Raw genomic sequence first — 72,089 nt, forward strand, 5'->3', positions numbered from 1 at the left:
TTTTCTGCAAAATAAAAAAATGAAAAAAATGTTGTTTATTACTGTATGGCAGAGGCAGAGTTGAGGCTCCCCTGAGAAATTATTTCAAGCTGCTACATAGGAAGATGGGCATCACAAGCAACCATTGCTCCGGCCATAACAGCTGCATGAGGATAGTTTTTTTTTTTTTTTTTTATTTCTGTTGGTTTTACTAGAAGTTGAAGAGAAACAAAAAGGTGTTTATGTAAAAACAAAAAAAGCAGATTTTTTTTTTTTTTTTTTACTTTTCCAAATTTATTTTTTTTGTTTACATTTTATTTGTGCATTGCTAATGTGACTCTAATATTAAACACATTTAAAAAATTGCTTTTACTTTTTCCATATTTCGTTTTTTTTGTTTGTTTACATTTTCTCTATTCATCTTATTTCTGCATTGCTAACGTGACTAATATTAAAACACATCTTAAAAAATTGCTTTTACTTTTTCTAAAATTTAGTTTTTTTTTTTTTTTGTTTACATTCTCTCTATTCATCTTATTTGTGCATTGCTAATGTGACTCTAATATTAAACACATTTAAAAAAATAGCTTTTTGGATGTTTTTTGAAATTGATGTACTTCAGAATACCAGAGAAATTGCTCATGTATACTTACAGCAGAACTCTTATCAATAAAAATGAATAACTCATTCAAAGATATAATGAAAAAAAAATAATAAATAAAAAAAGATTTAAATAAAAGTGTGTTTGCTGGATTCCTATGTCCACAACAGTTTCCTGCTATACTTCTTTTCCGCCACAAGATGTCCTCAGTCTTTTTGGAAGAACGACAGCCAACCTTATTCAACACTCAAAAAAACAAAAGAAAGAGGGCGCACAAGCCTAATGGATGGCTAACACATTTCAAGGGGAGTCCCCTCTTCATCAGAGCCCATCTGATGAAGAGGAGGCTCCCCTTAAAACACGTTATAGTCAAACTAGACCCAATAGGTTTCTTCCCATGAAAGAAAATATGTACATTGGATCTCGCGTCTCTGGATTTTTGGATGAGTTGGCATACACTTGTCTTTGTGACAATAACAATTGTGTACATTTTATTAATAAAAAGTTTACTAAGATAATGCACTAGACTGGGGCGCCCTCTTTTTGTTTGTTTTTTCTTTTTTTTTAAATACATTTGTTACCGGGTCTTCCCCAGTCCTAAGAGGGCAGCAAAACGTGGTGACTTAAATATCTCTGGAGTGGAAAACTGAAAGTCCATCGGTCTCTGAACACCACATAAGAGGGCAGGAGGTTGTGCTGGTTCATGTGGTCACTCAACCCCCAGCCTCTGAGTTCAGGCGGGCATGGACCAGCCTTCAATACCAAATGAAGCTGCAGCTCATATTCCTGCTGTTCGCTCATCGTTGTAGCAGCGAATGCTGGCCAATGGAGCTCTTCAGCGCCCCCTACATGGAAAAAAAGGAAAAAGCCACTCTCCAATGATATCAGCTTTCACCAAACGTTATTGTTCCAGTACAAAATCAAAGGAAGTCTGCTCAGACCATTCCTCACTTTGACATGTTTCGCCCAGAAAGGGCTTAATCGTGGACCCACGCCAAGCTTGTGATTGGACAAGGATAGGAGAAGTAGCACAGTGATGAGGACGGGGATAGGAGAAGTAGCACAGTGACGAGGACAGGGATAGGAGAAGTAGCACAGTGATTGGACATGGATAGGAGAAGAAGCACAGTGATGAGGACAGGGATAGGAGAAGAAGCACAGTGACAAGGACAGGAATAGGAGAAGTAGCACAGTGACGAGGACAGGGATAGGAGAAGAAGCACAGTGACGAGGACAGGGATAGGAGAAGTAGTACAGTGACGAGGACGGGGAAAGGAGAAGTAGTACAGTGACGAGGACAGGGATAGGAGAAGTAGCACAGTGATGAGGACAGGGATAGGAGAAGTAGCACAGTGACTGGACAGGGATAGGAGAAGTAGCACAGTGATTGGACAGGGATAGGAGAAGAAGCACAGTGATGAGGACAGGGATAGGAGAAGAAGCACAGTGACGAGTACAGGGATAGGAGAAGAAGCACAGTGACGAGGACGGGGATAGGAGAAGTAGCACAGTGATGAGGACGGGGATAGGAGACGGAGCACAGTGATGAGGATGGGGATAGGAGAAGTAGCACAGTGATGAGGACAGGGATAGGAGACGTAGCACAGTGATGAGGACAGGGATAGGCGAAGTAGCACAGTGATGAGGACAGGGATAGGAGAAGTAGCACAGTGATGAGGACAGGGATAGGAGAAGTAGCACAGTGATTGGACAGGGATAGGAGAAGCACAGTGATGAGGACAGGGATAGGAGGAGAAGCACAGTGATGAGGACAGGGATAGGAGAAGAAGCACAGTGATGAGGACAGGGATAGGAGAAGAAGCACAGTGATGAGGACAGGGATAGGAGAAGAAGCACAGTGATTGGACAGGGATAGGAGAAGAATCACAGTGATGAGGTCTTTTCTCTGTCATTATGCTTTCCCATCTTTTTAGCATGCAAGTTGTAATTACATTACTTGATTGGCTTCCGGTGCTAAAGTGGAACTCTAGGATTTTTTTCTTTTTGCTGTCTCCTTGTCCGCTCCTTACCCAAATATTCCTCACCTTTTCCACACTCCAGCGATGTCCCCAACCTCCTCCTCGGTCCAGCACTAGAGGTCCTCTTCATGGCACGGCATTCTGTCATTCTTCCCTTTTTCTATGAGCCCAGCCTAGGGGTGCTTCTTCCTGCAGGCTGGGCTTTCCACTGCTCAGCATCACTCCGGTTGAATGCCTCCTCCCCCCCACCCCCCGCTGCCACCAGAAGAAGATAAAGAAAAGTCCTGGTGACATCATCATCTGGTAAATAGAGTGTAGGGAAAAAGGGGAGGTATAGGGGTTTAAAAAAAAAGTTTATAAGGATTCAGGGGAGTAGGGGCTTAGGAGGGGGGGGGGGCCGGTGCAAGGATTTTTGGCACCCTAGGCAAAATAAAAATTGCCCCCCCCCCCATCAGATAGATTAATCCTGTGTTTATTAATTTACAATACTATGCGATATAGTCATTGGTGAGGCTCTCTAAGTCTCTATATCATATAGAGACTTAGAGAGCCTCACCAATGAAGAGCCTCACCATCACCAATGGAGAGCCTGTGTTCCAGCCTCCCATCCTCCATCCCAAGTTGAGAACCCCTTCAGACAGTGAGTGAGTGAGTGACTACTGACCCTGGCGGCTGGCAGAGTCGGCGCCGAGTCAAACTTTACCGCTGTTCTGACTCGCGCATGCGCATTAGGTCTGCCCCGCCCCCTTCGGCAGGGGAACCTAATATGCATGCACGGCACCACCGCTTTGTATGAATATTTCCGACGCTGGAGCCCGGCGCTCAGCCCTGAGACTCACTCAGCTCAAAAGCGCCTGGCACAAGTACAGCACAGCATGAGGGGCGCCGCCCACACCCGCCGCTCCATACTGATTCCGGGACCGGCTGCAGCAGGCAGGATGCTGGCACCCCTTGCTGAGTTGCGCCCTAGGCGACTACCTGGGTCGCCTTACAGGTAGCGCCGGCCCTGACTAGATCTGCAAGTAGGTGACACTTACCTTTGTAATCTCATGAACAACAAACTCTTCAGAGGAAGTGATGTTGGGGACTCCATCCGTGCCCACCCCATCGCACTTCAGACTCCCATAGATGGTGGGTTGACCTAGAAGGCATAAAGATCCATATAACCAAAGATGGGAAAATGCCCCACAACAGAAGTTCTAAAGAGAGGACAGACTGCAGTCTCACCTTCAAAAAAAACTTTATTGAATACAAAAAATAGTTAATCAAGTACAAAAAAAACAAAATGTCCTCCACCATTTATAAAAAAATTGACAACGTTGTCACATATAAAATGTTCCCGGGAAAGCGGTCCTGCCAAAACTCACACACAGTACCGGCTATGTGGTAATAGGCATAATTAGAGGTGAACCAAGCTATAAGATGGAGTATACCAATAAGAAATCGAGCGTAGGGAATACCCGCGATTAGGAGAAACACTAAGGCTGGGTTCACACTACCGCATGGAGCGGCTGCGTCCCTGTTCAACACTTCAGGTCCGATTTCAGTTCCAAATTTTTTGACTGAATTCGGCTAATGGACCAGAAGACGCACAGGACTGATTGCCCAATGTATGTGAACTGTGGTGTAGATTGCCTGTGCATGTGCAGTGCACTGTGGTGTGGATTGCCTGTGCAGGTGCACTGTGGTGTGGATTGCCTGTGCAGGTGCACTGTGGTGTAGATTGCCCGTGCATGTGCACTGTGGTGTAGATTGCCTGTGCATGTGCACTGTAATATAGACTGCCCGTGCATGTGCACTGTGGTGTGGATTGCATGTGCACTGTGGTGTGGATTGCCTGTGCATGTGCACTGTGGTGTAGATTGCCTGTGCAGGTGCACTGTGGTGTAGATTGCCTGTGCATGTGCACTGTGGTGTAGATTGCCCGTGCATGTGCACTGTGGTGTAGATTGCCTGTGCATGTGCACTGTAATATAGACTGCCCGTGCATGTGCACTGTGGTGTGGATTGCATGAGCACTGTGGTGTAGATTGCCTGTGCATGTGCACTGTGGTGTAGATTGCCCACGCATGCGCAGCGTGGTGTACATTGGCATGAAGTCTACTCGGTGCATGATGTGAGTATCCCAGCAAATTTTAGGCTATAAGGGGATATCATCATCTGCGTCCATCATATCTGTGATTACCTAACCGGAGAGGAAAGAGCAATATTCTTTAACCCCTTTGTGCAGGCGCCTTCCGGTCCTTTAAGAAGTTTCAGATGCCAGGAGGCGGGGCATAGTTTATGATCATGTGAGCGCCATGATTGGCTGTCACGGCGATCACATGACCAGAATGCTCCTAATTGGTAACTTTCAGTTAGCCGCCGGTAACTCTTCGGCACAGTGGCGTTTGCTAATTGGTACGCAAACACGCGGCCACTCAGCACCAAGGCCCACCCGCCGAGTGGCTGCATATTTGCGTACTGTCGTCGCCTAGGGGTTAAAGGGGAAAAAAAAGGGGAGTCAAAACCTCTGTCATGTTTTTTCTTCAGTCTGTGGCTCCTTTGGAGATATTTCCTTTTGCTTCCAGTTCCGGTGACAACATTTCACTTCCTGGCTTGGTGGCTGCGTTGTCACCAGAACAGGAAGTGAATTGAAATATCCCCAATAGGCCATAGAGCCGTAAAACCTACCAGGCATTTTATTTTTAACCCTTTACCACTCTGCTTTTTTTGTTTTGGTATTTCGTCATTTTTGTTTTACTCCTTATAAAATTGGCCTCTGCTCCCAGTACGGATAGTTAGGATAAAATTTCTATTAAAAATAAGATTGGAAGAACAAATAAAAACAAAAATAAAAAAAGGATCTAATCATTGTATAAATGGCATTGTTTTATTTTCATCACTTGCAAGTATATAGAACCCGTCGTCTTTTTCTGTAAGGCTGATGCTTTGAGGGGTGGATTTATGGTGTGGGGGCCCGGAGGTGTACAAACTCCATGCATATAAAGTCCCGATCTGAACACAAACTGAGGACCCCCCCCCCCCCCCCCAGTGCTGCCAAGCAGAAGTGCCAACAAAAGAGCCAACCTGCATTACTTTAAAGCGGAGTTCCACCCATTTTGGTGTTTATTAAAAGTCAGCAGCTACTAAAATGTATCTTCTGACTTTAAGGCTCCGTTCCCATGTGGGCATAGCGGATCGCGGGCAGAATCACCGCGATTCGGAATCATTGCAAATCGCGGGACGCCTGTGCGATGCCCATGATTTGCAATGGCACCCCAAACGCTGTGCGATGTTGCCGCGATTTCCGCCTGCCGAATAGCTGTAACCTCGTGCAAACAGAATCGCGGGACGCATGACGCCCAAAAAAAAAAAAAAAAGGTACAGGAGCTTCTTTTGTGCGTCATGTGTCCCGCGATTCAGCAGGCGGAAATCACGGCAACATCGCACAGCGTTTGGGGTGCCATTTGCAAATCACAGGCATCGCACAGGCGATCATCGCGATTTGCAATGATTCCGAATCGCGGTGATTCTGCCCGTGATCCGCTACGCCCACATGTGAATGTAGTCTTAATAAATACACTCACCTGTCCCACGATCCAGCGATGTGGCCGGCGGGAACCTCGGATCTCTCCCTCTTCTCCCCTCGGCGCCGGCATTTCTAGTGTGGGCATCGGGCTGTGACAGCTTGCGGCTTCACAGCTGGGTGTGCACTGCGAATGCGCGAATCGTGTTGCGCATCCTGAATGGCCGGGCAATCTTCTGGGACCTGTGACGTGTCCCAGAAGATTGCAGGGAGGGAGGGGGAGAGGAGAACTTCGGCAGGCTGAGCGGAAGTGGGAGCGGGTACCTGTCAAATCTAGGTACCCGCCCCCCCCCCCAAATATGACATGTCAGGGGGTCAGGAGGCCTTAAAGCGAAAGTTCCACTTTTGGGTGGAACTCCACTTTAATGATAGATTTATATTGTTGTTTTGATCCATCAGTATAATGTTGGTATGACTTATTCCTCGTACACACTATCAGATAATCGGACGACTTATCGTTCATTCGCATTTTGTTGCATGATACTAGAATCAAATTCAACAATGCGTACTAAACATATGATTTTTAATTTTTTTTTTCTCGTACGATTCCGGAAAAGCTTCCTGGTTGCGTAGCAACGGATCAGATAGTCCAAAACAAAAACAATGGCATTATTTTCGTGTTTCTGATCATGCGTGGTCTTTGTCTATCAATTTTTAGCGGACGTATACTGTACTGATTAAAATATGGACGTTCGCTAGGCTATCATACAAATAAAGTTTTCGTGTTTTTTTTTTCCCCTTCGGATTTTGTTGGACGAAATGTCGCGATCGGCTGTCGAAAGCTGTGTAATAACGATCAGATTATCATGCGATCAATTCGAAAGGCATTTTTCTTTTTTTCATATGATTATCTGATCGTGTGTACGAGGCATAAGGGGATGAGCACACCTCCCAACTTTTTGAGATGTGAATGAAGGACACATATTAGCAAAAGTATGTAGGCATAGGACACACCTCCCTGCCACGCCCTCTTAAAGGAGAATTACCGAATAAGCCGAGATTTTCAGCATGTTTTTTCATGCTGAAAATGCCCCCCTCGGCTTATACTCGAGTCACTGTCTTTTTAAAAATAGCGCCGACGTGTCAGCCGAACGTGTACAGGCTTTCCCGAGCATTGGCGGCGCATTCGCGGTGACGTATTGTTACATAGTTACATAGTTAGTGAGGCTGAAAAAAGACACAAGTCCGGGCGGCACGATTTTTAAATAGAAGGCGCCTCACCGAAAGGTAAGTGAGACTCCGCCGCAGCCCCTGCATTTCCTCATGCAGTGCTGCGGGCATGGTACAGGACATTCTCCTGTACCATGCCCGCAGCACTGCATCTCCTGTGCCATGCCTGTACCTACTGTGCCATGCCTATACCATTAGGGCAAACATTGGGGAATAGATCTGCCACAAATAAATCATTAAAGACATGTCCAGCTGTCTCCATCCCTAATAACATAGAGCAAAAAAGGGAGAGAAAAGTGGGACTTTAAATGAGTTCAGCTGAACATATATAATTTTTATTTGATGTATAATATGTATAGCCTGAAAGATCTCAGAAATCGAGAATCAATCGGTAATTAGATGTTAGGTAAATAATTCATTATATGGGACATGACAGATATGGCTCTCAATAAGACTAGCCAAAACATTATTAATTGAGCGAATACATGTAGAAATGACATATCTAAAACTAAAATTCATAAATACACGATTTATTGTGACAACAGATATTCCATGGGTGCTCAGTCTACCAACATATAAAGTTGATATACAAACTTTAATGTGACCCAGAAAATGGTGACCACTAGGACGTTGACACAAGTAACAATCCAATATTACATTCACAATCTAGAATATGACATATACAAATTCTCATCTCAAATAATGTACACAGAATATAAGCAGTATATAAATAAGGATAAATACATTAATAATAGATCCATGAAGATGATATATACAGAACAGATTCGTTAAAGGACTGGAATTTTCTTGAAGACATGATCTTAGAATGAACGGAGATTTGATGAATATTTATGATTAAAATACTTGTAAGCTCGACGCGTTTCGTGGCTCTACGTCCACTCATCAGGAGCATAAGGAGAATAGTGTGTATTGATTGTGTATCTGAAAAAGTGAATATATATTATACCAAAGTATTAATATTACAAACAGGGGAAGAGAAAGAGGGGAAGAAAAATAAATAAAAATAGTTATATATAGGAAAGTATGGAGTAAACACTTACTGAAGTGATGTAATACCTCCAAACAATCCACTTTTAGAGAGGAGGTTTTAGGAAACGAGCCGGGAGAAGCCTGACCCGGGGCTGAGGCATGGACCACATCCACTATAATGGGAGCGAGCAGCAGGGAGGTATGAGCCAAAGTTGAAGATAGGTGGACATAGAGTTGAGCTGTAGTTTTTCTCATCAAAGATTGACATAGTGGAAACTCCAAAGTCAATGAGATCTAAAATCATATATACTAAATTACACTGCATTCAGTTAAAATCTTTCTTGTCAGAGAAGAAACTGATGTTCATAAAGAGACTAATATTTGCCAGATACAGAGAAAACTCTGTTCAAAAATAAGAGCAGAGGAGCAAAGCCAAAAGGAGAAATCTCTGTTTAAAGATGAGAGGACCAGGGTGAGACATCAAAATAGATCCCAGAGATATACGTGTATCAGAAAGTATTAGTCAATCAGAGAGGGTACCAGGAAGAGTGGAAAAACTGGATAGATATCTTCACCAAAGGAAAAGTAAAAAACAGGAATAAACGGCAAGGAAAAATGATGAGAAATAAATATTAAGTGAAGAAATGTGATATACAACCAGTATAGGGGATGTGAAAAATATAAGTGCAAACAGGGGTTGATTAGAAAGCCATAATAAGGCATATGTCATAGACTGATTTATGCCGTGAATCTACTAGTTATGTATGCAATTGGTGAACAGGGTAGACCCACATGTGATATAAAAATAAAGAAGAATCACCAGAGTGCAGTGGTAAAAAGGAAAGGATGAATGAGGTGAAGCCCGAAGTGAATGAGACAACACAGATTATTATAGTTGTGTGTATAAATAGTAAACCCAAATATGTTATAAAATAACAATCACCTGAATAGTATATCCAGAGAAAGTGGAGTGAAGCCCAAAGTGAGTGAGGAAGCGCAGTTATAAACGTGGGTGTATGAAAGTAATAGTGAGGCGTCCCAAAAACACGGGGGGGAAAAAAAAAAAAAAAAAAAAAAGATTTATTAATAAATGAACCAGAAAGTCATGGGTAACATATACAGAGGGTCACCGAAATCCAGTGTGAAAAAGAATAAAGACTAGATACCATAGTAAGTATGGAGGCTCTAGTAAAGTCCAAGGGTGTCCTAAAGATGTGATAAATCATATACAGACAGCAAAGAAAATTCCATGCAATAGGGATGACGGTTGTATTAGCAGATCGTAGGCTTAATTACCGCAGATAGGATATATAAATACATCACCGAGGTCCAGTGTAACGATAGAAGATAAGTTCATGACCAGCCTGCAAGTCCCAGAGTATGGATGTGAACCACGCCAACGCTATGTTGGCGTCGGATATATGAGGGCGGAGAACAGGACCTCCCATATCCGGTCAGAGGACCGGATGTTGGTCGGATAGATCCGCCTCCGATCGCAGATGGATATCGGCAGCCATAGCAACGCGGCGTCAAATAGACGCCGCCTAGCTCGCCCGCTATGCATAGCGCCGATGGTAGGAGCATAGCCCCGCCCCCAGCCTGGGTGTGAAAACAGAGGCAGACTCGGGGAAGGGGCGGCTAAAAGTACCATCGCAGCCCCGGGAAAAGGAAAACCGGGCTGCAACCATGACCTCCAAATTAGAATGGGGATGAATATCTAGTCAGAAATTATAAAGATATATAGTAGCTGAAAATAAAGGGCAATATTATGTATGTGATAGAAGAAAATACTATAAGAAGTAGAAATAAAAGAAATAAATATATTAGGTAGAATATATATTGATAAGCAGAAAAATTAATGATTGATGAATGTAGGGAACATAGGTGGCAGACCTATATAACGGGTGTCTTCCACCCAGAAAATCTAATAGGGCAAACATTGGGGAATAGATCTGCCACAAATAAATCATTAAAGACATGTCCAGCTGTCTCCATCCCTAATAACATAGAGCAAAAAAGGGAGAGAAAAGTGGGACTTTAAATGAGTTCAGCTGAACATATATAATTTTTATTTGATGTATAATATGTATAGCCTGAAAGATCTCAGAAATCGAGAATCAATCGGTAATTAGATGTTAGGTAAATAATTCATTATATGGGACATGACAGATATGGCTCTCAATAAGACTAGCCAAAACATTATTAATTGAGCGAATACATGTAGAAATGACATATCTAAAACTAAAATTCATAAATACACGATTTATTGTGACAACAGATATTCCATGGGTGCTCAGTCTACCAACATATAAAGTTGATATACAAACTTTAATGTGACCCAGAAAATGGGGACCACTAGGACGTTGACACAAGTAACAATCCAATATTACATTCACAATCTAGAATATGACATATACAAATTCTCATCTCAAATAATGTACACAGAATATAAGCAGTATATAAATAAGGATAAATACATTAATAATAGATCCATGAAGATGATATATACAGAACAGATTCGTTAAAGGACTGGAATTTTCTTGAAGACATGATCTTAGAATGAACGGAGATTTGATGAATATTTATGATTAAAATACTTGTAAGCTCGACGCGTTTCGTGGCTCTACGTCCACTCATCAGGAGCATAAGGAGAATAGTGTGTATTGATTGTGTATCTGAAAAAGTGAATATATATTATACCAAAGTATTAATATTACAAACAGGGGAAGAGAAAGAGGGGAAGAAAAATAAATAAAAATAGTTATATATAGGAAAGTATGGAGTAAACACTTACTGAAGTGATGTAATACCTCCAAACAATCCACTTTTAGAGAGGAGGTTTTAGGAAACGAGCCGGGAGAAGCCTGACCCGAGGCTGAGGCATGGACCACATCCACTATAATGGGAGCGAGCAGCAGGGAGGTATGAGCCAAAGTTGAAGATAGGTGGACATAGAGTTGAGCTGTAGTTTTTCTCATCAAAGATTGACATAGTGGAAACTCCAAAGTCAATGAGATCTAAAATCATATATACTAAATTACACTGCATTCAGTTAAAATCTTTCTTGTCAGAGAAGAAACTGATGTTCATAAAGAGACTAATATTTGCCAGATACAGAGAAAACTCTGTTCAAAAATAAGAGCAGAGGAGCAAAGCCAAAAGGAGAAATCTCTGTTTAAAGATGAGAGGACCAGGGTGAGACATCAAAATAGATCCCAGAGATATACGTGTATCAGAAAGTATTAGTCAATCAGAGAGGGTACCAGGAAGAGTGGAAAAACTGGATAGATATCTTCACCAAAGGAAAAGTAAAAAACAGGAATAAACGGCAAGGAAAAATGATGAGAAATAAATATTAAGTGAAGAAATGTGATATACAACCAGTATAGGGGATGTGAAAAATATAAGTGCAAACAGGGGTTGATTAGAAAGCCATAATAAGGCATATGTCATAGACTGATTTATGCCGTGAATCTACTAGTTATGTATGCAATTGGTGAACAGGGTAGACCCACATGTGATATAAAAATAAAGAAGAATCACCAGAGTGCAGTGGTAAAAAGGAAAGGATGAATGAGGTGAAGCCCGAAGTGAATGAGACAACACAGATTATTATAGTTGTGTGTATAAATAGTAAACCCAAATATGTTATAAAATAACAATCACCTGAATAGTATATCCAGAGAAAGTGGAGTGAAGCCCAAAGTGAGTGAGGAAGCGCAGTTATAAACGTGGGTGTATGAAAGTAATAGTGAGGCGTCCCAAAAACACGGGGGGAAAAAAAAAAAAAAAAAGATTTATTAATAAATGAACCAGAAAGTCATGGGTAACATATACAGAGGGTCACCGAAATCCAGTGTGAAAAAGAATAAAGACTAGATACCATAGTAAGTATGGAGGCTCTAGTAAGTGACTTTACTAGAGCCTCCATACTTACTATGGTATCTAGTCTTTATTCTTTTTCACACTGGATTTCGGTGACCCTCTGTATATGTTACCCATGACTTTCTGGTTCATTTATTAATAAATCTTTTTTTTTTTTTTTTTTTTTTTTTTTTTTTCCCCCCCGTGTTTTTGGGACGCCTCACTATTACTTTCATACACCCACGTTTATAACTGCGCTTCCTCACTCACTTTGGGCTTCACTCCACTTTCTCTGGATATACTATTCAGGTGATTGTTATTTTATAACATATTTGGGTTTACTATTTATACACACAACTATAATAATCTGTGTTGTCTCATTCACTTCGGGCTTCACCTCATTCATCCTTTCCTTTTTACCACTGCACTCTGGTGATTCTTCTTTATTTTTATATCACATGTGGGTCTACCCTGTTCACCAATTGCATACATAACTAGTAGATTCACGGCATAAATCAGTCTATGACATATGCCTTATTATGGCTTTCTAATCAACCCCTGTTTGCACTTATATTTTTCACATCCCCTATACTGGTTGTATATCACATTTCTTCACTTAATATTTATTTCTCATCATTTTTCCTTGCCGTTTATTCCTGTTTTTTACTTTTCCTTTGGTGAAGATATCTATCCAGTTTTTCCACTCTTCCTGGTACCCTCTCTGATTGACTAATACTTTCTGATACACGTATATCTCTGGGATCTATTTTGATGTCTCACCCTGGTCCTCTCATCTTTAAACAGAGATTTCTCCTTTTGGCTTTGCTCCTCTGCTCTTATTTTTGAACAGAGTTTTCTCTGTATCTGGCAAATATTAGTCTCTTTATGAACATCAGTTTCTTCTCTGACAAGAAAGATTTTAACTGAATGCAGTGTAATTTAGTATATATGATTTTAGATCTCATTGACTTTAGAGTTTCCACTATGTCAATCTTTGATGAGAAAAACTACAGCTCAACTCTATGTCCACCTATCTTCAACTTTGGCTCATACCTCCCTGCTGCTCGCTCCCATTATAGTGGATGTGGTCCATGCCTCAGCCCCGGGTCAGGCTTCTCCCGGCTCGTTTCCTAAAACCTCCTCTCTAAAAGTGGATTGTTTGGAGGTATTACATCACTTCAGTAAGTGTTTACTCCATACTTTCCTATATATAACTATTTTTATTTATTTTTCTTCCCCTCTTTCTCTTCCCCTGTTTGTAATATTAATACTTTGGTATAATATATATTCACTTTTTCAGATACACAATCAATACACACTATTCTCCTTATGCTCCTGATGAGTGGACGTAGAGCCACGAAACGCGTCGAGCTTACAAGTATTTTAATCATAAATATTCATCAAATCTCCGTTCATTCTAAGATCATGTCTTCAAGAAAATTCCAGTCCTTTAACGAATCTGTTCTGTATATATCATCTTCATGGATCTATTATTAATGTATTTATCCTTATTTATATACTGCTTATATTCTGTGTACATTATTTGAGATGAGAATTTGTATATGTCATATTCTAGATTGTGAATGTAATATTGGATTGTTACTTGTGTCAACGTCCTAGTGGTCCCCATTTTCTGGGTCACATTAAAGTTTGTATATCAACTTTATATGTTGGTAGACTGAGCACCCATGGAATATCTGTTGTCACAATAAATCGTGTATTTATGAATTTTAGTTTTAGATATGTCATTTCTACATGTATTCGCTCAATTAATAATGTTTTGGCTAGTCTTATTGAGAGCCATATCTGTCATGTCCCATATAATGAATTATTTACCTAACATCTAATTACCGATTGATTCTCCATGCCTATACCATCTCCTGTGCCATGCCTGTACCATGACCTGTGCAATGCGTGTTCCTACTGTGCCATGCCTATACCATCTCCTGTACCATGACCTGTGCCATGCCTGTACCATGACCTTTGCCATCTCCTGTACCATGCCCGCAGCCCCTGTTTTGTTTCTTGTGGTGGTCCAGTTAGGTCCAGTAGCTGCTGCATTTCCCACCCTAGGCTTATACTCAAGTCAGTAAGTTTTCCCTCTTTTTTGTGGTAAAATTAGGGGCCTCGGCTTATATTCGGGTCGACTTATACTTGAGTATATACGGTAAACAAAAAAAATATTAGTTTAACCCACAAATGTTTTTTTTTTTTTTTTTTACCACTACTATTCCTTTATACTGGCTTTTAATCATTTACAAATTTAACAATTTAGAAATTGCATGAAAGTTTTGGTACTTGGAAACACTTTTTGAATGATAAATAGTGTATTTTATATACAACTATATAGATCAGACCAAAATGTGGGACAAATAAGTAGGAAAGAGGGACAGAAGGACTTTGTTCCAAATCAGGGACAGTCCCTCAAAATCAGGGACAGTAGGGAGCTATGTTATGAGAACCAGGCTTAGTACATAATGATGGATTTCTAAATTGACCTTTAAAGACAATTGAATAGATCCAGGACTGAAGTGCTAAACTATAATATCCAATCAAATTATCCAAAAATTCCTAACAAAGTGAATCCAGAAATGAATGCATTTGAAGACTTCGCTCTGCTCCTTTCATCGGGGCTGCAACATAACCTGAAGAGATAAAAAAAAAAATGCTAATAATTAACTAATTAGTATTAAAGTGGTTCTAAAGGCTCAAGGTTTTTTGTATTCTCTGCATTAAGTTAAAAAACCATCTGGATGCAGTTCCCCTTATACTTACCTGAGCCCTATCTCAATCCAGCAATGTGCATGAGAGCAGTGGCTCTCCAGGGTCTCTCTCTCTTCATTGGCTCATACAGCAGTGGGAGCCTTTGGCTCCTGCCGCTGTCAATCAGTCAATGAGCCAAGGAGGAGACAGCAAGGGGTGGGGCTTAGCCACGTTCTGTGTGTGAATGGAGACACAGAGTGTGGCTCAAGAGCGGGCCTGCTTTTGGGGGGGGCACTGGGCTGGAGGAGGAGGAGCCAGGACAGCTGGCAGGGGACCCAAAAAGAGTAGGATCTGGCCTGTTCTGGGCAAAACCACTTTACAGAGCAGATAAGTATGACATGTCTGTTTTTTTTTATTTATTTATTTATTTTAGAATCAATTTAACATAAAAGATAGCATTATATATATATATATTGTGAGGGATTAGCTCGGTGGCGGGTGTGGATGACCCCTTGGGGGGTGCGTTTTCACAGAGAAACAGCCGATAAGTGCTTGCAAACAACAGTTTGGTTTATTAATGCTTTTTCTTCACCAGACTGCAAGCATCAAAAACAGCAAAATAAAATAAAAGACAAAATAAATCCTTGCCTCTGTGGGCGGCTACCTACTCACTCTGGAACCTACCTAAGAGTCTGTCTCCAACCTACTGTTGGAGCAAACTTTGCTGATCCCACAGCAGACACTCAATAGTCCATTTTTAATCTCTTCACACAGCACAAATGTCCATTCAACATGTCCCTTTTCCTCTTCATATGGAACATGTCCCTTTACTCTTCATATTGAGATAATTTGTTTTCTCACCTTGAGAAGTCTTCACTCAGAAAATGTCCATTGGTTTCCTTTCACATCCCGCTTGTTACCCTCCTGAGCGCACATCGCTTCAGGAGGTCTTCCCCATGCTCACACAGCGTTCAGGGGGCACACGTCTGTCTGTCCTCCTCTTCCCAGCTCACACAGCGACAGGAGACAGCAATCAATAGGACTTCCTTTGGACAAATTATAGATGCCTTCATTTCCTCATTCTGAACAGCTGAAGGCCTTTCAACTTCTTGCTGGCTAGCTCTGTAGCCAACACCCTATAGTAATTAGTGAACTTTCTAAATCAGGTGGAAATGTATCTCCTGCCTGTGACTACATTCCCAGATTTACCTGACTTCCTGTCACAATATATATATATATATATATATATATATATATATATATATATATATATATACACACACACACACACACACATATATATATATATATAGATATATATAGATATATCTATATATATACACATTTTAATTTTATTTTTTCTCATTTAACTGTTACCTTGTACTCCTGTAATTTTCATAATTTTCTTAACTTCCTAACTGTTGTTACATGTACCAAGCAATGAGTCAGAAGTAACAAATAATTGTAAATGTTATTGTTGAAATTGTTAAATTAAAATTCCAATAAAAATCTAAAAGTATAAAAAAATATATACCGGTGTATATATATATCTATATCTTTTATACTATATTGTTGAAATTGTTTGGACATCTTTTATAATGGAATATAAAACACTAAAATATAATAGAATTAAAAATGATTAAAACAAATTCTGCATTGATAATAATATTGGGAAAAATACCAAATGATAACTATACTGCTAAATTAATAATAATCCATGATAAATCTTTATATGGTCTTTATTAATATTGCCCATATCAGGATCACTTTTAATTATATTATAATGTAGCACTTTATATTTAACTTTAAAAATGTCCGATTCATTTTAGCAATACAGTAGGAAAGATATACATCTCATAAAATTAGAATATTATCAAAAAGTTAATTTCTTTCAATAACTCAAATCAAAAAGTGAAACTTTATATAGATGTGTGACACAGAGTGATATATTTCAAGCATTTCTTTATTTTAATGTTAATGATTATGGCTTACAGCTAGTGACAACCCAAAATTCAGTATCTCAGAAAATGAGAATATTACATAAGACCAATAAAAAAAAGGATGGAGAGTTTTGCATTTCATTTGTAAATTAAGGTCTCAGAGGAAAAGTAGAGAGGCACGGAATCCAAGTTGCATGAGGTCCAGAGTGAAGTTTCCACAGTCAGTGAGGATTTGGGGAGCCATGTCACCTGCTGGTGTTGGTCCACTGTGTTTTATCAAGTCCAAAGTCAGCGCAGCCCTCTACCAGGAAATTCTAGAGCACTTCATGCTTCCCTCTGCTGACCAACTTTATGGAGATGCTGATTTCATTTTCCAGCAGGACTTAGCACCGCCCACACTGCCAAACCTACCAATACCTGGTCACATGATCATGGCATCACTGTGCTTGATTGGCCAGTAAACTCGCCTGACCTAAACCCCATAGAGAATCTGTGGGGTATTGTCAAGAGGAAGATGAGAGACTCCAGACCCAACAATACAGACAAGCTGAAGGCCGCTATCAAAGCAACCTGAGCTTCCATAACTCCTCAGCAGTGCCACAGGCTGATCGCCTCCATGACATGCCGCATTGATACAGTAATTCATTTAAAAGGAGCCTCGACTAAGTACTGAGTGCATACTATACTGTACATGGACAGACCTTTCACTAAGCCAACATTTCTGTATTAAAAATCTTTTTTTTTTTTTTTGGTCTCATGTAATATTCTAATTTTCTGGGATACTGAATTCTGGGTTGTCACTAGCTGTAAGCCATAGTCATCAAAATTAAAAGAAAGAAATGCTTGAAATATATCATTCTGTTTGTAAGGCATCTACTGTATTTAAAATATGAGTTTCACTTTTTGAATTGAATAACTGAAATTAATAACTTTTTTGGACTTGAATATTACGGTCTAGTGCTTCAACTCCAGATCCTTAAGGCTACGTTCACATGTGGCCGCAGCGGATCAGGGCAGAATCACCGCGATTCTGCCCGCGATCCGGAAATCATTGCAGATCGTGGGACGCCTGTGCGATGCCTGTGATTTGCAATGGCACCCCAAACGCTGTGCGATGTTGCCGCGATTTCCGCCTGCCGAAAAGCGGTAACATCGCGCAAACAGAATCGCATGACGCCCAAAAAAGGTACAAGAGCTTCTTTTGTGCGTCACGTGTCCCGCGATTCTGGCAGGTGGAAATCGCGGCAACATCGCACAGCATTTGGAGTGCCATTGCAAATCACAGGCATCGCACAGGCGTCCCGCGATTTGCAATGATATCTGGATCGCGGGCAGAATCGCGATGATTCTGCCCGAGATCCGCTGCGCCCACATGTGAACGTAGCCTTAAGCTGATGACACATTTATGATCCCAGCCGCCAGCAACAGGATTGCTAGATGATGCAGGGAGAACACTCACCTGCTTTGTATGCGACACATCCTTGCTGGCTACAGAACGTAAAGTGATTATAAACGATCACCTTGTAAAACAACCTATTCAGTTTAAAATATAAATGAAAGATAAAATATTTTTTGTATAGGTATAAAAAATGTATTTATAATGTTTATTTATAAGTGATCACATTCCCTCTGTTCTAACCTGCAAAAGAGCTGAGGGGGGGGGGGAGCAACAGGACACTGAGCTTCCCAGTGCATGGCTGTTCAGTGGGGGTGTAGGGTGTATCAGGACAAGTCTGATCATTGGAGAGGACACTGAGTTCCCAGCACAGCTAGAGAACTGACCACTGTGTTTTCCTGCTTAGCGTGGTCAGTTTTTAATAGGAAAGCAAGGGGACTAGCAGGAACACCAGGGATTTTACATAAAGGAAGCAATACAAAGAACAGGATACTTTCTCAGACAAGTACATGGTACAGCAGCCACATATCAGGAATATGAATTGGTGGGGTAACAAACGCTTTAAGTCATCAGCGAGAGACCATTAAAAAAAAATTTAGGAACCCAATAGGTTCTAAACCCACCCAAATCAATAACCAAAAAAACAAATAAACTACAATAAAGAGCTGCATGTTGTAAAGTCTAAAAAACGCTTATAACGGGAGAATAAACAAAGAAACCGCGTTCTTACATCATAAAATACATATCGCCATTGTGAATAAACAATAGTGAACAGACAAATAAATAAATACATCTTCATTTAAATGATAGAAAATATATAAAAATTGTGAAGTCCATATATAATTCCATACGTGAATAGCGTCCTCAGTGAGTATAGGAAAAGTTCCTCTCCATCAGCGTGGAGTTGCACTATACACTCACCAGACTTAATTGACCCCTATTACAGGGAGTCAAATTGGGCAAATAGGAAAATCCATGATGTCATACATGAGGTCACAGGAATCATTTCAAACTGCTGCGGTCATCCATTCAATATGTATATAAATAACGTATTCAAAGCTCCAGTGTTGCCATATAGATTGGGAGGGGAAGAAACACTCTCATGGTGCAGTATTTCAAATCATTTACCGTATTTTCCGGCGTATAAGACGACTGGGCGTATTAGACGACCCCCCTAATTTTCATCTACCGGTAATACTTATACTTAGGTCACCTTGGAGATATTATACTCGGCGTATAAGACGACCCCCAATTTTTGGGGGATTTTTTTGAGGTTCAAAAGTAGTCTTATACGCCAGAAAATACAGTACTTAAAAAAAGAAGGTTATTTTGCACTTACATCAAAGAAGACAGGGATCAGCATGTATTGTATAAGAATCGCCGGTTTGCGCTCCACCTGCGTTTCAGCTGACCAGAAATTACGTATCTCAAACCCCACCCAATACATGACGTCCTCAGACTTTATTCACTATGGTGATATGTATTTTATGATGTAAACGCACGGTTTCTTTGTTTCTTTTTAGCTAGAGATCATTACCTGACTCAGCCAGCGAGGGAGCGACAGGCAGCTCCACCAAAGCCCTTTTGGAGGTCAGTGTTAAGGTTACCCACTTACATTGTTGGTCACTGCAGAAGTGACCCACCACCTCTCAAATTGGTGGTCAGTGAAAAATTGCCCCTTTACATTGTGTGGTTAGAGATCAACCCGTTCAAAAAAACCCCTAGCAACCACATAAGGAACCCTAGTTGATGAAGGCTGGTGTATATGTGATCATGCCGGTGCTAGGAGTTTAGGTTCCTGAGTTTAGTAAGGAAAAGATGATCAGTTAGTCGTAGCAATTCTAGAGCCTCTGATTGGGGTCATTTTTATAATCATATGAACTCAGCACCACGACTCACTTCCCTAGATTTATTTTCATGCCTAGTAGTCCAAAAGATGTGGGGAAAAATACAAGCATTAAACCAAGGATCCAGAAGTCTGGTTTTAGGATCCATTCTTCTTTGTTGTACATTAAAGCCCAAATCCAGCTAGAAGGATTCTAATATTAGAATCATGGTACTTGTCTTCCTCATAAAAAAATATCAGACTTTTCTTCTGTTACTTTTTATTCCTCAAACATTCTTTAAACATACCCATTCTTCTTTTTCTTCCTCTCCTTTTATGCCACCGCTCACTATGGGGTTCTCTCTATAAAAAAAAAAATGTGTCTGGTGGTTTTTGGGAAGGAGAAGCGGGCATGATTACCGCGTGCCGCCTTCTGTGGACGGGTGTGATAGGCACAGGATGGGGGACGAATAGCTGCTTTGGTCATCACAGCACTGTCCCTCATAGATGCAGACAGCAGCAGTCTTCGGGGGACAAGTAAGAAGGGGTCTGCAAGAGTGATGGATCCCGCATTACAGTGGCAAAAACATGTTGTCATAGTGGGTGCCATTCAAAATTATTTAGCTTTGTTTCCTAAAACAAAGGACATACAATGGGGTCCTATGCAAATCCCAGAAATTGGCAGCAGCACCAGCCAATGCCTATAGAAGGAAAGAGTCCCTGCCAGGCAGCCAACCCTGAGGGGGAATCATCTCAGCCTTGAGGTAGCACAGTGCTTTACATCAATGGTCCTTTGCTTGCTTTTATCCAGCCCTTGAGACATTATTCCTGCCACTGACACCAACAATGGGGCATAATTCATTCCACTAACAAAAATGGGGCACTATTCCTCCTACTGCCACCAACTATTTCTACCCCTAGTATCAAAGATCGGGCATTGTTTACTCACACTGGGTACAGTCCGGTCCCCCTAAAGTCTGAAGGACAGTAAGCTGGCCCTTTCTTTAGAAAGTTTGGAGACCCCTGTTTTCACAGCTTTGTTCCCCTTTATGAAAGTCATTGTTCACCATGTGTCCCCTGCTGTAGTACCCGTTCACTAGGGTATATTTATTACTATATAAAATGTGAAAAAAAATTCCACGCTATCCCTGTGTATAAACCACCTATTACTCAAATCTATATACTATAGGAAGCAGCTAGCACCACTATGCATCCAACCACCTGTGCAAAATGCAATAAATATATATAGTCACAAAAAAGGAGAGGGCTGCACTTTTTTGTGACTATATATGTATTACTGCTATCATGGACCAGATTTTTCTAAACAATCCATTCACTTGTTAACCACTTGCCGACCGCCGCACGACTATCTACGTCGGTGGTCAGCCCCTCACAGGCAAAGTGACGTAGGGCTACGTCACTAGCTTGTGAGGGTCTAGGGAGCGAGCGCGCGCCGCCGGAGGCGCGCTCCCGCGTGGTCACGGACCCCCCCGCGCGTGTGACCGGCGGACCCGATGTCCGCCGGCCACTCTGCGATCGGCGGGGGAGAGGGAGAAAGTCAGGCAGCTTGTGTAAACAAGCTGCCTGTCATTCTCCCCTCTGTATGAGAGCTGATCATATGGATCTACTATGTAGATCCGTTGATCGCTCTGCATACAGCTGAAGCCACAGCCAATCACAGTTAGAATCACGCCCCTAGGGACACACACAGCCCCTCCCTCTCAAATAAAGTTAACCCCTTCACTACCAGTGTATTTTTACAGTAACAGTGCATATATATAGCACTGATTACTGTAGAAATGTCACTGGTAACCCCAAAAGTGTCAAAAATGTCAGTCAAGGGTCCGATCTGTCCGCCGCAATGTCGCAGTACCGCAAAAAAATAAATCGCAGATCGCCGCCATTACGCGTTAAAAAAAAAAACAACAAAAATGACAAAAATCTTTCCCTTAGTTAGTAAACGCAATAACTTTTGCGCAAACCAATCAAAATACGCTTTTTGCGATTTTTTTTACCAAACATAGGTAGCATAAAACAAATTGGCCGAAAATGTTAAAAAATTTTGATTTTTACATTTTTTTTGGGGGGAATTTCATATAAAAAAAAGGGAAAAATATTGCTATTTTTGCAAAATTGACGCTCTTTTTTGTTTATAGCGCGTGATCAAAAAATCGTACAGGTGATCAAATACCGCCAAAAGAAAGCTCTGTTTGTGGGAAAAAAAGGACGCCAAATTCGTTTAGGTACAGCGTTGCACGACCGCGCAATTGTCCGTTAAGGTCACGCAGTGCCGAATCGGAAAATACCCCCTGGTCGTTTAGCAGCCAAATCCTCCGGGGCTTAAGTGGTTAAGAACTAAAAATACTTATTGCTGTTTTGTATATTATTGCTTGATTAAAGCAGAACTCCATCCTCACCACTTTCTCTCCCATGTGCTTCTGCCATTGGAAACCTCTGCTGCCTTATAAATTGGCTGCTGCCTCTGAATCTTCTTTATAGGGAATTGCAGCAGGCAGACTTCTTGTCTATGCAATGCCCCAACCTCCCATATAATCCACTGACCATTAAAGAATTGTTCCCACCGTTTCTCCAGGCTTCAAGGGAGTGTCAATGACGGCTCTGCAGTTCTATGTGGTGCACACAACTTCCATAGAGCCAGTTCTATCTGTATGAGAAAGTGTTGGTTCAGAACCCATCCCCTTCCTCTGTAAATCAGATTGAGGAATTATTTTACAGCAATCAGTATGTCGCTCAGACTAACATCTTATGGTCTGCAATGTGATCCAGACTGCAAACGCATATAACATGCAGCATCTGATTTTTTTTTTTTTTTTTGTCATCTACAGTTCACATACAGACAAAGCTGTGTTTATTAGAATAGAAAAGACATGATGTCTGAAAAACAGAATACTGGGATGTATTAAAAAGGGGATTCGCTCCAGAAATAAAGTGATTATTCTCCCGCTCTACAAGACTCTGGTCCGGCCACATCTGGAGTATGCTGTCCAGTTCTGGGCACCGGTCCTCAGGAAGGATGTGCTGGAACTGGAAAGAGTCCAGAGAAGGGCAACAAAAATGATTAGGGGAATGGAGGACATCGGCTATGAGGAAAGACTACAAGCACTGAACCTATTCTCTCTGGAGAAGAGACGATTGAGGGGGGATATGATATCAATGAACAAATACTGTACTGGCGACCCTAGCATAAGGAACAAACTATTCAGAGAAAGGGAATACAATAAGACACGGGGCCACGAGTGCGCATGCGCGCGGGCACGAGAGCGGACATTTTCTAGTCGTGCTCCGCACATCACCGGTGACGATTCAGCTAAATTCAGCGGCGGGAGGCTGAGTGGCAGATCGGGAATCTCCGTGGAGGTCCGTGAAGTGGTCATGCGGCGGGGGTCGGTCGGATTGCCCAGGAAAAGGCCTTACAAGCAAGGCAACCAGCCTCCCCCAAGATGGCGCCGGGCAAGCAGACCGCTCCGTGCGGTCGGGACGCGGCCCTGGAACAGCCTCCCACTCCAGCATCTCCCAACTTGGCTGCCAATTCCCCTTCAGGGGAGGACATGGGTGACCCCTTCTCCTCACAGGCATCGGGGGCATCCGGGGGATATCCGGGCGCCGGGGTGAGTTACCAGCTACCTTCCCCCGCCCCCCTCTTACAGCAGGCCTGAGATGTCCGGCTCCCCGGGCTCCTCGATGGACCGGAACATGGCTGATATGGCAGACTCACTGTTCAGCCAGCCTAGCCCCACGGGAGCTAATCTGCGCCCCCCCCCCCAGGCCCCCTATTCGGGTATTATTGGCAAGATTTTCCACTATGCTCCAGCAGGAACTAAACAAAGCGTGCTCCATCATTACAACTGATATAAAACAGGATCTTCAGAGTTTTGGGGCAAGACTTGACACTATTGAAAACAAGGTGGATGGCTCTCTGCTCAAGGTCAACCAGAATACTAAATTAGTGACTGAGCTTCATGAACGGTTGGAGGAGGCCTATTCCAAAATTGAGGATCTGGAAAACAGATCGCGCCGTTATAATGTGCGCATAAGGGGTCTTCCTGAGACGCATCAGGACCTGGAAGCAGCAGTCCAGGACCTTATGAGAGACTTGATTCCGGACATTTCTCCACATCAATTGGAAGTAGACAGGGTGCATAGGGCCCTGACTGCGCCGCGGCCAGATGGTCTTACCCGTGACATCATTTTAAAGCCGCACTACTATAAAATTAAGGAGAAGATGATGTCGGCAGCCAGGAACTGCCAGGACCTCACTCTGCTTGGCTCCCCAATACAGCTGTTCACGGACCTGGCCCCTTCCACAGTGCAGAAGCGCCGCACTCTTAAGCCTTTGCTTCAACGATTGATGGACAATCATATCAAGTATCGTTGGTCCTTCCCCTTTCGGCTGTCATTTACTTTCAACGGCAAGAACCACTCATTCACCAATTTTTATGCCGGAGAGGATTTGCTTCTGAAATTGGGCATCTTATCCAGAGAACCGCATTCTCCACAGCCACCGCCAGCCGCCCAACCAGATCGCCCGATATCCCCAGTGTGGTCACATCGTGGCGCCCCCTCCGCTAAGCAGTATGGGCGCAAGAATGGTCGCAAGACCTGAAGTGTAGCCAAGATTACTTTTGCTTGTCCAAGCTTTTTCTATTTTGCCTGACTTATGTTCATTGTAATGTTGATTCCCGTCCCTGTCAATCCTGGCCGGCGCCACCTTTGCGGTGACAGTTGGGTAAGGGTGGGAAAGGTTCTATTGCTGATGGTTCCCATGTTGCTTGTTTCATTAGTTCCACTTCCTTTTGCAGTTGGAGGACCGGTCGCAGGCCCTGCCTACCAGGGTTTTGGTTGCGGGGGCAACTGGGCCTCCTGGTTGTAACACATATCTCAGGGACTCGGGTGGTCCTGGGGGGTGAGCCCCTCCTGACTCCCTGCCTTTAAGTGTTTCTCGGATTGTTGACCGGGATGTTAGCGTGTGCTACTCCTGTGAACTTGCCCTCCTCTTGTGATGGGGCAACCTCACGACACATGCCCCAGGTTTGGGAACTGGGGGAACACAATTCCCAAGCACTTTCTATTGTATATTGCATTAGTGCCTTTTCGGTATGGGGGGTAAATCCTCCTGCCTTCTCCTATTCTTTCTCTAACTTTCTTTTTCCTTCTCTTGGACCCAGGCTCCGCGTGCTAGCCCCGTGCTGCTGCTCCTGGACTCCCCGGATGGCGGGATGTTTAATTTTGCCATGCTGGGACTTACTACACTGCGACCAGGTAAGAGTGCTCTGCCAAACCACCATGTCATCTCCGGGTTCCTCTAGATTGACACTGATATCACATAATTTGCAGGGCTTTAATTCTCCACTTAAGTGCACCAAGGCCTTCCTGCAATACAAACGTCAGAAAGCAGACATTTTGCTGTTGCAGGAAACGCATTTCTCCAAAACTTCAGCGCCTAGATATCTCTCGGCTCATTATCCTCAATTTTATCTATCCTCGGGTCAGGACAAGAAGCGGGGAGTAGCTATCTGTTTTTCTCGTGGGGTCCAATTTACTCCGGTCACGGTGTTCGGGATAGAGAGGGTCGGTACCTCATGGTGGTGGGCCTTGTCCATGATCAGCTGGTCTCTTTTATCACTTATTATACCCATAACACAGGTCAGATAGCATTTTTTCAGGATATGATGCGCACATTGCTTCCCAAAGCACAGGGCAGGGTGATCCTAGGGGGCGATAGCAACCTCCCTCTAGAGAACACACTGGACAAGTCCGTCCTGGGCGTGCCCAGGTATAGGCATGTACCGAAGAGCGGTCCCAAATTGGTCCGACTTCTTCACAACTGGGATTAGCTGGACCTGTGGAGGGAATATAATCCGACTCAGAGAGACTACACGCATTTTTCTCATGTCCATGGTACCTACTCTCGCATAGATCACGTGTTTGCCAGCTCCGCCCTTGCCCCGTGCGTGTGCTCGGCGCGGATTCTGGCAACTTCCTGGTCCGATCATTCGCCGGTATTAGTGCAGTTTTCGGCTTTATGGTCCACTCCAGGTCCTTCTCCGTGGCGGCTTAACGCTGCTTTACTAAATGATCCTGAGGTCCTGAGGGAGATTGAACGAGATATTAAACAGTTTTTCCAGGAAAACAGGCCGGGTGATACGTCCCCAACCATTACCTGGGCGGCCCATAAAGCTACAATTTGCGGTAAATTGATCCAGATTGCGGCTAGACTGATACACTGATAAAAGCGCAGGAACAAACACTGAGTGCACTACTCCTTGAGCAACAGACACACCCACACGTAGATATTAGACACAAAATTGATGCTGCCAGGCTAGCGCTGAATTTTAATCTCACGACCCAAGAGGAGAAATACCTTCGATGGTCCCGTCATAGATATTATGCCATGGGAAATAGGCCTACCACTCTGTTAGCGAGGAAACTGGCCCCTCACCCCTTCACGGCTGCCCTACCCAGATTACGGTAATCCTACCCTGCTTACATCTGAATTCACGAGGTTCTATACTAAACTTTACCGGGCTCCAGCGACTTACAATCGGGGAATGGCCGACTCCTTTTTTTGCTGACCTGAATCTGCCGTCACTGTTACAGTCCCACGTAGATCTCATGAACGAACGGATCACAGAATCGGAGGTAATACAGGCGATTAAGGGATTACATCCCACCAAGGCCCCTGGGCCTGACGGGTTTTCCGGGGCATATTATCGCAAGTTTCAGGAAGTCCTATCCCCGCATCTATGCGTTTTTTTTTTAATGCCCTATGCGACGGAGAGTCCCTTCCGCCTCAGGAGAACAAGGCTTATATTCATGTCCTACCCAAGCCGGGCAAGGATCATAGTATATGCGAAAACTACCGCCCAACCTCATTGATTAACTCCGATCTGAAAATATTGGCAAAAATTATGGCCACTAGGCTTAGCTCCTTTCTGGCCCGCTATATACATCCCGACCAGGCTGGGTTTGTCCCTGGACGTCAGACCTCGGATCAGACCAGACGGGTCGTGGACATCATCACGGCTATTCAATCAGATTGGGACAGGGGGGAGCCATCGCAGGGGCATGCTCCTTTAATTAGATATCCATAAGGCTTTGGATTCCCTGTCGTGGGACTTCGACATGTTGGCCCGCTATGGCTTTGGCACTCCCTTTCTTACTTTGTTATGGGCCCTATATAGTACACCCAGGGCTGTGCTTAGGTTGAGGGGTTATTCTTCGGACTCTATCCCTATTTGCAGAGGCACTCGTCAGGGCTGCCCCTTGTCCCCTCTCCTTTTTGTTTTAGCACTAGAACCATTGGCCATCAAAATTTGAGCTTCACAGGACGTTCGGGGGGTCGTATGCGGGGGCGTCGAGCACAAGTGCGTCCTTTTTGCGGACGATCTTTTAGCCATTGTCTCTTCCCCTATCACGACCTTACGCAACTTGTTTGCGTTGCTGGATACTTTCACACATATCTCGGGGTTGCATACTAATCAAGCGAAATCCCAGGCACTAAACATTTCCCTGGATGGTCGCACAGTGGAGACACTGAGGCATTCCTTCAAATTTGAATGGCTTACGGACGCAGCTTAGGCACAAACTGAACTGGATCATGGTGAACGAGCGTTTATCAGCTAAATTGGAGGATAGAATGCGCAGGTTTGACAAGGTATGGGAATCGTGGATTAACTACCTCACGGGGGGTGCCTGAGGGATTCGGGTGGGTCTGGGGGCGGGTGCGGGGTTGGGTCCGATTCCACTTCTTCCTTCTTCTCTTATCTTTTCTTCCTTTCCTCTCTAGACTTTCTTTTCCATTTCTCTCTCTATACTGTTTCTTACCACTGCTTACATTAGGTTTTCAGTGGTAACGTCACACAGCATCTTTGTTACTTCTGTTCCCGGCTTCAGGCTAGGGCAGAAGTCTGCAGGGTCAATATTTTGCAACTAGCCCTGGGGTTTGCATAGAGAGGTGCCAAATATCTGGGTTAGCAGTACCTATCTATCCATAGGAACGGTCTTTCATGGTACCTTATGGTTATTGATTTTCTGTTACTTAGGCTATAGACCTTAACTTTGTTACTGTGTTGGCCTCCTAGGGGCGTGTTGGCTGTTGTTTGATACTGATGTACCACTGCTCGCTGTTATTTTGAACTGATTTCAATGTGCATTTTGTAAAATTTTTAATAAAAATCATTGAAAACAAGACACGGGGCCACTCACTAAAACTAGAGGAAAGGCGGATTAACCTTAAAATAAGCAGGGGGTTCTTCACTGTCAGAGCAGTAAGGATGTGGAATTCTCTTCCACAAGCAGTCGTATCAGCAGGGAGCATCGATAGTTTAAAAAAACTATTAGATGGGCACCTTAAAGACCACAACATACAGGGGTATACAATGTACAACATACAGGGGTATACAATGTACAACATACAGGGGTATACAATGTACAACATACAGGGGTATACAATGTACAACATACAGGGGTATACAATGTATAACATACAGGGGTATACAATGTACGGTTAACAGCAAACACACACACACACACATCATAGGTTGAACTGACGTCTGACTGACGTCTTTTTTCAACCTCACAAACTATGTAACTATGGATTACTGCGAAAGATTTGCTGGCTCCACCTGACTTCTCCCATCATCCAGTGCACAGCAGGATGGAAAAGATGATGAATGGATGTGTGACCATCCATTCATAGAAAACCAGAGTGTAGCTTTGCTTTAAAACTGAACTCCAGGCAGAATTTTTATCTCATATGGTTATTTCCTACCTTTAAAGTATAACTAAAGGCTTTTATTTTTTTTTTTAGTTTTGGGTAGAGTGGAGAGGGGTTAGAACCTCTGTCAGTTTTTACTGCTGTCTGAGTTCCCATTAAGGAGATTCACCCTCTCTGTATGTCCTGTTTACTATTATCACTGAAAGTAAAAGAAAATCCCAAATTTTGGGTTGTCCCCATAACGGAAATAGAAGGGATGTCTTCCAATGGAGAGACAATAATTCTGGTGACCTGGGTGTCCCTAATGAATGCCCTTAATTTGCATGAAATTCCTCTCACTTCCTGTTTGGCTATGGGAAAGGAAGTGAAGGGAAATCTTCACAATGGGACACAGATGGTGATAAAAAAAAAAGAAATTTGACAGGGGTTATAACCCTCCCTTACTCTATCCAAAATGAAAAAAAAAAAAAACATTTTACCTATAGTTCTACTTCAAACAATATGTTTTTAATTTTTTAATTCAGCCATCCACCCACTGATAAAACCCAACCTGAATTCTGAAGAATAAAGTACCGATTTGTATGCCGACGTACCGATCGTCGGCATACAAACGTCGGCGGACGAAAGATCTGCCGATTGTATGCTTGTTAGTATGGTGCCTCCGACAGCTGTCTGCGCACATTCTGTGGACAAGAGTCTTTCTTGCAAGCATTTAAATTTTTGTATGCCGACACCAGAACGGACGATTGTTCGCCAGTCAGTACAGAATTCTGCCGACAGACCGCAGATTTGCAAGACTGGGCATGCTCAGAAAAGAAAAAACACAGGGAAAGTTAACCATTACATGACATCACTTCTGCAGTCGGCTGTAGTCGGCGGACAAAATTCTTGGGCAGTCTTTGCACTTTTCAACAGACACCGACATCCCGGGGAGAAAAGACGAACGTTTGTATGCCGACGATCGGTACGTGTGTACGGGGCTTAAGGGGTCATTTTGTGGCCGTTATGCCTGCAACTTCCCCTGCCCACTGGTCTTGTAGGATCCTCTGTGTATTGCCCTGTACAGTAAGCTGCAATGTGATTTAGTCACTGCTTGCTGTAGTGCGAGGGCCGGGGCAGCTCAGACTCCTGGCTTGACCAACCACTGGCATAGCAATGTTTGATTGACAGGCCAGGAGACTCCTGGTCTGTCCCAAATACCACTACCTCACACTTTGACTGACAGGCCTGGACTTATCTGCACTACAGATGAGCCAACAACCTGCCCCCAATATAACCCTCATTCTCACCCTTTATTAGTTTCAATTCCTATTGCATGATAGGAATTGTAGTTTGTTATTGCAGACAGGATGTGACCTCACTTCCTGTCTTCCAGAGACAGGAAGTGAGCCCAATGCTGCACTAATACTGCCCCCCCCAAATGACCGGGTATAGTTGCAGATTCTAAATCAAAGAGATGACACCACAGACGTCATTCAACCAAAATAAATGACACAGAAACTAGGTTGCTTTTAAAAAAACAAACACGTTGAACCGCCCACCGCAGTTTTACTGCGGCAGGCAGCCCCTCCTGCGCAAACCATCACGCGCCTGCAGCTCTTCCGCCCCCACTCAGCAGCGGGGACTCCGATGCACGAGGCAGGCGGCTCCGATTGCCACCTGCCACCCGCAATCCCTCCCCGCTGAGAGAGAAGAACCGTCAGCTGTTGTAAACACAACTGACCGTTATTCTCTCTGGAATGATCACAGCGTGCCTGTGATCCTTCTATGTAAGATCACAGGTCTCTGATCATTTCACAAGCCATGCCCCCATACAGTTAGAATCACTCCCCTAGGCTCACATTGAACCCCTTGATCACCCACAGGGTTAACCCCTTCCCTGCCAGTGTCATCATTATAGTAACAGTGCATATTTTTAGCACTGATTACTGTAGTAATGTCACTGGTCCCCCCAAAAGTGTCAAAAATGTCAGTTAGGGGTCCGATCTGTCCGCCGCAATGTCGCAGTCCCGCTAAAAATCGCAGATTGCCGCCATTACTAGTACAAAAAAAAAAAACAATAAGAAAATGACATAAATCTTTCACGTAGTTAGTAGACACGATAACTTTTGCGCAAACCAATCAAAATACGCTTATTGCAAATTTTTTTACCAAAAATATGTAGCAGAAAACAATTTTTTTTTTGGGAATGTTATATAGCAGAAAGGGAAAATTATTGTTTTTTTTCAGAATTGTCGCTATTTTTTTGTTTATAGCGCAAAAAATAAAAATCGTACAGGTGATCAAATATCATAAAAAGAAAGCTCTGTTTGTGGGGAAAAAAAGAACATCAGTTTTATTTGGGTACAGCGTCGCACGACCGCGCAATTGTCCATTAAAGTAACGCAGTGCCGAATCGCAAAATATGGCCTGGTCATTAAGGGGGCAAATCCTTCTGGTCCAGAAGTGGTTAAAAAAAAAAAAAAAAACGTTTGCAATGTACAAAGCCGATTCCAAAAAAGTTGGGACACTGTACAAATTGTGAGTAAAAAAGGAATGGACTAATTTACAAATCTCATAAACTTCGATTTTATTCACAATATAATATAGATAACATATCAAATGTTGAAAGTGAAACATTTTGAAATGTCATGCCAAATATTGGCTCATTTTGGATTTCATGAGAGCTACACATTCCAAAAAAGTTGGGACAGGTAGCAATAAGAGGCCGGAAAAGGTAAATGTACACATAAGGAACAGCTGGAGGACCAATTTTTAACTTATTAGGTCAATTGGCAACATGATTGGGTATAAAAAGAGCCTCTCAGAGTGGCAGTGTCCCTCAGAAGTCAAGATGGGCAGAGGATCACCAATTCCCCCAATGCCGAGGCAAAAAATAGTGGAGCAATATCAGAAAGGAGTTTCTCAGAAAAATTAAGTTATCATCATCTACAGTACATAATATCATCCAAAGATTCAGAGAATTTGGAACAATCTCTGTGGGTAAGGGTCAAGGCTGGAAAACCATACTGGATGGCGGTGATTTTCGGGCCCTTAGACGGCACTGTATCACATACAGGAATGCTACTGTAATGGAAATCACAATATGGTCTCAGGAATACTTCCAGAAAACATTGTCGGTGAACACAATCCACCGTGCCATTCACCGTCGCCAGCTAAAACGCTATAGGACAAAAAAGAAGCCATATCTAAACATGATCCAGAAGCGCAGGCGTTTTCTCTGGGCCAAGGCTCATTTACAATGGACTGTGGCGAAGTGGAAAACTGTTCTGTGGTCAGACGAATCAAAATTTGAAGTTCTTTTTGGAAAACTGGGACGCCATGTCATCCGGACTAAAGACGACAAGGACAACCCAAGTTGTTATCAGCTCTCAGTTCAGAAGCCTGCATCTCTGATGGTATGGGGTGGCATGAGTGCGTGTGGCATGGGCAACTTACACATCTGGAAAGGCACCATCAATGCTGAAAGGTATATCCAAGTTCTAGAACAACATATGCTCCCATCCAGACGTTGTCTCTTTCAGGGAAGACCTTGCATTTTCCAACATGACAATGGCAGACCACATACTGCATCAATTACAACATCATGGCTGCGTAGAAGAAGGATCTGTGTACTGAAATGGCCAGCCTGCAGTCCAGATCTTTCACCCATAGAAAACATTTGGCGCATCATAAAGAGGAAGATGCGACAAAGAAGATCTAAGACAGTTGAGCAACTAGAAGCCTGTATTAGACAAGAATGGGACAACATTCCTATTCCTAAACTTGACCAACTTGTCTCCTCAGCCCCCAGACGTTGGCAGACTGTTATAAAAAGAAGAGGGGAGGCCACACAGTGGTAAACATGGCCTTGTCCCAACTTTTTTTGAGATGTGTTGATGCCATGAAGTTTAAAATCAACTTATTTTTCCCTTAAAATTATACATTTTCTCAGTTTAAACATTTGATATGTCATCTATGTTGTATTCTGAATAAAATATTGAAATTTGAAACTTCCACATCATTGCATTCTGTTTTTATTCACAATTTGTACAGTGTCCCAACTTTTTTGGAATCGGGTTTGTACATAGGGACAGAAAGTATGGGTAAAAATAAAAAACCAGACTGGAGTTCAGCTTTAAATTCTAAGTGTTATGACGAGGTGTTGTGGGTCGCATTCTAGTTAAACAGATCAATTTCTTTCAAGTTATTCACTTTTATTTTTAAATATTACAAGTATTGTATAAAATAAAAAAAATGACTGTCATCCATAACCTTCATCCCATCCTGTACCAGCTCTGACCAGTGCCCAACATCACACACACTGGTACTAGCCTGGACCAATTTCTCCATTTCCCAGCTGCTCGGCAGATTTTCAGTTGCCCGGTGTATCCAGAGAGGTTCATTGGTGGTTCTCGGATTCTCCAGTCATCTCCATTAGTAGGGTCTCAATTAATGGCAGCTTTCATCTTTTCCACATCTGGCCGAACTTTGAATCTTTTCAGGTAATCTGCCTCTGTATGCTGCGGAGATACAATAAAATAACATCTGAGATGTACAGAAAAGGAAGGTAAAGAAGTTCTGTTAAAAGGGGTTTTCCATTTTAAAGAGACTGTCACTTTGTCTATTCAAGGTAAAGTGACCACCAAGGTCTCTTGTAAGAACTAGGCCTCCCCCCATTTATCAAAGGTTAAATCCTCCTTCCCCAGCAGGTGACTGCTTTTGAAGCCTGCAATTGGCCGGTCAGGCCCGAGCACTGCACCTTGGCAGGAGTTCACAACTTGCTTAAACCCCTGAAGCACCAATTATTCACCAAGTGGCTTTAGCAGTGGGAGGAGGTTTGGTTTCTTCAAGAGAACCTGTCACAGCGTTCCTTTCTAAGAAAAGTTCATCATTGTGGAATAGACTCCCTCCAGAGGTGGTTCTGGCCAGCTCAGTAGATTGCTTTAAAAAAAAAAAGGCCTGGATTATTTCCTGGGTGTACATAATATAAATGGGTACTAATATTTATAGGTAAAGTTGATCCAGGGAATATCCGATTGCCTCTCGGGGGGTCAGGAAGGAATTTTTTTCCCCTGCTGTAGCAAATTGGATCATGCTTTGCTGGGGGGTTTTCGCCTTCCTCTGGATCAACTGCGGGTATAGGATTGTGTATATGGGATCGTAGGATTTAATTTTTATTGGTTGAACTAGATGGACTTGTGTCTTTTTTCATCCTAACTGTGACTGTATCTGCATGATATCCCCATCTCCTCCCATGATGTGCAAAAATGCACAGCATACTAAGACATTGGTCGGTCACTGATGTTAATCCCGTGCACAGGACATAAATCATTCTCATGCCCGGCTCTACTCATTGTACACGGAGCTGGTATGTCGAAAGTTCCAAAAAAAAAATCTTCAGCCATATAACTTTTCCTGTTAATGTTTTATACTTTAAAATTTAGATCCACTTTACAGGGAACTCCAATACCAATTGCAGTCACATTTCCCAATGGGAAGACTACCCATTCTGTAGCCCAACTGGCCCTAGGCAGAATTCACACTGGTGTGGTTACCGGTGTTTTCATACACTGTAAAATGCCAGTCACAACAATTGTTTTCAATGCATCTTTTTCACACTGAAATGCAGCATGGAGCTGTGCTGCAGTGATCTGTGATAAAATGCAGATATGCTGAATCTTATTACAGTGCATTGGACAGGATTGTGTGCCACTGTACAGCAGTGCAGCGAATCGCGCTGCTGTCCAGCAATATAAACAAAGTGTCACTTTTGTACACTTACAGTAGATATAAAATCTGTTAAAAAAAAAGAAACTTGTGTGATGCCCTGAATTGTTCACCACACCGCACCCTACTGCCAACTCACTGCAACAGGAATGGACAGCTGCTGGACAGGTAAACTGCTAGGATTTAACTGTGCGGCAGCTGTCCGATTTAGTGTGAGTGGGCCCTTACTCAGCTGAAAGCCAACCAGAAATATTGTATTGGTGGGGGAAGGGGGAAGAGACACAGTCCTGGAAACCAGTGAGTGAGTCTGGGGTGGACTTATGGCTGCACAACAAAAACAGGCAGTCACACAAGCAATAGCCACAAAGAAGCGCTGAATGGACCCACCAGATGGGGAGTGATGGCAGCAACAAATGTCATAAATGGTAGAAGACACTGTGTAATTGAAAAATAATTAAAGGAGTTTATTGGGGATAAATCCATAAATATGCATCCATGATATAAGGCAGTGGTAAGCCCTGTGCAAGTACCCCAGACCTGTGTTATGAAACCCAAATGGGTAAAAGGACTCACAGGATGGTTCCCATCTGACAAGCTGCTGGAATAGACAAGACCAGCCAGGACGGTACAGTAGTGCAGGAGACCGTGTCGTGTTCCAAGCCGTAGAGTGGTGGTGAAGGAGGGTCCCGGCGGGTCACGGAGAAGATCCCGTGTTGCCAGGTGGATGAAAGGCAGGAGAGGTACAGATCGGTGGGGTCGCCGGAGAAACCGAGAGAGCCCCGCTCGCGGCGGGTGCACAACGGGAAAGCAACCTGGACATGACATCAGACCCTCAGGGAGTAGCCGTCTAAAGTAAGGCTTGAGCCGCCGGTGGTAGGAGACTGGATCTGCTGGTGGAAGGCGGATGAGAAGGGGAGGCAGGGTTGTCCTGAAAACGCGTTTCGGGCGTAGCCCTTTCTTAAGTCACCTGCCTCCCTTTCTCATCTGCGTTCCACCAGCGGATCCAGCCGCCTACCACCGGCGGCTCAAGCCTTGCTTTGTCGGCTTTTACCTGAGGGTCTGATGTCACGTCCAAGTTGCTTTTGTGTTGTGCATCCGCCGCAAGCGGGCTCTCTCTGTTTCTCCGGCGACACCACCCGTCTGTACCTCTCCTGCCTTTCTTCCACCTGGCACCACGGGATCTTCCCTGTTTTTCTCTGTGACCCTCATTCACCACCACTCTATGGCTTGAAAACACAACATGGCCGCCTGCACTACTGCACCGTCCTGGCTGGTCTTATCTATTCAGCAGCTTGTCAGATGGGAACCATCCTGTGAGACTTTTACCCATTTGGGTTTCATAACACAGGTCTGGGGTACTTGCACAGGGCTTACCACTGCCTTATATCATGCATGCATATTTATGGATTTGTCCCCAATAAACTCCTTAATGCTTTTTCAATTACATGGTGTCTTCTACCATCTATGACATTTGTTGCTGCCATCATTCCCCATCTGGTGGGTCCATTCAGCGCTTCTTTGTGGCTATTGCTTGTGTGACTGTATACTTTGAGCTCCCATCCTGGGAGCCCCATGTGTTTTATCCTTTCATCATAGAGGGGGCGCCGGTTTCGTTACTCAAGTGGCAGACACTTTTTTTGCTTTTACAACTAAAACAGATCCTCAACTACAAGGTCAGAGGTCAACTACACCAACAGGGCTGCTGATAAGGCAGTACAGCCAGCCCCGGGCCTCATCAGTTCAAAAGAGGGGCCCAGGCACCAGCCAAGCAGGAGGGCCAGCAGTCGTGCCTTATTGCTGACACTTGTGACTACTTTATTTTTCTTCCTCTGGCTGCACTGCAGGGGTATCGGTTCCAGTATCTGCACCCCCTTGTCTTTTATGATGTCAGAATTACGTTTGTATCTTACTTAGATTTCCATAATCACCAATGTAATTCTGACATCCATAAAGAGATGATGAGCACGGATATCTAAATAAGATACAAAAGTAATTCGGACACCTATACAGAGATGTTATCATGGATATCTAAATAAGATAAAAAAGTAATTCGGACACCTATACAGAGATGTTATCATGGATATCTAAATAAAATACAAAGTGGATCTGACACCCGTACAGAGTTGGGATCATGAATATCTATAAAAGTCTCAAATTTGAACCCAACACGTGTACAGAGATGGTGAAAATGAATATCTATAAGTGTTACACAGTTTGGATCCCCACACATGTATAGAGATGGTGGATACCTATGTAATTTCTCTCTATGTGAGCTTTCAGTGGTGACAGAGTGACTCACCTCTCCTCCACAGTGACGGACATCTGGTTAAATAATTTATGAATATACCGCGCAAATCTTTCTACGTAGAGCATGTTGTGCCCGGTCACCTGGAAGTTCAGGGTGCCGTATTCATGGTCTGTGCCTTGTTTAATCTCCTTCTGCAGTTTACTTTTTCTTTTATCCTGATGTGAAAAATGTTACAATTAAAATGTATGTTTGAACAAGACAAAAAATTCCGTACATCTGTGCACTGCAAGCACATTTCCTGTGTTTTATCCCTTAAAAATGCTGCAAGTACAGAAAAATACCCAATGGTGTGCTAGAAACCCAGTCAGCTTCTATCTTCCTGTAGTAAGCTGACAACACTGCCCTTGCTGCATTGACGTTATTATCCATTCAATGATTGAATTCAATGAATGGCAGAAAACATTAAGGCTACATTTACACCAGCGATTAAGGCCTGTGTGAATTGTAGCAGTAGTTCCTGCTGCAGCTCTCTAGGTGCAGCCGCTGCGCTGTTCACTGTAACAACAGGTCGCTGGTGGCCTTAGCTATTCGCGGCTCTGCACAGCCAGCTCTGCACACTTTGCGCTCGACCATCAGCGATCACTGTAGGTAAATGCTGGCTGTGCAGAGAGCTGTGAATAGCTAGGGCCGCCAGCAACCTGTCATAGTGAACGGGGCCGGCAACCCCACCGGTGTGAACGTAGCCTAAAAGCCTACTTATGTCTGAAAGGCCACCTGGACTAGGCAAGACTTACCTGAAAAATAAATAAATACATGCAGATATTTTTGCAGGAAAAAAAATGTGCATTTATTATTTTTTTGTTTTACAAATCACACAGATCATGCTGAGCCCCCATGATTGAAAGAAATGAAGTCCAATGAATAAAAGGGGTGGACCAGAGACAATCAAGCTAGGATGGAAAGGGCTAGATAATGCTGGACATCCTCCTGATAGGAAATGAGAAGGGATCTGTCTGACTTGCTGCAGCTTCTAATGCACATTGTGAGAAGCTTGCATTGTGCAGTGAAATCAGAGCAAGCTATTTCAGTATAGGAGGCTTTACAACTGTGCAAAATTGAAGGGAAAGCTGGAGTTTAGTTTTAAAACCCTGATAAAGTCTGAAAGGCCCCCCTGAATAACGGAATTTTTGTAAAATCTTACCTGTAAAATTCCTTTCTCTGAGTCCTCCGACAGTCACCGCCACTTCATAATCTTCACTAATGGGGGTTATTGACCTTTGCTCTGCAGGAGTAGCTAGGCAACAAGATTTGTTAATATCAAAGCTTTTAGCATATCACACCCCTAGGGGGTGGTCCCCTCATTCAATACCTCCCTGCTTCCTGCATTCTCAACTCAGTTTCAGTAGCATAGCAGTAGAGTACATAAACAAACCCCAAAAGAGGGGCGGGGGCGGCGACTGTCGGAGGACTCAGAGAAAGGAATTTTACAGGTAAGATTTTATAAAAATTCAGTTTTCTCTTACGTCCTCCGACAGTCGCCGCCACTTCATAATCTTCACTAATGGGGACGTCCCAGAGCAGTGTAGACATGAGGGGTGGGAAAAAACGCAGCCGCGCCTAAAGCAACGCAGTACCCACATCAGAGAAAGAAACCTTACCAAGGTAAGAGAACCAACCTGGCAACAGGAAAACGTGCTCAACAGGAGCAACAACCCAGGAAAAAACAAGTAACCCAGGGGTGAGACACCCCAACGGCCAAGGGCCCAAAAAAAACAAGGGTCCCTAATGCACTGCCGCACTAAGAACTTTACGGCCAAAGGAAGCATCAGCCGATGCCTGAACATCCACTTTGTAAAATTTCGAGAAGGTGTGAACGGACGACCAAGTCGCCGCCTTACACACCTGGGCCACAGAAGCCCGATGATGACAGGCCCAAGACGTACTCAGAGATCTGGTAGAGTGCGCCTTCACAGGGAAGGGAGGAACCTTCCCCCGCAAAGCATAGGCCTGTTCAATGGTCTGTCTGATCAATTTGGCGATGGTTGCCGCCGACGCCGCCATGCCCTTCCGAGGTCCCTCAGGAAGGACGCATAGGGAATCCGACTTGCGAAAGGATTTAGTCGATGACAGATAAACCCTGATCGCCCGAACAACATCCAAGGAATGCAAGGCAACTTCCTTTGGATGCTTAGGCTTCGCGCAAAGCGAAGGCAAGACAATGTCCTCATTAAGGTGAAACTCCGAGATCCTTTTCGGAAGAAAGGAAGGGTTAGGTCGAAGGACCACCTTATCCAAGTGAATCACCAAGTAGGGAGAGCTGCAGGACAAAGCCGCCAGCTCCGACACCCTGCGAGCCGAAGTGATCGCTACCAAAAAAGCAACCTTCTTGGACAATAGAGCCAAAGAGATCTCCCTGATCTTTTCAAAAGGAGCCTGTTGCAACACAGACAGAACAAGGTTCAAGTCCCATGGAGGTAAAGGTTCCCTCCTAGGAGGGATCAAATGTCGCACCCCCTGAACAAAGGTGCGGATCAACGAATTAGACGCCACCGGGCGTTGGAAAAGAATGGCCAGCGCAGAAATCTGACCCTTAATCGTGGCCAGCGCCAAACGCTGGTCCACTCCAGTTTGGAGGAAAGCCAACACTCTCGACACCGAGTATGAGCGAGGGGAATACCCCCTGGACTCACACCAGGCAAAGTACGCTTTCCAAGTACGGTAGTAAATTTTACCGGAAGAGGCTTTTCTAGCCTTAATCAAGGTGGGAATGACCTCAGGGGAGAGACCCCTATCCTTCAGGACCTGGCTTTCAACAGCCAGGCCGTTAAAGCCAGCGACTGTAAAGCAGGATGGAATATCGGCCCTTGAGACAGAAGGTCTCCTCAAAGCGGCAGACGCCACGGAGCATCGACTGCCAGATTCACAATGTCTGCGTACCAAGACCGGCGAGGCCAGTCCGGCGCCACCAGAATCACCGTATGTGGTTCCGAAGTCAGCCTGCGAAGGGACCTGGACAACAGTTGAATCGGGGGAAAGGCATACATCAGACGATACTGATGCCAGGGCGCCACTAACGCGTCCGAGGCGTCCGCCTGCGGATCGCGCGTCCTCGCCACGAACCTTTCCACCTTGTTGTTCAGACGAGACGCGAACAGGTCCACATCTGGAAGACCCCACTTCGCGCACAACATCTGGAAGACATCTGGGTGAAGAGACCATTCTCCCTGGTCCAGGGTCTGGCGACTCAGATAATCCGCCTGCCAGTTCTCCACCCCCGGAATGTGAACTGCCGTTATCGCCGGGACGTGTGTCTCGGCCCAAGACAGAATGTCGGCTACTTCCCGAGCCGCTCGGGCACTCCTGGTGCCCCCTTGGTGGTTGATGTAGGCCACCGCGGTGGCAATGTCCGTCTGAACCCGAACTGGACGGCCCCGAAGCCGGTCCGTCCATCTCAGAAGGCAAAGCTTTATCGCCCTCAATTCCAGAATGTTGATCGGAAGGGAGGACTCCTCCCCCGACCAAGTTCCCTGGGCGGACAGAACGCCCAGAACACCACCCCAGCCCGACAGGCTGGCATCCGTGGTGAGCACCGTCCACGACAATGGACGAAAAGACTTGCCCCCCGACACCGCCGGGGACTGGAGCCACCACAGAAGATCCCTTCTGGTTGCGTTGCTCAACGAGATCCGCAGATCCAGGGATTGCGGCCGCCTGTCCCACTCGGCAAGAATCTCCGCTTGGAGACCCCGCGTGTGGAACTGGGCAAAGGGGATTGCCTCGAAAGACGAGACCATTAAACTTAGACATCTCATGCATGTCCGGAGAGCCGAGTGCCTGTTGTCCCTGAGGGACCTGACCTCGTACTGAAGAGTCCGAAGCTTGTCCTCCGGCAGGAAGACCCTCGCTTGGACAGAGTCCAGAATCATTCCCCGGTAGGGAAGACGAACCGACGGGCACAACGTTGATTTTGGAAAATTTATCGTCCAACCAAACTCCTGCAGAGTCTGCATCGTGGTGGACAGGTCGTTCACCAGGCCCTGACTGGTCGCAGACCGAAGTAAGATATCGTCCAGATACCCCAAGACAGAGACGCCCTGGGCTCTCAATAAAGCCAGGACCGGCGCAAGCACCTTGGTGAAAACCCGCGGAGCCGAAGCGAGACTGAAGGGTAACGCCACGAATTGGTAATGATCCTCCGCAATGGCGAAACGAAGGTACCTCTGGTGACCCTCGAAAATGGGGATGTGCAGATACGCATCCGTCAGATCGATGGAGGCCATGAATTCCCCCGGACTCAGGGCAGCCACCATTGAGCAGGGATTCCATGCGGAACTTGCGAACCCGCACAAAGCGGTTCAGAGCTTTCAAGTCCAGAATCGGACGCACTTTGCCCTCCTTTCTGGGCACAGTGAACAGATTGGAGTAGAACCCTGGAAATCTGTCCCGATGAGGCACCGGAACCACCACTCCCTGGGCCCGCAGATCCTGCACCGCCAGGTGCAGATCCTGCAAACGCTCCGGAGACAGCTGAAGATTTGAGGGAAAAAATCTGCTCGCCGGCCGAGAGAGAAACTCGATCTTGTAACCAGATCGAACGATTTCCTGAACCCACCTGTCCCGAATGCGGGCCAGCCAGGGTTGAAGAAAACCGAGCAAACGTCCCCCCACCCCAGAACCGGGTGAGGGCGCCCCTTCAGGCCGAATTGGAATGGGCAGCGGACCCGGACTGACCGGACTTCTGCTTACCTGCCCACGGCTTCTTCTGGGAGCCTGGGCCTTTGAAGGGCTTGCCCTTATAATGCGATTGAAAGGCACAAAAGGACCCCTGAGCGGGCCTAAACGAGGTATTCTTCTTACCGCGAACAAACTTAGTCTTGTGAGTTTGGGGCAAGAGAGTGCTCTTACCCCCGGAAATTCCCTTTATCAGAGTATCCAAAGACTCGCCAAAAAGGCGAGATCCCGCGTAGGGTAAATTAGCCAAAGTCTTGCGAGAAGATTGGTCAACCGACCAACATTTCAGCCATATCAGTCGACGGTTCAATACCGCCACACTTGAGAGGCGTGCGGCCAAAGGGACTAAATCCAAGTCCGCATCGCACAAATACAGGACACCCTGATGAATTTGATCCACCATAGCCAATGTGGTCGGCGGGGCAGAGTCAGCCACCAGGGTGCGCCTGAGCACATGCGTCCAGTCCGCAATAGCCTGGGCTGCCATAATGGAAGCAAAAATAGGTTTCAGCATAGAACCAGCAACCGTATAAGCATGACGGGCCAGAGACTCCAATCTCCTGTCCGTAGGGTCCCGGAACACCGGGGTATCCTCAGCAGGGATCGCAGTAGATTTATTCAAAACCGCCACCGCGTGATCCACCTGAGGCGGCACACACCAGCGCTCATCAGCGGTGGGTGTAAAGGGATAACGCAGCTTGAACTTACTTGGCACAGGGGGCTTCTTTAAATTGCGCCATTGCTCATCAACAGCACGCTGAAATTCCGCAGAGCAAGGAAAAACCTGCGATGTTTTGCGTTTCCTTTGCGTCCCATAAGAGGACATCAAAGCAGGAGGACATGGTTCATCCTGCAAATGCAGCGTTTCCTTGATGGAAGCAACCAACTCATCCATGAGTGCAAGCTCTTCAGGCGAGCCAGGGGGAGAATTATCAACCCCTTCTACCTCAGCCTCCCCCTCAGACCCTCCAAGGTCCAGAGATGAGCGAGACCCTGAGAAGGGCACTCCAGCCATAGCAGCCCCATCGCCCTCTGAATCAGAGGAAATAGACAATCTGGGCCGTTTTGCGGATCGATCAGCCATTAGCATCTGCACCTGAGAAGCCAAATTTGCCACAATAGCAGCCAGATCAGCCCCCTCGGGGGATGCAGCAGTCCCTTGGCCCCCCACTATTCCTCCCACTGACCCCAACGATGGAGCGCTATTCCTCCCACTGACACCAACGACGGGGCAATATTCCTCCAACTGACACCAACGACGGGGCAATATTCCTCCCACTGACACCAACGACGGGGCAATATTCCTCCCACTGACACCAACGAAGGGGCAATATTCCTCCCACTGATACCAACGACGGGGCACTATTCCTCCCACTGACACCAACGACTGGGCACTATTCCTCCCACTGACACCAACGACTGGGCAATATTCCTCCCACTGACACCAACGATGGGGCACTATTCCTCCCACTGACACCAACGATGGGGCATTATTCTTCCCACTGAAACCAATGATGGAGCACTATTCTTCCTACTGACACCGATGGGGCATTATTTCTCCCACTGAAACCAATGATGGAGCACTATTCTTCCTAATGACACCAACGATGGGGCACTATTCCTCCCACTGACACCAACGATGGGGCACTATTCCTCCCACGCACACCAACGATGGGGCACTATTCCTTCCACTGACATGGACGAGACACTAATCCTCCCACTGACACCAACGTCCCCCCCACCAAAGTCTCCCCACCAAAGTCTGAAGGACAGTAAATTGGCCCTTTGTTTAGAAAGTTTGGAGACCCCTGCTCGGGTGCCCTGTGCTGGAAAACTTTTTAATTGCACCTCAGCATTGCTGATCCCCTGCTGCCTATTTGCAACCACGTTCTGACTACAAGCCCTCCAGCGATGGTTGCTTGGCATTTCTCAGGATGGGTTTCCCGTGAAGGACAACAGCTGACAATGCCCGTGTAATGTGTGCTGAAACTACCACTCTAGTAGTCCTCATCTGAAGTGTACTTGACAGGGTGATAAAGCAGGAGCTCAACTAGAAGACATGGAGAGAGTTTTATCACCATATAACAGGTGACAAAGGATCACCAGGGATTACTGTAATAAAAGCTGCATATTTTCGGTCCTCGGCACACCAGATCCTCTGTGCAGCTCAGCCTTCTGTCCCCTCAGGAGAGCCACCCGGGACACCTGATTCTTCTGACAGAAGGAGAGACAGCCGTACTCTCCCTCCTGGGACTCTGCTTCCTGCCAAAGACGCTGCATTATGTGCTCCCCTCAAACTTATACCCACTCCCAGAATGCTGTGCGGCAGAATCTGCCTTTATGGGGTCGATACAGGCCTGAGTGTGCCATTGGCTGGGTTTCCTCCACTGCCCGATGAGAACCCTCTCATGGAGCACAGTGGGGAGACTCCCCAGTTTCAACAGCCACACCTGGGAGACATGACAGCCCAGCTGAAAATCATGGCCCTGCTGATAAGCAGACAAGGCCCACTATACTTTACCTAGCACCTACCTTGTAGGGTGCTACACAAGTTTGACAGAAGCTGACAGGGAGAGCCACCCTTCATTCCTTTAAGTCCTGTGGATTCTCAGCATGCTTCATGTTACATCCTAAATATGGGTAAAACATGAAACATGGTACGAAAGATGGAATTAGCCATTAACGCATGTATGAAATTGACTGGAATATAACCTACCTTAGGCTTTAAGTACACACAGCAGTTTAGAAGCAGATAATCTGCTGCTTTCAGAGATGGCAAAACGCTGCTTTTGGACGCAACAACACTCTGTGCTACAGTAGCATACATAATACCGATTACCAGGGCCAGTTTGTGCACAGCCATAACTCTGCAGAAATGCAAACCCTGAATACTAGGTCGGCTGGAAGCTCTATCCACATCAGAAGAACATTTACATATGAACAGCTGAAAAAAGGGGTGTATGTGGGCGTTTCTGTGGAATGAGGACCTGGATCTTGATGAATTATGTGGAGATACCTACACCCAGGCAGCACTTGGGAGAAGAAGCAGCTCTATGGAAAGATTCAAAGAAACAAGGCGCCTCTAAGTGCAGTATAACGGAATTTTTGTAAAATCTTACCGTAAAATTCCTTTCTCTGAGTCCTCCGACAGTCGCCGCCCACTCACAAGTCTTCACCAATGGGTATTGACCTTTGCTCCGTAGGAGTAGCTAGGCAACAAGAATTGTTAATACAAAAGCTTTTAGCATAGACACACCCCTAGGGGCTGTCCCCTCAGTCAATACCTCCCTGCACCAGCATTCCCAATTCAGTTTGGTAGCATAGCAGTAAGAGTACACAAAAACCCCAAAGAGGGGCGGGGGCGGCGACTGTCAGAGGACTCAGAGAAAGGAATTTTACGGTAAGATTTTACAAAAATTCCGTTTTCTCTTACGACTTCTCCGACAGTCGCCGCCCACTCACAAGTCTTCACCAATGGGATGTCCCAAAGCAGTGTAGACATGAGGGGTGGGAGACGCAACCGTAGAAAAAGGCAATGCAGTACCCACATCAGAGACAGGAACCTTACCATAGTAAGAGAACCAACTGGGCAACAGGACAAAAACGTGCTCAACAGGAGCAACAACCCAGGAAAACAAGAAACCCAGGGGTAAAACACCCCATTAACCAAGGGCACAAAAAAACAAGGGTCCCTAGGAAACTGCCGCACTGAGAACCTTACGGCCAAAGGAGGCATCGGCCGATGCCTGAACATCCACCTTATAAAATTTTGAGAAGGTGTGAACGGACGATAAAGTCGCCGCCTTACACACCTGGGCCACAGACGCCTGATGCCGGTAAGCCCAAGACGTACTCAAAGATCTGGTAGAGTGCGCCTTCACAGGGAAGGGTGGAACCTTCCCCTTCAAAGCATAGGCTTGCTCAATGGTCTGTCTGATCCATTTGGCGATGGTCGCAGCCGACGCCGCCATGCCCTTCCGAGGTCCCTCAGGAAGGACAAAGAGGGAATCCGACTTTCGAAAGGACTTAGTGGACGACAGGTAAACCCTGATCGCCCGAACAACATCCAAGGAATGCAAGGCAATCTCCTTCGGATGCTTAGGCTTCGCGCAGAGCGAAGGCAAAACAATGTCTTCATTAAGGTGAAACTCCGAGATCCTTTTCGGAAGAAAGGATGGGTTAGGTCGCAAGACCACCTTATCCTTGTGAATCACCAAGTAGGGAGAGCTGCAGGACAAAGCCGCCAGCTCCGACACCCTGCGAGCCGAAGTGATCGCCACCAAAAGGGCAACCTTCTTGGACAACAGAGACAACGAGATCTCCCTGATCTTTTCAAAGGGAGCCTGTTGTAACACGGACAGAACCAAGTTCAAGTCCCATGGAGGCAAAGGTTCCCTCCTAGGAGGAACCAAATGTCGCACCCCCTGAACAAAGGTGCGAATCAATGAATTAGACGCCACAGGGCGTTGAAAAAGAACGGCCAGCGCAGAAATCTGACCTTTAATCGTGGCCAGCGCCAAACGCTGGTCCACTCCAGTTTGGAGGAAAGCCAACACTCTAGACACCGAGTATGAGCGAGGGGAATACCCCCTGGACTCACACCAGGCAAAGTACGCTTTCCAAGTACGGTAGTAAATTTTTCCCGAGGAGGCTTTTCTAGCCTTGATCAAAGTGGGAATGACCTCAGGGGGGAGACCCCTATCCTTCAGGACCTGGCTTTCAACAGCCAGGCCGTTAAAGCCAGCGACTGTAAAGCAGGATGGAATATCGGCCCTTGAGACAGAAGGTCTTCCCGAAGTGGCAGGCGCCACGGAGCGTCGACTGCCAGATTGACGAGGTCTGCGTACCAAGACTGGCGAGGCCAGTCCGGTGCCACCAGAATCACCGTATGCGGTTCCGAGGCCAACCTGCGAAGGAGCCTGGACAGTAGTTGAATCGAGGGAAGGGCATACATCAGACGATACTGATGCCAGGGCGCCACCAACGCGTCCGAGGCGTCCGCCCGAGGATCGCGCGTCCTTGCCACGAAGCTTTCCACCTTGTGGTTTAGACGAGACGCGAACAGGTCCACATCTGGGGAACCCCACTTCGCGCACAACATCTGGAAGACATCCGGGTGAAGGGACCATTCGCCCTGGTCCAGGGTCTGGCGACTCAGAAAATCCGCCTGCCAGTTCTCCACCCCCGGAATGTGAACTGCCGTTATCGCCGGGACGTGCGTCTCGGCCCATGACAGAATGTCGGCCACTTCCCGAGCCGCTCGGGCACTCCTGGTGCCCCCTTGATGGTTGATATAGGCCACCGCGGTGGCATTGTCCGTCTGAACCCGAACTGGACGGCCCTGAAGCCGGTCCGTCCATCGCAGAAGACAAAGTTTTATCGCCCGCAATTCCAGAATGTTGATCGGAAGGAAGGACTCCTTCTCCGACCAAGTTCCCTGGGCGGACAGAACGCCCAGAACACCACCCCAGCCCGACAGGCTGGCATCCGTGGTGATCACCGTCCAAAACAATGGACGAAAAGATTTGCCCCCCGACACTGCCGGGGACTGGAGCCACCACAGAAGACCCCTTCTGGTGCGTTGGCTCAACGAGATCCGCAGATCCAGAGATTGCGGCCGCCCATCCCACTCGGCAAGAATCTCCGCTTGGAGACCCTGCGTGTGAAACTGGGCAAAGGGGATCGCCTCGAAAGCCGAGACCATTAAACCTAGACATCTCATACATGTCCGGATGGACGAGTGCCGGATGTCCCTGAGGGACCTGACCTCGTCCTGAAGTGTCCGGAGCTTGTCTTCCGGTAGGAAGACCTTCGCTTGAACAGAGTCCAGAATCATTCCCAGGTATGGAAGACGAACCAAAGGACACAGAGTCGACTTCGGAATGTTTATGGTCCAACCAAACTCCTGCAGTGTCTGCATCGTGGTGGACAGGTCGGTCACCAGGCTCTGACTGGCATTCGACCTTATCAGGATATCGTCCAGATACCCCAAGACAGCAATGCCCTGTGCACGTAACAGGGGGCCAGAACCGGCGCCAGCACCTTGGTAAAAACCCGCGGAGCCGAAACGAGACCGAAAGGCAACGCCACAAATTGGTAGTGATGCTCCGCAATGGCGAATCGAAGGTACCTCTGGTGACCCTCGAAAATGGGGATGTGTAGGTACGCATCCTTCAGATCGATGGAGGCCATGAATTCCCCTGGACTCAGGGCAGCCACCACTCAGGGCAGCGCAGGGATCCCATGCGGAACTTGCGAACCCGCACAAAGCGGTTCAGAGCTTTCAAGTCCAGAATCGGACGCACCTTGCTCTCCTTTCTGGGCACAGTGAACAGATTGGAGTAAAACCCCCGAAATCTGTCCTGATGAGGCACCGGAACCACCACTCCTTGGGCCCACAGATCCCGCACCGCCAGGTGCAGATCCTGCAAGCGCTCTGGAGACAGCTGTAGATTTGAGGGAAAAAATCTGCCCGCCGGCCGAGAGAGAAATTCGATCTTGTAACCAGATCGAACGATTTCCTGAACCCATCTGTCCCGAATGCGGGTCAGCCAAGGTTGTGGGAAACCGCGCAGACGTCCCCCCACCCCAGAAACGGGTGAGGGCGCCCCTTCAGGCGGAAGTGGCATGGGAAGTCGAACCGGACTGGCCGGACTGCTGCTTACCTGCCCATGGCTTCTTCTGGGAGCCTTGGCCTTTGAAGGGCTTGCCCTTGGATTGCGACCGAAAGGCACGAAAGGACCCCTGAGAGGGCCTAAACGAGGGATTCCGTTTGCCACGGAAAGATTTGTGCTTGTAAGTCTGGGGTAAGAGAGTACTCTTGCCCCCCGTAACTCCTTTAATCAGAGTATCCAAAGCCTCGCCAAACAGGCGAGATCCCGCGTAGGGAAAATCCGCCAGCGTCTTGCGAGAAGATTGGTCGACCGACCAACGTTTCAGCCATATCAGACGACGGTTCAGTATCGCCATGCTGGACAGTCTGGCAGCCAAGGGAGCTAAATTCAAGTCCGCATCACACAAGTACATGACACCTTGATGGATTTGATCCACCATAGCCAACGTGGTAGGCGGAGCCGAATCTGCCACCAAGGTGCGCCGGAGCACCTTCGTCCAGTCCGCGACAGCCTGGGCCGCCATAATGGAGGCAAAAATAGGCTTCAGCATAGAACCAGCAACCATATAGGCATGACGGGCAAGAGACTCCAGTCTCCTGTCCGTGGGGTCCCGGAAAACCGAGGTATCCTCAGAAGGAACCGCAGTAGCCTTGTTCAAAATGGCCACCGAGTGATCCACCTGAGGCGCTACACACCAACGCTCGTCGGTGGAGGGTGCAAACGGATAAAGCAGTTTAAACTTATTCGGCACCGAAAACGGTTTCTTCAAATTGCGCCACTGCTCATTAACAGTATGATGAAATTCTGCAGGGCAGGGAAAAACCTGCGCTGACTTGCGGGTTCTTTGCGTCCCAAAAGAGGACACCCTCGCAGGAGGCGTGGGCTCATCCTCCAGATGTAATGTCTCCTTGATAGAGGTAATCAGCTCATCCATGAGTGCAAGCTCTTCAGGCGAGCCAGGGGGAGAAACATCAACCCCCTCCACCTCCGCCTCCCCCTCAGACCCCATAAGGTCCAGAGATGAGCGAGACCCTGAAAGGGGCACGCCAGCCACAGCAGCCACATCGCCCTCTGAATCAGAGGAAATGGATAACCTGGCCCTTTTTGCGGATCGATCAGCCATCAGCATCTGCACCTGAGAAACCAAGGATGCCACTACCGCGGCCAGATCAGCCCCCTCGGCGGGTGCAGCAGCCCCCTTGTCCCCCACCAGGGCGGGGGGAAACTTGCTATCCTGAGAATCCATGCCCACAGTAAGAAAGGAAAAAAAGGTACTGTCCCTTTAACGCTACGGCGAGTGCAGCCCACCGCACACTACTGTATGCACCGACCCCACAGGGATAGAGAACACTGAGCAAGGAATGACAGGACAAGAAGGTAAAAACCTGGAGAGAGCACAAACAGGCTGCTGCCACCGATCGCTGTTCCCAGAGAAAGAGGAAGTGATGCAATACCGGCTGACTGATATAGCCTATGAGGCTCCGCAAACATGGCTGCTCGGCTGAGGGGAAAAGGCTACAAGAAAATGGCGCCGACATGTGCTCGAACAAGCGCGGCCCGCCAAAATGGCGGCGATTGGCGCCAAAACACAGCGCTGTGTCGAGCACAGCATTATAGCAGAAAAATGGCGGACCGCCGCAGCGGCCGCCTGTGAAGCATGTCTGCACCCAAACTGCCCATACAAATCACACAGCAGAGCGGGAGGGCCCCCCCCCTTGCAGCCCACAGAAGGCATGTTAACTCATACAGGGATCTGACAGGGATCCCGCACTGTACACAGACATGGGGGTACACACAGCCATAGACTGACACCCACACAGATGGTCCCCACACAGAAGGTGCTTACCGTACCGGATGGAGTGGGGAACCGTCTCCAGCGACAAACCGCCATCATGGTGACAGGGAGTGCTGCAGCCAGAACGCCTGTGTATAGCAGCGCGAGACCGCACGATGGTGTCCAGTGAGGTAGCCACCTCACAGGCAGCATCCCTGCAGCGAACAGGGATGGGTCGTTCAATGTGCCAGGGCAAAACCTAAGCTGAACGCTCGATGGCAGGCTGGGGATCCATCTGGCACTCAGCCCTGAGATCCAGGGCGACCAGTCCGAGACCCAGCTCCGCATGAACATCTTCATCCGAAGATCCCTAAACTAAAGCTGACAAAATAACAGCTAGATAAAGGAAAGAAAAAATACTTTGAAATAAAATCAAAAGGGTAGAAGGCTGAGACTAAAGCCCCAGCACAGGAAAGCCTGCTACTCCTATGCTAGGCAAGATCAAACTGAATTGGGAATGCTGGTGCAGGGAGGTATTGACTGAGGGGACAGCCCCTAGGGGTGTGTCTATGCTAAAAGCTTTTGTATTAACAATTCTTGTTGCCTAGCTACTCCTACGGAGCAAAGGTCAATACCCATTGGTGAAGACTTGTGAGTGGGCAGCGACTGTCGGAGGACGTAAGAGAAATTACATTTATTTTATGTCCAGGATTTAGTGATGTCCAGATCAGAGGAGCCGATGCTCGGGTGAACGGATGTCCGAGACGCTGCTTCCTATGTGTGATGCCGGAGGTTCGTGCCCCGCTTAGTGTACGCCCACACAGGAAGCAGCGTCTCGGACATCCGTTCACCCGAGCATCGGCTCCTCTGATCCTGGACATCACTAGGGGACTCACTCCAGCTCCTCATTTCACTCTTTATGGCTTACTTTTTGTAAGTGTTTTAACCTTTTATCCTTCAATAAATGTGATATACTGCACTTAGAGGCGCCTTGTTTCTTTGAACATATGAACAGCTGCAGCAGCCATTGATTTGTACAGAATACAAATCTCACAGCCATGGCTGACAGCCTCAATCTGCTTTGTAATTTAAAGTGGAGCTCCAACCAAACAGGAAAGCCCTGCTTGTTTGCTTCCTCCCCCTCCACTTACATTTGGCACCTTTCGGGCGGGGGGGGGGGGGGGGGGGAGTGGGTACATGTTTTTGACATATATGAAGAAATTGGTCACACACCACCAGGTGATTCGGTGAAGAAGAAGATCTTTATTGTACATGTAAAGGTGCAGCAGGATGGATATGGTAGACGTGTTTCACACGAATTCCACATGCTTGTTCCTAGGGAATTCATGTGGAACACCTCGACCATATCCATCCTGCTGTACCTTTTACCTTTACATGTACAATAAAGATCTTCTTCTTCACTGAATCTCCTGGTGGTGTGCGACCAATTTCTTCATATATGCTGTTTGCGGTGGCGAGCCGAGGTCCAGCACCCTCCTTGGATTGTAGACACAGACTCACCTGAGCGGTGTTACTCCTCTCTACACGTTTTCTGACAGGTACCCTTCTCCACTTCCAGGTGACCTCGCCACGGCAAGGTCCCCCAGAAGTTTGCACCCTCCTCCTTCCCCCTCTGCCAGGCCATTCACAAACTGCAGCAGCACCCGAAAAAATCGGCTGGGATCCCTATACAGGTAAGTGTCCTGATAAAAAAAAAGGCCGCAGCTACAGTATTTGTAGCTGCTGACTTTTTTATTTTTTTGGTGGTGGGGGGGGGGGGGTGGAGGTATGGGCTGGAGCTGCTCTTTAAAGTGGAGTCCTGAGCTCAAAAACAAGTTTGGCCCATCTGCTTGCTGTGAATGCCCTGAAAAACAAATGGATGCTCCCGATTTTTTTTTTCTTTACTTACCTTGTTTTTAAAGAAAGTATACTTACCTTCCTTCTACTTCCTCCCTCTGCGGCCACGTCCCGCGCCGTCTCTTCCTGTTTGTGATGACTCCTGGGAGCTGAACGTCATCACTCCCAGGTGTCAATGCGCCTGCACCGGCCCTGCTCGTCAGTTCCGGTGCAGGCGCGTCATTCCCTGCTAAACAGCTTCTAGGTATGCCCAGAAGCTGTACAGGGGTGACGTGCCTGCACCAGAAGTGATGAGCGGGGCCGGTGCAGGGCATTCTGGGAGAAGAGGACGCACTGGCTTCAGCTGCCCACACCTGAGATGGCAGCGCTGGAGAAGAAATTTTCAAGGTAAGTATTTCTTCTAAAAGCTAAGTGCGCACCCGGGACAGTTCAGAGGTTAACCATTGTAGTATGCACTAGCCCTGACTGTCCCGGGGGTATTTTTATCTAAAATTCACCCCTGAGGCCGGAACTCCGCTTTAATGTTTAGTAAACATAATGCTGTTCTCTCCTGTAAGAAAACCATTAAGTTCCTTACAACTTCAGGCGGCAGCAAGTGTCTGTATCTGCCGATACCATGCGCAGGGTGTGACCGGTAACATCTTTTACTGTCCTGATTCAGAAATCCTGAAAAAAAAAAAAAGGAAGGTTTACTTACATTTATTATAAATTTATCTGAAACAGAATGACTTTAGGTGAAACAGTGGCAAGTAAATAAAAAATCCCTGTAACACAATACAAAATCACACATTTATCCAGTTTGCTGTGTAGTCTATGGTTGTCCTTTACTCTTTTGGCCTTTAGCCCAGAATTGCAGCAAACACGTCTCTGTCTTTTGGTTAAAAAAAAAAAAAATCCCAAACTTCTCTTTTAAGAATCATACTTACCTAGGTGGATGCTGCATCTGTCCCTTGCCGGTGTCCTGCCGAAAACTCCAACCTGCCGAAATCTCCAACCACGTTATTTCCGGTGAATGTACCCTGGGAATAATTGGAGATTTCGAGCACTTGGTGTTCTCACACAACACCGGCAGCCCGAGTACATGGTATAAATAGTGCAGATACTTACACTGCCCGCTAGTAACCAAAAACATGGCCGCCTCCAAGGCGGTGACAACTAGCGGGTGTAAGAATCTGCACTAATTATACCATGTACTCGGGTGTATAGGCTGCCGGTGTTGTGTGAGAACACCAAGTGCTCGAAATCTCCAATTATTCCCAGTGTACACTCACTGGAAATAACGTGGTTGGAGATTTCGGCAGGTTGGAGTTTTCGGCAGTACACCGGCTCTACGACTGAGAACCGAGTGATCAAACACCACTGATCGCTCAGTTCTCAATACTCCGAGAGCAGAGACCTGGTGACTGCTCTGCCCCCCCCCTGCGCTCACTGGAGCACTGGGCTGTGGAGGGGGCAGGAAGGGCTGGCTTAGGCTCTCAGTGGTTCGCTCAGAGGCTGAGCCAGGCTCCTGGGTGGATCCAGACCTTATGGTGGCAATCTTTCCCCAGCCTGGACCAGCTCTGTGACATCAGCTGACAGTTATAGCTTCTACAAATTAAGGTATATGTACTGGAATTTACAGAGCTATAGGCGCTATACTGATAATGGCGGTGATCAGCGACTTATAGTGGGTCTTTGATAGTGTAGTGGGCAATCTGGCACTAACAGACACTGTCTGGAAGGGACACTAACTGACATCACTAGTGACACTCAGGGCCACTGATAGAGGGGGGGCACCAGTCCTCTTGTAGGGGGCCTGAGCACACAGGGGGCCCACACAGGGAGCGAGGATTAGTGATGGAGAACAAATACAGAAATCTTCCTTCAGCACCTGAAAGCTGATCTCTATCCCTGAGAAAGAGACAGTTGTCTCTGATTAATCCCCCTCCCTGTGTGTGCCCCCCTCCCAGCCCTGGCTCTAATGTTAGCTCTGCTCCTGAGTTTATCTGTAACTTTGTTTCTCTTCCTCTGTCTCTCTGATCCCGGAGCTCCAACTGCCCATCCTGTATATTTTAATCTTCATTTTTATTTATTAACTCCGTTTTTTCTTTTAGATTTAGCAGGAATTATGGGAGTTATGTTATATTTGTGTCTGCTAATAGTGATTTTGTTGTAATTTTAGCTAAATATATCTTTAATATTTTCTTGGGGGGGGGGGCGGCCCTGTCAGGTAGCCTGTACGGGGCCCGGCGATTTCTATCAGCAACCCTTGTGACACTTATACAGTGATAATACTGTACATTGTACCAAGGATACTGGCTGGGATGGGGTTAACATCTAGGAGCAATAAAGGGGTTACCTGTGTGCAATATGTGCTGCTTTTACTTACTAATCTGGCGTTTTTGTCTCCCTGCTTTTCAGGGAGAAGAAACAGCCAGATCGCTGTTCTCTGTATACAGAGTTCTGTGTGTTTGTAAACACAGAACTCTGTGTGTGATTGGACACAGCCGATCAGCAGGTTTCAACCAAACTCTTGCAATGCCCAATTACAGCAGGGGTCGGCCGGGGGTGCACTCAAGCGAGCCCCAAACCTGGATGAAGGCCAGTCGCACACATGTAGGCGACTGTGCCTATACCTGCCACTCACTGGCAGTATATTTACTGTGAGCGGCCAGCAGGTAGTGAACTACTTCCGGACCGCCCGCCGCAGTTTTACTGCGGCAGGCAGCCACTCCTGCGGGAACCGACCTAGCTCTATGACGGTCGCACGCCTGCAGCTAGGGGGCGGTGCGCTCCCGCCCCCACTCGGCAGTAGGGACTCCGATGCACGGGGCAAGCGGCTCCGATTGCCTCCTGACACCCGCGATCGATCCCCGCTGAGAGAGAATGACGGTCAGCTATTGTAAACACAGCTGACCGCTCTTCTCTCTGGAATGATCACATAGTGCCTGTGATCCTTCTATATAGGAACACAGGTCTCTGTGATCATTTCAAAAGCCCCGCCCCCATAGAGTTAGAAAGCACCCCCCTAGGTACACGTTTAACTCCTTCCCTGCCAGTGTCATTATTACAGTAACGGTGCAACTGCAAATATTTAGCACTGATTACTGTAGTAATGTCACTGGTCCCCCCAAAAGTGTCAAAAATGTCAGTTAGGGGTCCGATCTGTCCGCCGCAATGGCACAGTCCCGAAAAAAAAAAAAAAAAAAAAAGACAAATCTTTCCTGTAGTTAGTAGACGCGATAACTTTTGTGCAAACCAATCAAAATTATGTTATTGCGATTTTTTTTTTTTTCTACCAAAAATATGTAGCAGAATACAAATTTGCCTAAAATTTTGATTTTTTTTGGGGGGGAAATAGCAGAAAGTGAAAAATATTGTTTTTTTTTTTTTCAGAATTGTCGCTCTTTTTTTGTTTATAGCGCAAAAAAAAAAAAAAAAAAAATTGCACAGGTGATCAAATACCACCAAAAGAAAGCTCTATTTGTGGGAAAAAAAAAGGACATAAATTTTATTTGGGTACAGCGTCGCACGACCGCGCAATTTTCCGTTAAAGTAACGCATTGCCGAATCGCAAAAAATGGCCTGGTCATTAAGAGGGCAAATCCTTCCGGTCCAGAAGTGGTTACGGGAGATCTGTACTGACCCGTCACTGTAAAAATGTGACTTCTCTTTGTATCATAATGACAGTTTAACTATCCCACAAGCAAGCATGAGGATGAATAGTTCATGGTATCACTGACTTCACTAACTGCATGCTTGTTCCTGGTCAGTGACTCGGTATTGACATTTCAGATGCCCTGGAACAGATATTTTCAGAAGGGCGAGCAATAATAGTCTAAGTGACTCAGTGGTGGGGGGATGGGATCGGAGAAGGTGAGCATCCTCTCTGCTTTGCTGGCGATTTGGTCATTGGCAAGTTGCTACCAGCAACCCAGATGTGTGGTGTGCAGTGGCGGCTGGTGCTCCATGGGCCAGGGTGGGGGCGGCAGACGGGCCGCACCATACCCCCCCCCCAGGACCACACCAGGTCGTACAACATAACCCCCCCCCCCCTCCCTGGACCACAGCGAGACAGGAGAGACAGGAGAAAGGGGAGACAGGACAGGACCCCCCCCCTCACTCACCCTGCCTGGATGCAGCAGACGGCGGCTTCGGCTTCTTCCCCCTGTCTTCTGCGACTCCTCCTTCATGCCCAATGGCATGGCTTCTCCTTTTGGCCATTCGGGAATCGGGTATCAAAACCCGCTTCCCGATTGGCCAGGAGGAGGATCCGTGTGACAATTGCGAAATTTAATTCGCTATTATCACACAACTGGGTTGGCTTGGGGCGCAGTGCTTGCACCCCCAGCCTGCCCTTTTTTTAGCCTATTAGAGCCTCTGGCTCTAGTCACATGGTTAAAAAAAAAAAAAAAAGCCCCATTGAACTCCATGCGTCTGGCGCCCCGCATGTAGATTAGGGGGTCGGACGCATGGACAGGGGGGGGGGGCGCCCCTGCGCCCCATATACACCAGCCACCACTGGTAGTGTGACATGGGCATCAGAGATGCCATAACACCACATCCTTCAGAGGTCAGGGGATGGTCCAACATTGTTATTCTGGCTGGAAGTCCCTGCAATATATCATAGAACTCACCCAGATCCCGGCACAGGAGACCACTGCTGCCTGCAATCCGACTGCAAAACAAATAAAATGATCATCATTATCACTACTACAAGTATTTATAGTGCAAATAATTTACATGTTTTAAAGTTCACATCGTTCCCGGATTAGGGCCAATTTAAACAGCAGCCAATGAAACTACCATGTAAAAGAAAACGAACAGCAGGGCGCTGAGGTCAGAATCAAATTAAAATAAGCAGCACTGCCCTCTTGAGGACTGCTGGATATTACACTTTTGGGTCCCCCTGGGTTTCCGTTAGCAATTCAGGCATTTACAATTTAACACTTTACTTCTTGGCTCAGTCAATGATCAGTCCAGGGGTTTGTAGTTGTTTTTGATGTTTTATTTTAAAGCAGGGATTGGAGAAGGGAATATTGGGATACTACAGATTAACTAGTCACAAGATGTGAGGACTCCTGTCTGATGATGTAGCCAGGCTGCTGATCCACCTTGCCACAAGATGTGAGGACCCCGGTCTGATGATGTAGCCAGGCTGCTGATCCACCTTGCCACAAGATGTGAGGACTCCGGTCTGATGATGTAGCCAGGCTGCTGATCCACCTTGCCACAAGATGTGAGGACCCCGGTCTGATGATGTAGCCAGGCTGCTGATCCACCTTGCCACAAGATGTGAGGACTCCGGTCTGATGATGTAGCCAGGCTGCTGATCCACCTTGCCACTTAGGTAGATTTGAATTTAAGTCTCTTGCTAGAAGACTTGGTGAACTACATTTATCTTCGGGACACTCTCATCAGTATCCCCTTTCTTGACTGCTGACACCTGTCCACAGACTATCCTACTTTTGGGGTGGCCCCCCTCAGGTCAGTCCCTTTGACACGATCCCCTGTACTCACGATACTGTTTTTCGAGGGTCTCCAGTGTCTCCCAACTCAGTCTGCTTTCCTTGACCTCTGGGTTCAGCTCCGTTCCTCTGGTCCCCAGGCCAACCGCCTGCCACTGCTACAGAGGAGGAGGCAGCCACCACCCTCCCTCCAGGACTCTGCTCACCAGCCAAAGACCCCATAGCACATGTGCTCCTGGCTTTTATACAGTATCCCAGAATGCACCGAGACAGCCAGTCTCTACCAATCAACAGGACTGTATCAAAGCCTATGTATCCATTGGTCAGATTTCCTCCCACTGTCCAACATGCCTCCCTATTGGACCAGTGTGAAACACTCTCTAGACCCAATGAATCACATACTGAGCAGACCTAACTCACAGATCCTGCTCTCTGGTAGGCAGAAATCAATATAGATTTGCCTGCTGCTCCTCTGATAGACAGACAGACCCAAAAACTATACTCTCTCAGTAGCACCTACCTAGGAGGGCGCTACACTTACATTGAAGTGAACATGAAACAGCATTAGTAGGGAACACCTGAGACCAAGCAGATGTGATCAGTGTGAGGCTTTGGGCATCACTGAGCAAACAGAGCCCAAGGATGACAGGGAGCCAGCCAGCTCAAGGTATGATTAGCAGCGGCTTTCTCAGTTGCCCACGATGATGACAGCTGTCAAAATGCCTGGTGAATGTCAGGAGAGGGGGGGGGGACATTCACCTGACACTCACCAGGCATTTTGACAGCTGTCATCCTTGTGTGCAACTGTGAAAGCCTCTGCGAACATCCACACTTTGAGCTGACTTGCTCTCTGTCATCCTCAGACTGTTTGCCCAGTGATGCCTACAGCCTCACAATGATCACAGCTGCTTGGTCTCAGGTGTTCCCTATCCATGCTTGGTCTCAGGTGTTCCCTATTCATGCTTGGTCTCAGGTGTTCCCCATCCATGCTTGGTCTCAGGTGTTCCCTATCCATGCTTGGTCTCAGGTGTTCCCCATCCATGCTTGGTCTCAGGTGTTGCCCATCCATGCTTGGTCTCAGGTGTTCCCCATCCATGCTTGGTCTCAGGTGTTCCCCATCCATGCTTGGTCTCAGGTGTTCCCCATCCATGCTTGGTCTCAGGTGTTCCCCATCCATTCTTGGTCTCAGGTGTTCCCTATCCATGCTTGGTCTCAGGTGTTCCCTATCCATGCTTGGTCTCAGGTGTTCCCTATCCATGCTTGGTCTCAGGTGTTCCCTATTCATGCTTGGTCTCAGGTGTTCCCTATCCATGCTTGGTCTCAGGTGTTCCCTATCCATGCTTGGTCTCAGGTGTTCCCTATCCATGCTTGGTCTCAGGTGTTCCCTATCCATGCTTGGTCTCAGGTGTTCCCTATCCATGCTTGGTCTCAGGTGTTCCCTATCCATGCTGTTTCATGTTAAGTTCTATGTAAGTGTGCTGCTTATTTTAATAAAGTGATTTTTATTAGATACTGACCCAGTCTGGTCCCTTCTCCTGTTCAGTCATCCATCTGGTTGCCTCATCCCTTCCTCTACGCTGTTGATGGAGCGGCGCATGTACTGCCTACTTGTACACTCTTCAGATTTGCTATAATGAAACTTCCGGCATGTCATCAGAGTGTAGGAGGAGACCCACAACAGAAGGAGGAAATGCCGTTCCATGTAGGCAGTGTTCCTGACCGGTATTGGAACCGAGGTCCAGTGCTGCAAGGCAACAGGTCCTAACCTCACAGCTACAGGTCACAGAATTCTGTCACTCAGAACTCCTATTTATATTCTGTCTCATAGTAGAAGTAACTGAGGAAACATATAAAGGGCCTACAGCAGGAGGACACATGGAATATGCAACAGCCTCTAGGAGGAGGCATAGAGGAGATGCTGAGAGTTGTAGTGCTCCATCGCAGGAGTTGCAGTCTGTTGTCTGTAGTATTAGTAGAGATAAGAGAATTGCTGGGAATTCTACTCCTTTACATAAGAATACATAGAAGACATACTGGGATATTAAGTGTTCTATAGCAGAATAGATGAGGACATGCTGGGAGTTGTAGTGTTCTATAGCAGAATAGATGAGGACATGCTGGAAGTTGTAGTGTCCTGTAGGAGTATACAGTTGTCAGTGGTTCTCTTACCAGCTCAGGGCAGCCATGTGTCTGATCAGAGTCTCCCCTCCGACCAGCAACATCTGGGGGGACAGAGAGAGCTGAGAGCCCCGCCCCCCAATACTCCCATCCCCCTTCCACCCATGACATTCATTCTATCCTACCTTCTCCTTCTCACCGCACGGGGGAGGGAATAGAGCCAAGCACTTCAACGTTCCAGGGGGGCGGAGTGTGTGTACCGGGAGGCATGGCCTGAATATGAGGGGAGGAGACACTGACCCTGAGAGATCCTCCTCCTCCTCCCCCCAGACATGAGCGGAGTCAACCCTGATCATCAATGTCACACATCATCCCCCTCCCCCCCCCACCCTTCGCATGCAGCCGGCAGGTGGCGCCCTCTCTGTCACGGAGCTTCTGTCATTGTACTGGAAAGAGGGTGCGATACTGGATGTGGCCAGCAGGCGGCGGGGTCATTCCTCGGTAGTTATAAGTTATGAATATATTATTATGTGGTTATTAGTAACGTGATTGTGTCATGTGCGGCGCCACCTGGTGGCCATACTGCGGTACTGCACCCTATATACAATACAACAGATTATGTACTATAAATATTACCTGTGGGGCGCCACCTTGTGGTCACCCTGCGGTACTGCACCCTCCATACATTACAACAGATACCGTACTATAAATATTACCTGTGGGGCGCCACCTTGTGGTCACACTGTGGTACTGCACCCTCCATACATTACAACAGATACTGTACTATAAATATTACCTGTGGAGCGCCACCTTGTGGCCACACTGCGGTACTGCACCCACTAAAAAAATTACAGCAGATACAGTACTACTGTATGTATTATTTTCTGGTGGCGGCACCCTGTGGTCACAGTGCGGTACTGCACCCACTATAAATTACAACAGATATTGTACTATAAAAATTGCCTGATGGGGCGCCACCTTGCGGCCACAGGGCAGTACTGCACCCTCTATAAAATTACAGCAGATACTATGTAGTTTTTTCTGATGGGGCGCCACCCTTTGGCCACAGTGCAGTACTGCACCCTCTGTACATAACAACAGATACTGTACTATAAATATTACTTGTGGGGCGCCACCTTGCGGCCACACTGCGGTACTGCATCCACTGTAAATTACAACAAATATAAATTATTACCTGATGGGCCGCAACCTTGTGGCCACAATGCGGTATTGCACCCACTAAAAGATTACTGCAGATACTATGTATTATTTTCTGGTGGGGCGGCACCTTGTGGCCACACTGCGGTACTGCACCCTCTATAAATTACAACAGATACTGTACTATAAAAATTGCTTGATGGGGCGCCACCTTGCGGCCACAGTGCGGTACTGCACCCACTATAAAATCACAGCAGATGCTATGTACTTTGCCTGTGGTGCGCCACCATGTGGCCACAGGGCAGTACTGCACCCTCTATAAATTACTACTGATACTATAAATAATTGCATAACGGGCGCCACCTTGCGGTCACATTTCAGTGCTGCACCCACTATAAATTACAACATGCTATAAATTTTTGCCAAATGGGGCGCCACCTTTTGGCCATTGTGCGGTGCTGCACCCACTATAAATTACCACAGATACTATAAATTATTGCCCACTGAGTATCCGTTGTAATTTATAGTGGGCAATAAAAATAATAATAATAATATACATCAGGCAATGATGCATAGTGGAAAACAACGGGGAGGGGGGGGGGGAGGTGAGAACACGTACCCCCACAGGTCTGCGCTTGCTCAAATTAAGTGTGTAAAATAGACACCTAAAACCAAAAACAATTGGTAGTGAGATATATGTTATCGGTAATGATTAATAAACTTGTTATATTAAATTATTTAAAATATTGATATTCTGTGGTTGTGTCTTCAATAAAAAAAAAAAACACATACAGTATATAATAATAAAATAAAGAAGTGCAGACATGTGTACTAAGTATTTGGTACAACTAGTAATACGTGCATCCGCTGCGGATAACCACAGATACAGATTATGCTGGGATATCAAACAGGATTTAGGCCCCTTTCACACTAGCGGACCGTTCAGATCTGCCTGTCCATTTTTTCAGGCGGATCTGAACGGTCCCCTCATGAATCTCTATGGGGCAGTGGATGTCAGCGGAGACATGTCCGCTGACATCCGATCCGTCAAAACCGGACAAATGGAAACCCTATTTTCCATCCATCTGGCGGATCGGATCAGACGAGAACGGACAGACGGTCCTATCTCATCCGATTCCCCCATAGAGAAGAATGGGGATCTGACAGCTCAGTCTCTGCACACAGCGATGGATCCACCTTGTGGCCACAGTGCGGTACTGCACCGAGTATAAAATACAACAGATACTACAAATTATTGCTGGGTGGGGCGCCACCTTGTGGCCACAATGCGGTACTGCACCCACTATATATTACAACAGATACTATAAATTATTGCCTGATGGGGTGCCACCTTGTGGCCACAATGCGGTACTGCACCCACTAGAAATTACAACAGATACTATAAATGATTTGGGAATATGTGGAAGTGCGCTGATAATTATTGACGTGTAAAGCTGCAACCAAGAAGCTGTGCCTAGCAAAATAATATGTGAATAATGGGTTGGTGCGCTAAACAAAATGTGTAGGACAACAAATATGTTGATATACACTACATAATAGGTGTGTGAAATGTGACAAAATCAAAATAAACAATTCCAAACAGCTGAAGAGACTAAAATGTCCAAAACTGTGATTCACAACAAAATCAAAGTCCATCAGGTGATAACAAATGAATTGAAGTATCTTGACATATGGGTGCTTGAAATATTCAAAGGAAGGTGATGTTAAAGTGATAAAGGATCCCACCACCAGCTGACAATCCTGCTTACCAGATAGATAAATTTCTCAGGCATTAACTCTATGCAATGGCATGCACAGTTCACCCTGGTGTGACACACAGTGGAGCCTCTTACCAGATGTCTCTAATAACTTGCGTATCTGAGATAATTCCCCTGGTTAAATTGGATAATGATGTTGGTATCCTCCTGAGTGTTCCCCAGACCAGTGTTTCTCAACTCCGGTCCTCGGGGCACACTAACAGGCCAGGTTTGCAAGAAAATGGAACAATGATGGAACACCATTCCCTCCACACTCCCTCCACACACAATGATGGGCACTATTCCCTCCACACACAATGATAGGCACTATTCCCTCCACACACAATGATAGGCACTATTCCCTCCACACACAATGATAGGCACTATTCCCTCCACACACAATGATAGGCACTATTCCCTCCACACACAATGATGGAACACTATTCCCTCCACACACAATGACGGGGCACTATTCCCTTCACACGCAACAATGGAACACTATTCCCTCCACACACAAAGATGGAACACTATTCCCTCCACACACAACGATGGAGCACTATTCCCTCCACACACAATGATGGAGCACTTTTCCCTCCACACACAATGATGAGCACTATTTCCTCCACACACAATGATGTGCACTATTCCCTCCACACACAATGATGAGCACTATTCCTTCCACAAACTACAATGATGGAACACTATTCCTTCCACACACAATGATGAGCACTATTCCCTCCACACACAATGATGTGCACTATTCCTTCCACAAACTACAATGATGGAACACTATTCCTTCCGCACACAATGATGAGCACTATTCCCTCCACACACAATGATGAGCACTATTCCTTCCACAAACTACAATGATGGAACACTATTCCTTCCACACACAATGATGAGCACTATTCCCTCCACACACAATGATGTGCACTATTCCCTCCACACACAATGATGAGCACTATTCCTTCCACAAACTACAATGATGGAACACTATTCCCTCCACGCACAACGATGGAACACTATTCCCTCCACGCACAACGATGGAACACTATTCTCTCCACACACAATGATGGGCACTATTCCCCCCACACACAATGATGAGCACTATTCCCTCCACACACAATGATGGAGCACTATTCCCTCCATACACAATGATGGAGCACTATTCCCTCCACACACAATGATAGAGCACTATTCCCTCCACACACAATGATGGAGCGCTATTCCCTCCACACAATGATGGGCACTATTCCCTCCACACACAATGATGGAGCACTATTCCCTCCACACACAATGATGGAGCACTATTCCCTCCACATACAATGATGGAGCACTATTTCCTCCACACACAATGAGAGCACTATTCCCTCCACACACAATGATGGAGCACTATTCCCTCCACACAATGATGGGCACTATTCCCTGCACACAATGATGGGCACTATTCCCTCCACACACAATGATGGAGCACTATTCCCTCCACACACAATGATGGGCACTATTCCCTCCACACACAATGATGGGGCACCTTTCTCTCCACACATAATGATGGGCACTATTCCCTCCACGCGCAATGATGGAGCACTATTCCCTCCACACGCAATGAAGGGGCACTATTCCCTCTACACACAATGATGGAGCACTATTCCCTCCACACACGATGGGCACTATTCCCTCCACAAACTTCAATAATGGAGACCTATTCCCTCCACACACAATGATGGAGCACTATCCCCTCCACACAATGATGGGCACTATTCCCTCCACACAAAATGATGGAGCACTATTCCCTCCACACACAAAAAAAATGTAAAGCACCCCGTCCCCCCGAGCTTGCGCGCAGAAGCAAGTCACGCCCACATATGTAAACAGTGTTCAAACCACACATGTGAGGTATCGCTGCGATTGTTAGAGCAATAATTCTAGCACAAGACCTCCTCTGTAACTCTAAACAGGTAACCTTTAACCACTTCTTTACCAGGCAATAGACAAATGACACCGGTAGGAACATCTCATCGTTCCGGGCGGCCGTCATATGACGTCCGCCCGTTCTCGCAGCTACTGCGCACCCCCGGGGGCGTGCAGTGTGGCAATCGGTGATGAAGCTCGTCCCTCGGACAGAGCCCATCCCCGATCAAGGTAAAAAGCCAATGAAATTGGCTCTTTACGACGTGACCGGCTGTGTCCAATCACAGCCGGTCACAAATGTCAACAAAGATGTGGTAACTCACTGTTACCAGGTTCTCCTCCTCACACACCGATTAAGTGTGAGGAGGAGATCTGGAAACAGTGAGTTACCACTTGACTGTGCATACCAATGTGCCCTGATTGCCCCACCAAATTAAGAGGACTTGTCACCACACTGATACTAGTACCTATCTGTGAGCCCATCAGAGTACCTGTCACCTGCGCATCTGAGTACCTGTCACCTGCCCATCAGCGTACCCGAGTACCTGTCGCCTGCCCATCAGAGTACTTGAGTACATGTCACCTGCCCATCAGAGTACCCAAGTACCTGTCACCTGCCCATCAGAGTACCCAAGTACCTGACACCTGCCCATCAGAGTACCCAAGTACCTGTCACCTGCCCATCAGAGTACCTGAGTACATGTCGCCTGCCCATCAGAGTACCCGAGTACCTGTCGCCTGCCCATCGGAGTACCCGAGTACCTGTCATCTGCCTATCAGAGTACCCCGAGTACCTGCCACCTGCCTATCAGAGTACCAGAGTACCTTCCACCTGTTCATCAGAGTACCTGCCGCCTGCCTATCATCAGTACCCGAATACCTGTCGCCTGCCCATCAGAGTACCCGAGTACCTGTCGCCTGCCCATCAAAGTACCCGAGTACCTGTTGCCTGCCCATCAAAGTACCCGAGTACCTGTCGCCTGCCCATCAAAGTACCCGAGTACTTTTTGCCTGCCCATCAGAGTACCCGAGTACTTGTCGCCTGCCCATCAGAGTTTTGTGTGTGATTTATGTCCCTAAAATGCATGATGGTGCTTCTTGGATGTTGGGCCCCTCTATGTGGCTATGCTGTGGAAAAGTCTCACACATGTGGTATTGCCATACTCAGGAGGAGTAGCAGAATGTATTTTGGGGTGTCATTTTGCTATGTACATGCTATGTGTTAGGAATATCCTATAAATTGACAACTTTGTGCAAAAAAAAAAAAAATAGGTTTTCATTTTTTTCCCACATTTTCCAAAAACTTGTGGAAAAAAATGACATGTTCAAAAGACTCATAATGCCTCATAGAATATACGTTGGAGTGTTTGCTTTCCAAAATGGGCTTTTTCTATTGTCCTGGTGCTCCAGGGCCTTCAAAAGTGTGATAGTTAGTCAGAAAATGATGTGTGAAATTTATGCTTCTTGAACGCCTGAAGGTGCTACTTGGGTGTGGAGTCTCTTTATGTAGCCAGGCTGTGTAAAAGTCTTACACACGTGGTATCCCCATACTCAGGAGGAGTAGCAGAATGTATTTTGGGGTGTCATTTTTGCTGTGTACATGCTATGTGTTGGAAATAGCTTATAAATTGACAACTTTGTGGGGAAAAAAGAAAAAAAATATTTTTTCTTCATTTTCCCAAGAATTGTGGGAAAAAATTACAACTTCAAAAACTAACCATGCCTCTTACTAAATACTTATAGTATTTATACTGTCCTGACATTTCAGGGCCATTTCAAAGAGATAGGCAGTCAGTACATCCGGTGTGATTAATTTTCAGTAATTGGTATCATAGCTTCTAAACTCTATAACTTTCTCACAGACTAAATAATATCCACTGATTTGAGTTATTTTTACCAGAGTTATGTAGCAGTAAACATTTTGGCCCAAATGTATGAAGAAAAATTAATTTTTTGCAACATTTTATAATAGAAACTAAAAAAAAAGTGGGTTTTTTTTTCTAAATTTTTGCTCTTTTTTTGCTTATATCACGAAAAAAAAAACAACCCAGTTGTGATCATATACCACCAAAAGAAAGCTCTATTTGTGTGAAAAAAATGATAAAGATTTTGTTTGTTTACAGTGTAGCATGACTGCGCAATTGTCTTTCAAAGTGTGAGAGCGCTGAAAGCTTGAAAATTGGTCTGGGCAGGAAGGGGGTGTAACTGCCCTGTATGGAAGTGGTTAAAACATTTTTAAAGCGTCGCCTATGGATATTTTTAAGTACCGTAGTTTGTCCCCATTCCATGAGTATGCGCAATTTTGAAGCATGACATGTTAGGTATCAATTTACTTGGCGTATCATCATCTTTCACATTAAACAAAAAAATTGGGCTAACTTTACTGTTTTCTTGTTTTTCAATTTAAAAAGTGTATTTTTCCCCAAACAATTGCATTTGTAAGACTACTGAGCAAATATGGTGTGACATAAAGTATTGCAAAGAGTCTTTGCTAAAAAAAAAAAAATATATAATGTTGGGGGGTTCTAAGTAATTTTTTTTTTTTGTAAAAAATACTGATTTTAACTTGTAAACAACAAATGTCAGAAATAGGCCCGGTCCTTAAAGTGGAGTTCCAGTTGGGGGGAAGGGGGGGGGGGAATCAAAAGTCTGCAGCTACAAATCCTGTAGCTGCCGACTTATAATATAAGGACACTTACCGGTCCAGGGAGCCCACGATATCGGCACCCAAAGCCGACCCGTCCATTGGCTCCGTGTGCAGGCGCCAGCATCCTTACTAAGGGAAACAGGAAGTGAAGCCTTGCGGCTCACAGCCTGTTTTCTGCTGCTCATTCGTGAGTCGCGCTGCGCATTCTCAATGGTCCCGCTGTCTTCCAGGACCTCTGTGTGTCTCCCAGAAGGCAGCGTGGGGAGGGGAGAGGGAGGAAGGGCCACAAATGACGTAGGTCGCCGCGGCGCCCTTACCTGAAAGTGGAAGCGGGTACCTGTTTTTGACAAGCATCCGCTCCCTCTGAAAGGTGCCAAATGTGGCAGTGGAGGGGGGGGGGGGGGAGAGGAAGCAGTTAAAGCGGAGCTTCCATATTTGGCTTTAAGTGGTTAACTCCCCTAGAAGCCAGCAGCGTTTTTGCAAAAAAAATGCCTGACGTTTGTAAAATTGTCTTAGGCTTTTAGAAGCTGTTAGGAGCTTTTACAGGCATCAAGCTCTTGGACCTTAATTCATTTAATTTGCCAAAATAAATAATTGATTCTGGTCATTGAAATTAACTAACATTTAGCAGATTTTAGAAGCTGTTAGCAGCTTCAGGCATTTTTTTCTGCCCAAACTCTGCTGATCCTGAACGCACTGGCATTCGTTTTTTTTTTTTTTTTTTCTGCCTCTAAACGCTGCAAAAAGCCTATGTGTGCATGGACACGTAGACTAACATGGAGGGGAGTTTAGAGGCAGGAAAAAAAAAAAAACATCAGACGCCCCTAGAAGCAGCTGTAAATCATCCTGTGTGCATGAGGTTATGTTTTTTTCCTTAGGGCCTAATGCACACAGGACATTTAAAAAAACGCCAGCACTGCTGCCAGGAAAAAGCAGCCTTAAAAACGCGCTGTTAGCTGCGATTTTGAAAAGCGTTTTTCTACATTTTTTTAGCGTCAGCATTTTATGACATTTTTTCAGTAAAAATACTCCCTATAATATAAAAATGCCTAAAAATGGCAAACATGGCTTAAAGCTTGTTACAGCGTTTAGCAGCATTTAGTTAATTTTTTTTGGCTTTTTGCATTTTTACAGCTCATCAGCCTCTCCTCCTAGATGCATAGGTTGTCGTTTTTTCTACTGCCCCTAACGCCTCTGAAAGTTTATGTTTGCTGGACACATAGGCTAACATAGAGGGGCTTTTAGAGGCCATTAAAAAAAATGTCACCCCTAACAGCAGCTGTAAAAACATCCTGTGTGCATGAGGCCTAAAGTAGTGGTCTCCAAACTGTGGCCTGCGGGCCAGATGTAGCCATTTGCATGCCTTTACATGGCCCTTGGGGCACTACTCCTCCTACTGATAGCAACAATGGAGCCAGGGGCGGATCCAAGGGGGGGGGGGCAATGGGGAAATTGCCCCCCCCCCCCAAAAAAAAATATTACCTACTTCCAATCTCCCAGTACCGAGTCCCAGAATCTGCAGCAGGCCAGCAGAGAGCCTCTGTTGTTTTAGTACCGCTGTGCCTATACTTCCCCTGCACTGGTTGCTATCGCCACCTGGCGTCTAGCAACCAGTGATGTCACGATGGCCGAGGAGGAGGAGAGCGAGGCCCCAGCATTCAGAACGGAGACTTCTTCCTCCTCCGCCACGCACCTAGTGAGTGTTGGCTCCACCCACCTTCTCCCTCCATCTTCTCCAGGCAGGCGGCGCGGTGAAAGATAAGAGCACGAACCCTCTTCCCCTTGCTGTCTGATGCTAGCTGCCTCCTCATCTCCATTGCTCTTCCATGGGAGCTCCTTCCCCCACCAAAGCACAACTATTACCTATAAAAGTGAGTACAATAATAAATGTATAAATCACAGAATACAGTCAGGTATGGCGGTCATTATTTTCTGAAAAAATAATGCTGCCCTTTCAGTATTTACATTATTGTCTAGTTCAATCGGAACTTCACTCTCTCAGTCAACATGAACTATTTTTAATCCTTATGCTGCAAGTATTAGTAAATAGATAGGAAAGTATATCATATTTTCTAGTTTTAAACTCTTTTTTTTACATTTCTTCAGTTACTTCCTGGTTTCCATGCCTTGGCAAATGATGTCATACAAACAAGGAGTCTTCAGGAGAGGAGGGAGGGATCTCAGCTCAGCCTATGCCTGCATTCTATCAGAATACCGCTACCTATCAGATTCTGCAACCGGAAGTGACGTACGGACTACAACAACTACAAGACTTGTGTGGGTGTAAGAAGATGTCCTCCGCTGCTTTGTGTTCTGTCACATTAGAAAACCTATTGGAACGCATAGCAGCCATGTTGGAACACATGGCGCATGCGCAGTAAATTGTACTTGTCCAAACGTCACTTCCGGGTGCAGAATCTGATAGGTAGCGATATTCTGATAGAACACCTGAGCTAAGAGCACATGGATTCCAGGAATTAAATGATACATGAATAGAGATGGCCTTGCGGTTCGCCCGGCGGTCGGTTCGCGGCGAATTTTGCTTGTTCGCTACCCGCCAAATTTTCAGACACATGGCGTAGTTCGCGGTGGCCATATTTGTTTACATTGGGGAGAATTTTGACCCGTGACACAGCCGTCAGGTGGAACGGGACAGCCAATTGAAACATTCCAGCACATGGACAGTCCCCCTACCCTATAAATAGACCCGATCTGGCGGCCATTTCACATTCCGCTTTCTGCCAGTGTAGGGAGAGGTCTGCTGTGCTCATTAGGGAGAGTTTGCTGGACACATATAGCGCTGTTAAGATCCACAAAAGCCCTTTTCATGGCTGGTATTTCGGTATAGGCCTTCTACAGTCTCTTTTCAGGTTAGGGACAGGTATCCTGTGGTTGCTTTGGGGGGCAGTTAGAGATCGGCTGCAGTCACAAATCGCTCTGTGAATTTCCACAAAAGTCCTTTTGAGGGCTGGTATTTCGGTATAGGTCTAGTATCTTTAGAGTTTAGGGGCAGGTATCCTGTGTTTGCTGTAGGGGCAGTTAGAGATCGGCTGCAGTCACACACAAATCGCTTTGTCAATGTCCGCAAAAGTCATTGAAAATGCTCCAATGTCGTTTTAGGGTCTATTACAGTCTCTTTACTATAGGGGCAGGTATCCTGTGGTTGCTGTAGGGGCAGTTAGAGATCGGCTGCAGTCACACAGAAATCGCTTTGTCAATGTCCACAAAAGTCATTTAAAATGCTCCAATGTCGTTTTAGGGTCTATTACAGTCTCTTTAGGGGCAGATATCCAGAGGTTGCTGTAGGGGCAGTTAGAGATCAGCTGCAGTCACACAGAAATCGCTCTGTTAATGTCCACAAAAGTTATGTAAAGGGCTGCAAATTTTTTGGTATTGCTGTGCAGTGCACTAAAAAGGGGGGGGGGGAAAGGGGGTTAATCCACAGTATAATATACTTTGTAGAAAGCATATTATAGTGGATTAGTACTATTATTGTGCACTGTGCAGCATTGTGACAGGTGTGGTGTTGAGACTGAGCGTTTCTGCAGCAACACTGGTGTGATAGACCAATTGCCCCCCCCAATGCCACATATTGAAGTGGGGTGTTATCTGAGTAAACTTTTTCAAGTGTATTTGTGTCATGCAACAATATTGCCTAGTTTGCTGAGTGAAGTCTGGTACACAGCGCCAAACTCACTTGCCAATTTTTTGAACTGGTGTGCTACTGAAGTGGGGTGTTATTTAACAGTATCATTTTCTAAGAGTGTATTTTAGTCCTGCAAAAAGTTGGCCTCTCGCTGTGTAAACAGTGCTACACACAGTGACAACAGTTACTGGCCAATTATTTGTAGAACTGGTGTAATAAACCTCTGCCCCCCCCCCCCCAATGCCACATATTGAAGTGGGGTGTTATTTAACAGTATACTTTTCTAAGATTGTATTTTAGTCCTGCAAACATTTGGCCTCTTTTGCTGTGTTAACTCTGCTACACACAGTGACAACAGTTACTGGCCAATTATTTGTAGAACTGGCAGAACTTGCATTGCAGAAGAGGTAGAGGTAGCAGACTGCAAATGTATCAGGAGCAAGTCACATCTAGCGCTCCCAGGACGCCGACACATGGCTTTGCAGTGTGGGCTTTTATTAATGTGTCCGTTGCTGACACCAGTGTTGCCATCTGCAGCCTTTGCAGTCAACGCATAAGTCGCGGTGAGCCCAACAGTCACCAAGGGACAACCGACCTTAAGCAGGCACCTGAAATCCTATCACCAAGCCCAGAGGGAGCAAAACTGTCAGAACCCACAAAGCCACACTCCATGCTCTCACCATCCAGCCTCTTCTCCTTCTCCTCCCCCTTCTACTTCTCCTGTCTCCTCACAGTTGTCCAACACTCCACCTTCCATGATGCCGTCGTCACGTTGTTATACTGTGAACACCTACTGTACCTCTAGCCATCATATACTACGTTCTTTACTGTCAGTTCAACCCATGTGAGCTCATGTTTGCGGCCTAAACAGCCCGCCACCAACTTGTGTATACTGTGAATGCCTACTGTACCTCTAGCAATCATATACTAGGTTCTTTGCTGTCAGTTTAACCCATGTGAGCTCATTTTAGCGGCCTATACAGCCCGCCACCAACTTGTGTATACTGTGAACGCCTACTGTACCTCTAGCAATCATATACTACGTTCTTTGCTGTCAGTTCAAAAAATGTGAGCTCATTTTTGCGGCCTATACAGCCCGCCACCAACTTGTGTATACTGTGAACGCCTACTGTACCTCTAGCCATCATATACTACGTTCTTTGCTGTCAGTTTAACCCATGTGAGCTCATGTTTGCGGCCTAAACAGTCCGCCACCAACTTGTGTATACGGTGAACGCCTACTGTACCACTAGCCATCATATACTACGTTCTTTGCTGTCAGTTGAACCCATGTGAGTTAATTTTTGCGGCCCATACAGCCCGAAACCAACTTGTGTATACTGTGAACGCCTACTGTACCTCTAGCAATCATATACTACGTTGTTTGCTGTCAGTTCAACCCATGTGAGCTCATGTTTGCGGCCTAAACAGTCCGCCACCAACTTGTGTATACTGTGAACGCCTACGGTACCTCTAGCAATCATATACTACGTTCTTTGCTGTCAGTTTAACCCATGTGAGCTAATTTTAGCGGCCCATACAGCCCGCCACCAATTTGTGTATACTGTGAACACCTACTGTACCTCTAGCAATCATATACTACATTCTTTACTGTCAGTTCAACCCATGTGAGCTCCTGTTTGGCGGCTTAAACAGACCGCCACCAACTTGTGTATACTGTGAACGCCTACTGTACCTCTAGCAATTATATACTAGGTTC

General features: G+C 46.0%; 1 protein-coding gene across 1 annotated transcript; it reads right to left on the bottom strand.

Moving 5' to 3' along the window:
• Positions 1-25,159: 25,159 nt before the first annotated feature.
• Positions 25,160-59,401, bottom strand: LOC309548277 (large ribosomal subunit protein mL48-like; the record flags this gene model as incomplete). The annotated part of the gene is made up of 5 exons (XM_082248223.1): positions 59,302-59,401; positions 56,302-56,342; positions 52,263-52,351; positions 36,761-36,924; positions 25,160-25,406 (listed from the first exon to the last, which is right to left on the bottom strand). Exons 1-5 carry the CDS (start codon positions 59,352-59,354, stop codon positions 25,160-25,162), a joined length of 594 nt encoding a protein of 197 aa, XP_082104349.1. The 5' UTR covers positions 59,355-59,401.
• Positions 59,402-72,089: the final 12,688 nt, after the last annotated feature.

Source organism: Pelophylax lessonae (genome assembly GCF_965119305.1).
Source record: "Pelophylax lessonae genome assembly, chromosome: 2".
Lineage (NCBI taxonomy): Eukaryota > Metazoa > Chordata > Amphibia > Anura > Ranidae > Pelophylax > Pelophylax lessonae.